Source organism: Medicago sativa, chromosome 5 (assembly GCF_051527215.1).
Source record: "Medicago sativa cultivar Bolivia chromosome 5, Bolivia_mono, whole genome shotgun sequence".
NCBI lineage: Eukaryota > Viridiplantae > Streptophyta > Magnoliopsida > Fabales > Fabaceae > Medicago > Medicago sativa.
In genome coordinates this window covers 22,420,739-22,478,386 of record NC_140753.1, presented here as the reverse complement: position 1 = coordinate 22,478,386, position 57,648 = coordinate 22,420,739, and the positions used below count along the sequence as shown (strand labels likewise).

General features: G+C 33.0%; 6 protein-coding genes across 13 annotated transcripts; 2 read left to right on the top strand and 4 right to left on the bottom strand.

Moving 5' to 3' along the window:
* Positions 1-13,245: 13,245 nt before the first annotated feature.
* Positions 13,246-16,686, bottom strand: LOC146921055 (ADP-ribosylation factor 2). Of its 2 annotated transcripts, none has more exons than XM_085714449.1 (7): positions 16,605-16,686; positions 16,076-16,248; positions 15,274-15,344; positions 15,032-15,151; positions 14,333-14,451; positions 14,166-14,247; positions 13,246-13,516 (listed from the first exon to the last, which is right to left on the bottom strand). In XM_085714449.1, exons 2-7 carry the CDS (start codon positions 16,221-16,223, stop codon positions 13,511-13,513), a joined length of 546 nt encoding a protein of 181 aa, XP_085570575.1. In that variant the 5' UTR covers positions 16,224-16,248; positions 16,605-16,686; the 3' UTR covers positions 13,246-13,510. The 2 variants fall into 2 exon arrangements, with proteins under 2 accessions (XP_085570575.1, XP_085570576.1); XM_085714450.1 differs by having other exon boundaries at positions 16,076-16,238.
* Positions 16,687-19,665: 2,979 nt separating this feature from the next.
* Positions 19,666-23,354, bottom strand: LOC146921054 (ADP-ribosylation factor 2). Of its 3 annotated transcripts, none has more exons than XM_085714452.1 (7): positions 23,291-23,354; positions 22,399-22,587; positions 21,228-21,298; positions 20,984-21,103; positions 20,502-20,620; positions 20,338-20,419; positions 19,666-20,049 (listed from the first exon to the last, which is right to left on the bottom strand). In XM_085714452.1, the coding sequence occupies exons 2-7, from the start codon at positions 22,544-22,546 to the stop codon at positions 20,044-20,046; spliced, it is 546 nt and encodes a 181-aa protein (XP_085570578.1). In that variant the 5' UTR covers positions 22,547-22,587; positions 23,291-23,354; the 3' UTR covers positions 19,666-20,043. The 3 variants fall into 3 exon arrangements, with proteins under 3 accessions (XP_085570578.1, XP_085570577.1, XP_085570579.1); XM_085714451.1 differs by having other exon boundaries at positions 22,399-22,567; XM_085714453.1 differs by lacking the exon at positions 19,666-20,049 and having other exon boundaries at positions 20,394-20,620; positions 22,399-22,567.
* A 1,670-nt stretch (positions 23,355-25,024) lies between these two features.
* VPS34 (vacuolar protein sorting 34) lies at positions 25,025-36,357 on the bottom strand. The gene is made up of 18 exons (XM_085714448.1): positions 36,123-36,357; positions 35,688-35,772; positions 33,954-34,050; positions 33,575-33,727; positions 33,251-33,460; positions 32,215-32,393; positions 31,372-31,519; positions 30,775-30,870; positions 30,047-30,182; positions 29,835-29,956; positions 29,189-29,383; positions 28,848-29,018; positions 28,515-28,652; positions 27,596-27,750; positions 26,320-26,463; positions 26,068-26,215; positions 25,803-25,990; positions 25,025-25,452 (listed from the first exon to the last, which is right to left on the bottom strand). The coding sequence occupies exons 1-17, from the start codon at positions 36,232-36,234 to the stop codon at positions 25,853-25,855; spliced, it is 2,427 nt and encodes an 808-aa protein (XP_085570574.1). The 5' UTR covers positions 36,235-36,357; the 3' UTR covers positions 25,025-25,452; positions 25,803-25,852.
* A 3,890-nt stretch (positions 36,358-40,247) lies between these two features.
* Positions 40,248-44,464, top strand: LOC146921052 (uncharacterized). 4 transcript variants are annotated; one of them, XM_085714443.1, is made up of 8 exons: positions 40,248-40,630; positions 40,737-40,795; positions 40,897-40,965; positions 41,052-41,126; positions 41,324-41,374; positions 42,094-42,154; positions 43,447-43,504; positions 44,206-44,464. In XM_085714443.1, exons 1-6 carry the CDS (start codon positions 40,297-40,299, stop codon positions 42,094-42,096), a joined length of 591 nt encoding a protein of 196 aa, XP_085570569.1. In that variant the 5' UTR covers positions 40,248-40,296; the 3' UTR covers positions 42,097-42,154; positions 43,447-43,504; positions 44,206-44,464. The 4 variants fall into 4 exon arrangements, with proteins under 4 accessions (XP_085570569.1, XP_085570573.1, XP_085570572.1 ...); XM_085714447.1 differs by lacking the exon at positions 41,052-41,126 and having other exon boundaries at positions 44,206-44,346; XM_085714446.1 differs by lacking the exon at positions 41,324-41,374 and having other exon boundaries at positions 44,206-44,346.
* A 2,693-nt stretch (positions 44,465-47,157) lies between these two features.
* On the top strand, positions 47,158-50,851 carry LOC146921051 (uncharacterized). The gene is made up of 7 exons (XM_085714442.1): positions 47,158-47,523; positions 47,615-47,685; positions 47,791-47,859; positions 47,945-48,016; positions 48,189-48,245; positions 48,857-48,917; positions 50,548-50,851. The coding sequence occupies exons 1-7, from the start codon at positions 47,196-47,198 to the stop codon at positions 50,556-50,558; spliced, it is 669 nt and encodes a 222-aa protein (XP_085570568.1). The 5' UTR covers positions 47,158-47,195; the 3' UTR covers positions 50,559-50,851.
* A 757-nt stretch (positions 50,852-51,608) lies between these two features.
* Positions 51,609-56,839, bottom strand: LOC146921050 (polygalacturonase At1g48100-like). Of its 2 annotated transcripts, none has more exons than XM_085714440.1 (7): positions 56,363-56,839; positions 54,795-54,926; positions 54,038-54,259; positions 53,877-53,921; positions 53,557-53,782; positions 52,677-52,867; positions 51,609-52,363 (listed from the first exon to the last, which is right to left on the bottom strand). In XM_085714440.1, the coding sequence occupies exons 1-7, from the start codon at positions 56,774-56,776 to the stop codon at positions 51,971-51,973; spliced, it is 1,623 nt and encodes a 540-aa protein (XP_085570566.1). In that variant the 5' UTR covers positions 56,777-56,839; the 3' UTR covers positions 51,609-51,970. The 2 variants fall into 2 exon arrangements, with proteins under 2 accessions (XP_085570566.1, XP_085570567.1); XM_085714441.1 differs by having other exon boundaries at positions 53,575-53,782.
* Positions 56,840-57,648: the final 809 nt, after the last annotated feature.

The following is a 57,648-nucleotide window of genomic DNA, read 5'->3' as shown; positions in this document are numbered from 1 at the left end:
ATCCCAATTGAAGATGACGATAATGATATAAGAGTAATTTCGATTGGATGAGTTTGATGGAATTTTAGGTGTTTAACCACAAACCCATGATTGAATAGTTAATTAAAATATCCCCTTAGTAGTATCATGAAAAATTGGATTGGATTGCTGCCGATTTTCATTATAGAGGAAAAAATAATTGAGAATTATGTTTTGATTGTTGATTGAGATTGGTGAGGAGGAGAATACATGCCTTCGTTCTTGGCAGAAAACGCGTGGGAATCAAGTGAGAAAAGACCAAGCGAGTAAATTTAACAAACAATTATGGATCTTTGGATTAAAAATATAGAGACAGTTGAAATTTAGTCAACTTAGTTTGACACCTGGTGTCAACGAATCCTGACTTAAATTTAACAAACAATTATGGATCTTTGAACCTTTCTTTGTGAAGTAACTTAAGTGAAAACTCACTTTTCTCATGATTAATTCAAAGTAACGCTCCCTAACCATCAACTTAACACGTTCATACTCCTGTCCAAGAGCTTCCACGATTCTCAAGTCCCGTCAAGTTTCTTATTTCTTCCATGCTATATTTTCCGCATCAATCTTTAGGATCAGTTCCTTCAATCTCCTTATCTCCAAACTTTCTTTTTTATGTGCCCCCATTGAAGCCCCAGTGCTTCTCATTCCAATCCGAACACTATACCGAAAATTATAAAACGAGCATTTCATCCACATCAGTGCAGATTTTTAATTCAAAAAATGAAACTTGTAACCCAGTTTTCATTGTCATAATATAATTGAATTAAGTCATTCCAAAGCCTATTTCGTGTTAAATTTTGTCTACTTTCAAATGGTTCAGGTCCCATTCCAAAACACCATACGTACAAGAAATTATGATAGCTTTTTCCGACAGCAGTTCCATACGAATTATGATAGTTTTTACGTATAGGAGAGGCTTGATCCTTCCCTTAGCTTCTTGAAACTAATCCATGGATTCTTGCATGCAAATCTTGAATTCAACCATAATACAATCTTAGAATGATGGTTTATAGGTTAAGGGATGGAATCAACGAAGGTTTGGTGGTGAATGGTGATAGAGTGAGAGCACAGGTTAGACTTAGGAGTGTAAATGAGGAGCGAAAACGTGTTCCTTTCAAACACAACTTGGCCTAAGCCTAATTATGGTAAATGGCTATTTTACCCTTGCTAATTTGCCCAAATTCACATATAATCTTTGGCTATTTTTAGCCAATTACAGCTTTACCCCTAATTTCACTAACAAATCTCATACAATCCTTTATACACAAGTAATTGATAGAATTCTAAAGTGAGGGGGGATTATGATAAATGGGTAGTGCTCATTAGGTTGAATCTTGAGATGTTACATTTTTAGCAAAATGTAAATCTAGAGTGATAAATTAATTTATTAATTTTAAGAATCAACTATGTTGGTATGTAAGTATGGTGGTGTCAACCTCAACAAGACAAAATACTAAAAATTAAGAGAAAGCATTCTTGCATGCAACAAGGTACCATTTTTACAATTCAAAGTGAATCAACTAAACAAGAAAATGTCAATCATGAAAAAAGCATCTTTTGATACTAACAAGAATCTTAAAAAAAAATACTAACAAGAAAATCAAGACGGTAATGGGTAAGAGAGTGCAAAACACTTTTACCAAGCGGTAACTAAAAGAAATTTCAAAATGTGTCAAGCAACCCTCTAATATAAGATGGAAAATAATAATGCATCATGATGATACCCAAAGTTTGGATACAAAGTTAACTTCGCTATCATGTCTATCAAATATTTAATTTATTGTGCCTTTAGAAAAGGCTTAGATTCTAAACCAATTGAGATTGAAGGATTAGAAAAGCCTTGCATTCCGTCGGGCTAGATACCCGAAGTTTGGGTATAAGGTTAATGATAGTCGGCAAATAAGTTGGTTAACACGTTGCATTTAGCCTCCATAATGTACAAGTAATTGAGTGATTGTAATGCTTAAACATTTTAATCCGTACCTATTTTAGAATTTTACAGTTTTAGTGTTAATTAATCCTTTGGAACTAGTAATGCTTGTTTATGATGTTTGATGATGTGGGTTAAGGAATGACTATAAAGATGTGGGAAGTTGTAGAGTGGACAAAGGTTGTTTTGTGGAAGATTTGGAAAGCTGCATCATCCTGAAGCTCTAGTCGGGTTATACATAGTACGAGCACGTGGGTCTGGTCTGACCATTGCTTAATGAGGAACAATATGAGTTGTCCCCAATGATTGGAATCCTAGGAATATGCCAGAGAGTAGGTAGGATATGATAAGGACAGCCCATGTGTAAAATGACCAAAGGGTACAACTTGTAGTGGTTAGCCTTGTACTATAAAAGGACAATCATGTGTTAGTGCCAAGGGTCTGAAAATTCATCTTAGAATTGTAAAGGCCAGATTGTAAAGGCCAGATCTCATTCCATCTCAACTTCTTCATAGGTGAGCATGGTGGCTAGATTCTAGAGTTCGTAGAGTTAGATTACTTGGTGATGGTTTGGCTCACCACTCTCCTTCAAGGATTGTAATCTTTTACTAACTCTATTTAATCTATCAATTTAGTTTTCTATGTTTTCATTCATGTTCATCTTCATTTCCATTTTGATGGTGATGTTATGATTTATTTATTAACTTGCAATATATAAAAATGTAGCACCAAGCTTTGCTCTAACAAACTGTTTTAACTCAAAACCTTTAGAAATAAATTCTGATCATTTTTATTACTAACGATATAGCTCTTTGGTCCTTAACAGTTATGGGAGTGGAAAATGTTTGTTAGATATGAATTTGTACTTAAGCATAACATCGGTGAAAGGATCAAGAGAGACTGCTTGAATGTTAACTTTAACTTAGAAGAGCCTGGAAGTTATGGGAAGTTATAGCTAAGCACTAAGTTCTTGGTAGGACTCTTGTCATATGGCAAAAGGACCTGATACCTTAAATACCCTCGCGTGGAACGCGCGAGCATCTAAACCTAGCAATTGTTGCGTGTTAAGTCTCATGATTGAGGCCATAAATGAGTGTCGTTACACCCTTAACGTGATGGATGAGGTAACACTCCATAAGACCAATTGGTTTGCCAGGAAGCCAGTTAGTAAGAGATATAGCTCTATGATCGCAAGGCTGCAAGAAGCTAGAAACGGTTGTAGCTCTGTGAGTCATAGGAAACTATATAGGGATATAACTTTGTGAATCTCAGTTACCTTAAGAGGTTAATAAATGACATAGCGTTGAGAGTCACATAGGTTGTACCCAACTATAGCTCTATACATCGCAGTAATGTTTTAACATAACTGAACCTAGTTTAAACCACACTTTCTATCTTGGTATTTTCAAAACCTTTTACTGCTTTCCCAAACTTAACCTTTTATATTTACTGTTGTGACAAATGATTTATTTTATTTTTATGCAAACACGTTTTCTGCTGAAAAACTACGCGAAACTATAACTCCAAAGTCCCTGTGAGATCAATATCTTTTTATATTATAAATTGGACAATGTATACTTGCACTCAATGTTTCCACCTTAAAATACTCACAGGGACAAATAAATTTATATTTCAAATAGTGTGCCTTTATAAAAGGCTTAGAATCTAAACCATTAGATATATTACCAGTTCTTATAAAATTGGAAATCTTATGCAGAAGTCTCTACCGCTACCTATCAAACCTTCAAACTACTCTAAATGTAACATGTCTTCCTTTTGAAAGGTCGTAGAGATCTCAAACAATGGACATATATCGGAAATCGTTTATCAAAACTCATTTATTATGTCAATAAGATATATCAAAATTAAATATTTTAATCCAATGGTCGATTTTATAATACAGTTATACGTAAAGAATTATCAGAGGTGTCAAATATTAAGTTTGACAATGTGGTGTCAATTGATAATGTCCCTTTTTTATACTCACATTGTTCTGTTTTACATGACATTTTTAAATTTTTTACACATACCAAAACACCCAATAAATTTTATTACTTTTGACGCCAATATCTTTATTTTCATATAATATATTCAACTATAATACTATCTCATTTTATTTATTTATCTTTGTAATAAATACTTAACAAAATTTTTGGAAAAACAATAAATATTGCATTTAACTTTGAAAACGACATGTAAAAACATCTTTTCGGACAAATGCAATAATGAATTTAAAAAATTGTTCGAAAAATTATTTCTCTACAATATTTTTTGTTGAATAATTTGTCTTATATATAACGGTATTAAAAAAATGTATCATTTTTAGGAATACTATTAGTATTCAAAATTTCCGAAAAAAAAAAACGAATAGAAGGGAAAAAAATCAATAAGTTGAAATGGAAACTAATATCTCATTGCTTGGGAATTTTTGGAAAAACAATTATGAAGAACATGTTACAGAAAACTCAAGGTAATGAACTCTTATACAATCATTTAACTTTTTGGATGAAAGGGGTTTTAGAGATCTGCAATACTTTTCATTTTCGAGATCGTTATTTGTTACTATTAGGTTTATCTACATTAATACCAATATTAGAATAAGTGTTATTAGAGTTTATGGCTCGTTCTTTTTATTTGCTGAATTTGATTCTAATGGTTTCTTTAGATGATTGTTGTTTGATCGATTCAGATCTTGGAATAACTATTGGCTATCATACATGTTTTTAATTTAGATAATGTATTAACAATCAGATCCTCCAGTTTTCACTTTCGACAAAATTTCACTACATGTTGTATTTCGATGAAAACCCAGTGTTCAAGTTTACAACACATGTATTTTTTGGTATGGTTATTTGAAAAAATGTTTTTTTTTTTTTTAATGAATTATCATTTTCAACATCATGGTCAAAATTTCATTTACAAGGATGCCACTATTTCTCTTTTTCCTATAATAGATTTAACTATAATACCAACTCATTTCATTTATCTATCTTTGTAATAAATATTAAATGGTATTATTAGTAAATGTTACATTTAACTTTATAAATGACAAGTAAACAAAATCTTTATAAATGACAAATGCAATAATGAATTTAAAAAATTGTCAAAAAATTATTTCTCTCAACAAAATTATTATTTTTGGAATAATTTGTCTTATAGATAACACTATTAAAAAAATGTATTCTTATTTATAATACTACATGTGTTCGAAATGAAAAAAAATGATTATTAAAGCATTTAATTTCATGTCGTCGTACACAAAGCTTCCGGTGGAAATCAACTTTGACAAATCAAAAATGCCTCCATAGTAACTCAAAGAATGGGAAAGAAAATCAATGATTAAGAACACGTTATAAAAAACTCAAGGTAATGAAGACATATACATTTGTTTAACTTTTTTGGGTGAAAGTGGGTTTTGGAGATCTACAATACTTTTCATTTTCGAGATCATTAATTGTTACTATTATGTTTATCTACATTATTAATAATATTGGAACAAGTGTTGATTTAAATCTTGGAATAATTGTTGGGTATGATACATCAAGCTTAAATAAATTTTTATTTCAGATAATCTATTAATAATTAGATCCCATGTTTTTCACTTTCAACATAATTTAACTACGGAAATGGATCCCCTCCTGCCTAGTTCCCTACTGCTCTCTCTCCTGCTCAATTGTCATTCATTGGATTAAATCCAACGGTTGAGGGAAAAGAAGGACAAAAGTGTTAATTGGATGAGAGAGAAACTACTCACGCACACTTCTTTTCTTCCTCTCAGCTTGGAACGGGAATTGTTTCATTCCTTCAATAACCTTCAAACTGTTTAGCAGCAAAATAAGCTATAATTGTTGATTGAAAATAACTTAAATGCTAATGATTTATATTACTCCATATTTGTTCAGATGCTGCAAAATATAACGACATCAAGTTATGGATGAGATTGGGAATTTTGCAGCATAAAAAATTTACAGAACAATTCTTTTACAATAATTGGCAAATCACAACTCATCCTTTGTTCACAAATTCAAATGGTAGAAATCAGGAATTCTCTGATATGGAAAAATAAGATTTGCGAGCAGAGAGGTAAGATGGGGTTGTGACTGTAAAGAAAGAATACCAAGCTGCAGTGTGAACGTGTGGTGAAGAAGACAGTGTGAATAGCAGGAGAGAGTCAGGATGAGCGCAGAATGGACCAGGAGAGAGTCCTGCAGGAGAGGATCCGGATCCTTTAACTACATACCACAATTGAAAAAAAAAAATCTCGGTGTTCAAGTTTACAACACATGGATATTTTGGAATGGTTAATTGAAAAAATATTTATTTTGTTTTTAAAGAGTCAACATTTTTAATAACATGTTTACAAGATAATGAATTAGTTTGGGGTGCTTGAAGTGGAAGGCAAAACAAAAATTACATTAACATATAGTAATAATAAGTTTGTTATGCTTTTTCTATGGATTTGCATAGACAGAACACACAATATAAGTCTGTTTTAAAAAAAATAATTAGATGTGTATCAAATTATGAAATCTGTATAATAGTTTCAAACAAACTGTTCTGTGTTACAGCTATAGGAGATCGTGTTTATGAAGGTTTTCGCTTGATTTCCAATAACATACACAGTAAGCATATATATATAAAAGGAAAAAAAAAACAGATTATCCAACAAACAAACCCTATACACAACACCACTCCCACCTCACTGATCAGCAATATAAAAACCTGCCACAAAACAATTCAAGGAGTTGTAAAACAGACCCCATAGCATGCATGGGTGCGCCTTTCATTTTCTTTTCTCCATGGTTTTCTATTGGGATTGGAAATTTATAAACCAACAATTTGAAGAAAAAGTTATTAAGAATGACATTATATTTTGTAATCAAGTTGAAACAAAGGGAATTAATCTTACATCTTAGTCCCAATTTCTAAGCATGAGACCCTGCCTTCCGCATTTGGTGAAAACTGCAGAGAGCCAAATTTCCACGAAAGACCACACTGAAGATTGTTGTTCCTTAATTGTGTAAACAGGTCCACACTCCCTATCTGTCCATCATCTTGTTCCACATCATCTTCCTGAGCATCACTAGTCTGGATGTTGCTGCTGCCACCAGTTCCTAGAGTTGCAATCTGCATTAAACTTTCTGACAGTGGTCCAATGTTGACTCCTATTTCAAATTGCACGTCTTTTGAATGAGTCATAACCTTGATAACCTATAGGTAAAAGGTATTAAAAAACAATGTAAGTTTTTCAATACTGAAATTTAAATCCTTTCAATTTTTTAGAATGTGTTTACGTAAACTATCCCGCGTACCTCTGGATCCGGAGGTATGAATATTTAATCCAATTATCCCCAACTAAAATTTATCAAGGTTTCTCCAAAGTTGTAGTTTGCTAGAACAGAGCATGGTATGTGAAGTTGTGAAGTTTTTAAGAAAATATTCACCACATACTCCCTAAATGTTAAAAAAAATGTATAATGTATATAATATGTAGACAAACCAAATAATCGAGTTTGTAATTTAGCTTCTGATTGCTTACATATTCCTTAAGTCATGTCGTTAGTTTGAAATTTAGATTGAATTTGAACTGATTGCAGCAGCAGTTTCCTTTGTTACCAAATTCAATTTGTGTTCAAAAATTTCCTATCTGCAAAATTTATTGACAAATCATAAATTATATCTTATTAAACTTCAGATTATAGTATACTATACTTAAAAAAAAACATACTAATTAATGTACTAACTAACTAGCCATAAAGAGTAACACTTTGCTCCCCAATTGATAATCTTCATGTTTGCATAAAAAACTAAAGCGATTGTTTAATTTTTTAAATTTAATCAGCAGCCATGTTGGTATGCAAGTGTATGGTTGTTTGACATGACATTTATAAAAAAAATTACATACCAAAATACTCAATAAATTTTATTACTTTTGATGTAATTATTTCTCTTTTTCCTATAATTAATTTAACTATAATATCATCTCATTTCCTTTGTGTGTCTTGGTAATAAATACTTAATGGTATTATTGAGAAAACAGTAAATATTGCATTTAACTTTGAAAATGACAAGTAAAAAATCTATTCAAACAAATGCAATAATGAATTTAAAATTTTATTTTAAAAATTAGTTCTATCTACAAAATAATTTTTTTTTGAATGATTTGTCTTATAAGTAACGGTATTAATTAAGAAAATGTATTGTGTGAAGAATATTATATGTATTTAAAATTGCCGAAAAAATATTAAAATTTTTAATTTTATGTCGTTGTACAAAATGCTTCCAATTGAAATCAACCTCAACAAATTAAGAATGGTTCGCTCAAAGAATTGGAGAGAAAAATAAATAAGTTGACATTGAAACTAATATCTCATTACATAGGAATTTTTGGGAAAACAATAATTAAGAATCTGTTACAAAAAATTCAAGGTAATGAACACATATACATTCATTTAACTTTAGGGGTGAAAAGGGGTGTTAGAGATGTACAATACTTTTCATTTTTGAGATCGTTAATTGTTACAATTTTGAAATTTATCTAAATTATTAATAATATTAGAACAAGTTCTATTAGGGTTTATGGCCCGTACTTTTTATTTGTTGAATCAGATTTTTATGTGTCTCTAAATAACAGTTGTTTGTCTGATTTAGATTATGGAATAAATGTTATGTATGATATATTGAGCTCAACCCGGTTTTTAATTAGATCTTCAGTATTTCACTCTTAACATAATTTAACTACATACTATAATTGGGAAAAAAATTAAAATCTAGCGTTACGTTTATATCACAAGGATGTTTTGGAATGGCTAGTTAAAAAAATTGTTTTGTTTGTAATGGATCAACATTTTCAATAACATGGTTATAATTCCATTTAAAGGATAATGTATTAGTCTGGGGGTGCTTGAAGTGGAAGGCAAAACAAAAGTTGAGTTAACATATGGTAACAATACCAACGTAAGTTTTTCAATACTAAGATTTAAATCCTTTCAATTTGAAGGAATGTGTGTATTGGATGGATCAATAACATGGTTATAATTCCATTTAAAGGATAATGTATTAGTCTGGGGGTGCTTGAAGCGGAAGGCAAAACAAAAGTTGAGTTAACATATGGTAACAATGCCAACGTAAGTTTTTCAATACTACGATTTAAATCCTTTCAATTTGAAAGAATGTGTGTATTGGATGGAACAAGTGTTATTAGGTATATCTACATTATTACTAATATTTAAACAAGTGTTATTATGGTTTTCATTGACTGGCTATAGTAAGTAGGTAGTTCTTGTTCCTTTCCGGTTTACACCGCACAAATCACTTTTACATTTCTCCTATATTTCTTCACTCCATTTCTTCATTTCACATGTCATGTCATTCTTCCATGTACATCTTTACATTGAGCAGTGGTGGGAGAAGTCCAGTGATGTTCACATTTCATTTCATTTGTCAGACTCATCATATACGTCATCATTAATCAACACTATTCAACATCATGTTTTATTCATTACTCAACATCGTCATTACTCAACATTGTCATTTCTCAACATTGTCACTAAAACCTACACTCAACATTGGCTCCCCTTATTTACTACACACTTCATTCTAATGGCAACGCTCCATACATCGTTTCTAGTTTAAGGGTTTTACCTCACCAACTACCTTTCTTCCTATCACTTTTATTCCTCTTACTAATACAACATTATATCACCTTGCTTCGTCTCATCATTAATGACTTTATAGGACACTAATCCATATCACCATTAACAGACTCTTTACTCTATGTCCCGACTAGATTATAACCTAGTACTTTGTCTTACATTCATCGTCATTTATGACCTCAATTATCTTCATCATTCATTACCTCACTCTAACTTAGGTACTTATTGCTAAGGTGATTTACTATCTTGTCGCTTCACTATTATTATCCCTGACATCACTCATTACTTAACACACAACATTCCATCCTCGTTCTAATTCATCTTTTTGATTCTCTTAACATCATCTATCATCTTAAATCAATGACACTATTCATTTTAACTTAAGGTCGTTACTTTACCATTATCATTTTTTCTAACATTACCCTTACTTTAACTTACACCTTTCTATTTCCGATTACCTTCGTCTTATTTCTTCACCTAGCATTTTCATTTCTTTAAACCACTTCATCATTCTATCTATTTATTATGGCTCTACACTCTTCTGTCTACTACTATCTTGATCTCATTACTATTCTAAGAAATCTACCTACATCGTCCTCCACTATTCTAAACCATCACTCCATATCTCTTCTTATAATCGTAGTTCACCATAGTAACCAATTCGTGTTTTAACTCACCGTGTAACCACACCATCTACACTACTAATGTCTCATCTTATTAACCTTAATTAACTTAACATCTTCCCTCACTGTTATTATCATCTCCAACCTTCCCCATTACTTTAAATTTTACTCACCACTTAATCCACTTCATCATTTATTCATCGTCCTAAACAACATTAGTATAGCTTCGTCTATTAACATCGTAGCACTTACTCAAATATGTAGTTTGTGTCTTCATTAAGTCAACACCATATTTAGATCTCACTATCGTCATTAATCTTATCTCCATTTCCTATCCTTTTATCCTAGCGACATATCTTATCCTCCTGTCTCAATTTAAGGTCTTCACTACTCTGTCATCATCTCATAATATCTACCTTCATATGCAACTAGGTTTATTAAGTCATAAGACTCTACCCTCTCATCGTTTATCACCTTAGACACTAACACCTTACACTCGTCTTGCTCGGGTTTACACCCTATGATTTCAATAGATAATATTAGACTTATTCTTCATCCTATGGTTCTTCTATTATCTCCTTTATTGTTCTAAGATCCATTCATAACGATGCCCTTTCCTCCCTTTATCCACCCTTTTACGATTCTAACTTTAGTCTCACTGGTAAATTTAGTTAATCACCTTTTATTATGCCTAAGCACACTCCCTAATCTTTGTTTATTAGTTTAGGACCATTACTTTTACTTTTTACTCTAATGGCTCTCGTAAACTCCTTATAATTTTCAAAGTGGTTTTGGAGTCCATTGAAAGGGTTGTGCTGAAATCTCATGAAAAATGCAACATGACCCAAGTACAGTAATTTAATCATAACTCAAGTTCTAAAAATCTAAATGGAGTCCAACCAAAATAAAATGAGAGCTAACATCCATATTTACAACTTTCATGATGACGCCCAAACCTAATTTAGAACAGAAAGTGGTAGAAAAGTTGATTTTCCTAAGCTTGGGGAAAGAGCACGACCTTGCTGACCCCTAGGTAGTATTTTGATCATATCTTGAGTTCTAGATGCTTAAATCAAGTCACAACTTTCATGAAGACACCTAAACCCAATTCCAAACTTAAACTTGTCGAACTGAGACAGTAAGAAACGCACGGTGAAAGCAAGTTCGCAATTCTGCTGCGATTTCGTTTTGGGGAACCCTTTTCGACTCCGTTTTCGATCCTATATTCTCCAAATTCTACCATAATCATCACCCAATGATTACCCTATGATTCAAACACTAATTCTTCGTTAACCTACCGAATTATCCTCTCTTTTTAAGGCTAAAAAACTAAATTGAAAAACCTAATCTAGTTTTCCTCAATTCTCATCTTTCAACTGCATCTTTTAATTCGTTCATCATAAATCTCTCATCATAATCTCACATCATAACAACAACAACATATTAAGAATTAAACACTCCCGTCATATATTAAGATACCCTAAAGTGCAAAGATTCTCCCCCTTACCTCGAATTCTCCGAAAACGCGACGTTTATCTCTTTTCTCCTTAGCTAGGGTTTCCTCCCCTCCTCTCCTCTCTTCTCCTCTTTTCTTTTCTCCGGTTCAACAAGAGCGTTTATTCTGATTTTTTTATCTCTTTATTTATACTAGGAAATTAGGCTATTCAACAATTATTAATTGTCCTCTCCTCAACTTACCATAATTTTACCTCTTCCTCCCCCTCTTATTTTATTACTTCTACTCTGCACCTCCCACATCTATTTTCTCATCATATTAATCATCACCACCTATCAAATCACAATAATAAATAAAACTTCATCTATTTAACCTCATTAATTTAATAAAATAGAAATTCGAGGTGTTACACCGGCCCTGGTGGTTTCCACCACTAAGCGGATCTTGCGATCATTAATTGTTTTTTTTAACTTTTTCAAACTTATTTGTGTCTATTTTTCTTTAAATGAAAATTTCCATCTTTTTTAGAAATGTAGAGAATCTTAGCCCGATTATTTTTGTCCGGTTCATACTCTTGTTTTTTCACGTTAGTTTAGTGGCTCAGCCGACTTGAGGGGTTACTTAGGGGGAACAATAATAACCATTTAAATTCATATTATAAATAAAAATATATTTAGATAATCTTTTTTATATAAATATTTAGTTAATAATTTTTTTTTGTGATGGCCGAGGTTCGAACCCGACCTTGCATATTTTATGCATTGTACATACATCTGAGCTAATATGACTACACATAACAAGATGCTTGAGACTTAAATCTTGCAAATTGCACAACAAATAGAAACTACCGCTAAAAAAATTGGTACTTTTCGGGGTCAACCGGAACCTAACCTCATAAACCATCTAAATGCTATCAACTTGGTCAAGAGCGAAAATTTAGACAACTGTAGTGATGAATGTAGCAACAAAAGGCAGGGGAAAAGAACCACAACTCTCACCCAAAAATTTAAAGATTTCGTAAATATAATTCATAATTTACTGAAGATGGCAATTTAATAAAAGTGGTTAAGCAAATGGCACCTTTTTTAAAGTTTCTTCAAGATATCATAAAAAATGATATTAGCTTATACACAAGAAATAACATAAAAAATGTACATTTAAACATGTAATTAATTTATTGACGTGTTTAAAGATTGCAAGGATAAATTGAAATAAAAAAAGTTATAAGCTCATGACAATATGTAATAAGCTCATGTAAAATTGACTTCTCAAAAATGTCATAACCTCATGAAAACATGTTATAGACTCGTGAAAAATGTAAAATTGACTGTTACCAAATAGCCCATTTTATATTATACGAACTTATAAGCCATAAACTCAAATTTATGCATTACCAACCAGTCAAATTAACCATAAAATCCAGGCATTCACATGGCGCACAAAGTTGAAAACATGAGCGCCAAAAACCATATGAATATCGTATTATCTTTGGTTTACAAAAAACAAAATCTCCATCCAGTACATAATAGGAACGGTATATATATGAGCATAACAAAGGTATAAATCAGAAGCTGAAACTGATGGCGCATAGAATTAGTATCTCCATTACAATTAGGGCAATGCATCCAAACCCAATAGAAAGCTCAAAAAGTATTAAACATCCCATGAAATAAATTCCTACTACAATTGTAGCCACCATTACGTCCTAAACCACAATACAGGAAACACAAATTTAAGTCGTTTCGGAAGAGGACCCAGAAATAAAAGCTAGATAATATTCACCCCTGCATCCAGAAATACCGACCCAAAATACTCCCAAAAAGTATTATGCCTGCAATGATAGAAAACCAGGGAAATAATAAGCGACCTCAATTCTTTCTCGTGTTTTATAGCCAAGAACTAAGAAGGCTGGCAAACAATAGTTAGAATAATGTAATTAAAAAAATGTAAATTTTGAATGAAGACGAAATAGAAGCAGGTAGAATATGTTTAGGTGCTCAGAAGGGGGAAAGTCCCCCACAAAAAGACTACTAAGTAAACCAACCCCTAATAAGTATTGCATAAGTAGGGATGAAGTGAAAATAACGATGCATCTAGATGCCTAGAGTATGGGTGTGAGCTTAACTTCTATACCATGTCTATCAAACTACAAATTTACATTTAAAAAAACATTTATTGAGCATTTCAAATAGGTTTAGATTCTTGCTTCAAAAAAAAATAAAAAAAGGGTTTATATTCTAAACCATAATATTTCTAGTTCTTGTAAAATTGGAAATATATTAATTTTGGTCCCATATACACATTTATACAATTTCATACTTGCATTTAACCAAAAAGTAAATAAATTAGTCTCACTAGTCCCAAATCAGGGCCTAAAAGCACTCAATTATTGCATCTTGGATAAAATCAACATTTTCCTGGGACAAAATCATTTAAGTGTTAAAAAATAAAAATAGAGGAGGGAGGAAACCAATAGCTACCTTATTGGCAATGTTGTTGGAAAGCCAGTCCAGACCTTCATAAAGACCCTCCCCAGAGGTGGCACAAGTGCTCTGTATGTACCTGGAAGACCCGGAAGCGTTTGTTAGAACACAGTAAGATGTCTATTAACACCAAATACTACATGTAGCATTATCAAATTATTTACCAGTGGCGCTGTCTGAGAGAGTGAAGACCCAGCTTGTCAGTAATCTCAGCTGCATTCATTGCATTGGGAAGATCTTGTTTGTTGGCAAACACAAGCAACACTGCATCTCTCAGTTCGTCCTGAAATTATAATTAAAATAATGGTTTAAAACATTGTCATTTTACAAGAACAAAAAAGAGAAGAGCATGGACTCGAGGACACTGATAATTATTTTCATGAACATTTTATACATTAAAGTAGACACAGAACTACATTCAATCAGAAGCAGTAAATTCATAGGGTATTTGACTATGAAAAACCGATCATTCAAGTACCAAAAGATAGATTAATACACAGCAGTCATCAGAAAATATGATCCAGTAAAAACATGGATTAATTAACAGCAACAATGATGAAGGGAAATGCTTCCCATGAGAAGCACGACAGAAATTCATCTTACAGAGACACGCATTGAACCAGTGAACATTATGATCTAGAATCATGTATCAGTATCTCTACCCAAATCAGAGTTGTACAAGCAACGAATCTTCATAAATCAATTTGATTCCTATATCTTTCTATCTCAACTCTCAACAAATTTGTGGCTCATTCCTTCCCGCCACTACACGGTCTATATGAGTGAAAACGTCTAAATGGAAAGAAAAAAATATGAAGAAGAAAACATAGCACAACATGCCAAACTGAATATAAGAAAAGTACCTCATTCAACATCCTATGTAGCTCATCTCTGGCCTCAACAACTCTATCCCTGTCATTGCTGTCAACGACAAATATAAGACCCTGAGTGTTCTGGAAGTAGTGCCTCCACAAGGGACGGATCTGGAGAAGAAAGCACAAGACTTTAGCCACATACTACAGTGAAAGACAGAAAGGAGGGGGGGCGTGCGTGCTAAAATATCTTGTGAAGTACACTATTTTCAAATTGAATTTGAATAAAATACCTTGTCCTGGCCTCCGACATCCCAAACAGTGAAGCTAATGTTCTTGTATTCCACAGTCTCCACATTGAACCCTAAATTAAAATATAAAATAAATAAATAAATAAATGAATACAAATAACAGCATTTCAACCTTTCTGCGAAGCACTCTTGCAAAAATAAAATTAGAATAATCTGTTGTTCATAATGAGTATTTTAAATAAAGTTTCCCATCAAGTTTAAATTAAACATGGATGAAATTACATGTTAAGGGTAACTACTCCATAAACATGAATGAACTTAACAAAAATTATGTTCTACGAACCAAATGCATATTTCAAATGAGAAGCTCTCGTAAGGTAGAACATAATCCAAACAAAGTCATTATAGTTGACTAACAATATTTGCACGTCTAACATCAAGCACACATGTTAAACAATATATGACATAAAGTTTGGGATTTCATTGTTAAATATAAAGGCAAACTTCTTCACAGATTTAACAATGTGTTGACCACTTGATCACATTCAATGTTAAACAATCATTGAGTTATATGGCACAAAACTAAAACAATCAATACACACAAATAATTTTACAAATGCCTACAAGGAAAAACCTATAGTGAACTACATAGCACCGACCATTCAGAAACGTGTGTCCAATACACAACAATGTGATTGCGTTCAATTATGTAATTTTTTTTCAAATAATTATCGGGTGACCATACATAAGCAAAACTTGCAAATCAAAATTCATTTCAAACAGGTAAATAACAATTATGATATATAAATCTAGCTAACAACAAGCATCGAACCAAGAAACTTACCGATAGTAGGGATGGTGGTGACAATTTCTCCAAGCTTGAGCTTGTAGAGAATGGTGGTCTTACCAGCTGCATCGAGACCAACCATCAAAATTCGCATTTCCTTCTTCGCAAATAACCGACTGAACAGCTTCGTGAATGTTAACCCCATTTCTCCTTCACTTCCCTGATCAAACCTAATTTTCAATCAAAATTTCAATAACAAATCCCCAAAACATAAACATTAATCATAATTTCTTCACGCAAATCAATTAAATCCTAAATCAAAACGCTAATACATCAATAAAGTGCATCGATATCATCAGATTCAACCAGATCTCACGCTAAACGGGGAAAAATATTAAAGAAAGTAACATGCAAAATCAATTTTCACTGTTGATCGGATCGCACAGAATTAAATTACAAGATCAAATGAAAAAATCGATAAAAGAAGAAAATTAACTGAACGATGAAAAAACTGAAGGATCTGAACAGATCGAAGAAATAGAAAAGGGATCGATTTGCAGAGATTGGATCTGAGATTTGAATTTACCTTGGAAGAAGAAAAGTTGATGTAGCAGAAATCGCAGAGACAGAGAGAGAAGGGTGAAGAATGCTTTGCAGCAACGCGGAATAGGAATTGAGTAGTGTGCGAGATTTGATTTTATTACGTCAAAAGGGTACCACAATTTTTTATTTTTTTGCTTAAAATAAAATAAAATAATGGATTGCATTTTGTGACATAATGTCGCATCATATTAACCAATCCAATTGTGATACTATGAAGTAATGCAACTTTTTAAACATTTTTTTCTTTCACAAAGTAATTTTTTAAACATAAAATTAGTTGAATCCGCATACGTGTCATAATTCAATTGGTCAATGTATGTCAAGTGACATTTCCACCTTAATGTTATTGAAGTGCTAAAATACATCATGTGTTTGGCCGCCCATTTCAATTTTATCTCTTCGTTTAAAATACTAACGTATTTTTTCGGTATTATTCATGTTACGTGCAAATTTGCATACGATAGAAAAACCCATATAATATTACTGTTTGAGTTATATATACTATATATAGAGCTGTCAAAACGGGCCGGGCCTTACGGGCCGGCCCGAAAGCCCGAATTAAATGCAGGGCCTGGGCCGAAAATTTGGAGCCCGAATCGATTCAGGGCTTTTTGGCCCGGCCCGAAAAAGCCCGGAGCCCGGTAGGGCTAGCCCGGTCGGGCCGCGGGCGGCCCGCAAGCCCGCCAAAAAATACAATTTTTTTTTTGTCTTTGTGTGTATATGAAATTCAGTTCTTAGTTCTCACACAGGCGCCAGACAATACCATCTTCGCAAGCTCACTCACGTCTCAGAATTAATATAAAATAATATCCAGTCAATTGAGAACCCTTTTTTTCGTATTAATGTTAGTTTTTTTTTTTTTGGTGACATTAGATGTGCAAAAGTGCAACACTTATAAACTTCAACTGTTCAACATCACACCCATGTTAATTACATCCAAGTGATTGCCTCGATATTTCATTTTCAACTTATTTTAATAAAATTATTTTTTGATTTTTGAAAGAAAAAAAAATACGGGCCAGGGCCGGCCCGTTAGCCCGGGAGCCCGTGCAGGGCCGGGCTCGGGCCCTAATTTTCCAGCCCATATTCGAACCGGGCTTTTTAGCCCGGCCCTAAAAAGCCCGCTGCCCGAACGGGCCGGGCCGTCCGTTTTGACAGCTCTAACTATATATACAGAGAATGCATGTTTGAGCTGTCTTTTTTACTTACAATTATACCCTTAAATAAAATTGGTGTAGTTTGTTGATATTTTTTTTTTTTTTTTTTTGTAATATTTTGTTGATGTTTTTTCTATATGAAAATTAACGAGAGAAGCCAAGTGCATAAAAAACAAAATAAAGTATAATTTTTTATATTTGAATTAAGGTAAATAATTAAATTCGTTGAAAACATATGTTAAAACAAATGTAATTTATTAAAATCTTGATTAAATATAACAAAATTTATGTGTATTTTATTTAGATTTTTAGGCTACCTAAAATTTTAGACAAAGTTATAACATCAAATGAAATATTTAACGGATAATATACAATAATATATGTATTTTTGTGAGATATTTATCCTAAATAGAAAATAAATTTAAAAAAATAGAAAAGAGTTAAACAAAAAAATAATTGGAGTGACACATGTACAGAAAAGATAAAATAAATATATAAATATTATTTAAAATTGAATTATGCTGAAATAATTATATTTATTAAAAAAATATGTTAAAATAAAATTTGAAAATATTAAAATTTAATAAGTAGTTTGTTGAGATATTTATGCTACATAAAATATTAATGGATAAAATCGTAGTAATATATAAAGTTTGTTGAGATATTTGTATCGAATAAAGCACCAGTTTTAAAAAATATATATTCTTTCTTCAAAAAAAAATAATACGTATATTTTATATATAAAAAAAGATAACCGTTTTGGGTTGACTGTCCCTCTTTTCAATTATACACTTAAGTAAATTTAACATACTATTTTGTTAGTGTCATGAAAAAAGATAAAATTTTGTATCATATTTGTTATGATGCATGTAAATTTGATGAGACTTGAGTTCGAATATACATTTCTCTCTCTGCTCTAATATTTAGTGTGTGCAAATTTAGTCGTTAGGCACTTTAAACAAAAGTGATGGAACAATCTCATCCACACATTACCACAAGAAAAATAAGAGGGCATATTCCAAAAAATAAATAAAATAAGAGGGCATTATCATACACAGACAATGAGTGGGACAAAAGGAGGATCCACAATTTTACTTCTACAAGAGCGGTTTGACTATAAGTGGTCTCAAACTTAGCTAACTTTACCATGTTTTTTGAAGTCATTGAAAGGTGGAGTCTTCAACAACTCTCATTGGTTTAAACTAAATACAAACAAAACTTGAACACAACAGACAACAATTACACAAAATGTAAAGCTTAAATAGGATAATACGGGATATGTCAACCTGCAAATCATCGGTTGTGGGCAACACATTCAGATTTGTGGTTGCAGTAGCCATGATGTTGGTAAGGGTGAGGGTAGAGGTTGCAGGGCCATTTTTTTTGTTCCTATTGCACTTTTTGTTTATCAACGATTCTTGATGCCAGATTACCAGTTATACAATCTTAGTAGAAGGTTGACCTTTCCCATCATTTGTGAAGGTTCAATATATACTGGACTGTTTTTTCAAATCCAATCTTGCATAACCGTATAACTAAATGCATAATTTCGACAGCAGGAAACATTACCGAGTTGGCCAGTTCCATCTAAATAAACATTGCATAAAGTGGCGGCTACAAGTAAACCACAAAATGCATTCTTTCCAAACAAATCCAGTGAAGCCCTGTGCATTATACCCCATCCCATCCACAGATCAAACATTAACGTAATCAAAGTTTAGATAACCACAAAGAAGATATTACTTTTCTAATAATTCATCTATTGAATAATTTAAAATATATTTCGTCACAAATAACATCTAAACTCATCTACTCACCAAGAGTTGATGGCATACTGCTTAAAAAAAAAACCCCTGGTAATCTTGCAAACAATATAATATAAACAAATTCCCCATCAAAAAGTCATTATATAATATATATGAAAGGTCATACGACCGAAATAAAACTATAAAGCAGAACTTGAGGCATGTTTAATTGTATCTCAACTACAACTATGGGCATTGCATCGAAAACCAATAGAAAGCACAGAAGTATTACAAAGCCCATGAAACAAATTTCTACTAAATTTTAGGCACCATCCTATACCACAATACATAAAGTCATAAACACAAATTCAAGTTGTTTCAGAAGACAACCAAGAAATAAAAGCTAGATAATATTTTCCTCTGCATCCAGAATTACCGCTCCACAAGACTCAAGAAGCAAAGCTAGATAATATTCACCCCTGCATCCAGAATCACCAATCCACAATACTCCCGATAAGCATTAAGCCTGTAAGGTAAAAAGAATTAGAAAAAAAAAAATCACCTAAGCGATTCCAAAGATCACACTCTTGCTTTTTCTGGAATGAATTAGAGGAACTAGCAAGGACAAGTACTATTTATGCTTTTTTTTTTTTTTTTTTTTAAAGAATGCAAGAATAGGGTAAGCACCACAAAGACACATTGCACAGTGCACTTTTGCATACACTTTCAATGAGCTAAAGCTTTACATTTTTCATTTGGTAAGCATTATATTCAAATCAACATTTGTACAAAAAGGGAGTAAACAGATTATTACCTTATTGGCTATGTTGTTGGAAAGCCAGTCCAAACCTTCATAGAGACCCTCCCCGGAAGTTGCACAGGTGCTCTGGATGTACCTGGAAGAACCAGAAGAGTATTTTAGATCTCAAGATTCCAATCAATACTGGACACGAAGCGCTTCATCATCAAAATACTTACCAGTGGCGCTGTCTCAGAGAGTGAAGACCCAACTTGTCAGTAATTTCGGCAGCATTCATTGCATTTGGAAGATCTTGTTTGTTGGCGAACACAAGCAATACTGCATCTCTCAGTTCATCCTGAAAAGATAATTAAAATAAAAGTTTTCAAAATGTCTCGTTTCATCTCATTCACAAACATAAAGAAAACAGAAAGCAATAGAGCAAAGAGACTGATGATTCTTTTCGTAATACTTGTACACATTAAAGTTGAGATATAGACTCATTCAATTAGAAGCACTAAACATCCTAGGAAATTTACAAGAACTGGCGATTCAACTCCTAATATGCACAACAAAATACAACAAGAAGCATCTAACATGAACAAACATTGTCTATAAGAATGAGTTCCCTAAATTTGTCATAGGAGCATCTAACATGAACAAATATGAATGTGAAGACATGGCATCAAAGGCCAAAATAAGTCAAATAAAGTTAAAGTACCTCATTCAACATCCTATGTAACTCATCTCTGGCTTCAACAACTCTATCCCTGTCATTGCTGTCCACGACAAATATAAGACCCTGAGTGTTCTGGAAGTAGTGCCTCCACAGTGGACGAATCTGTAAAAGAAAACGCAAGTATTCAGCCACTGACTTCGAAGACAATTATCAGAGATATGTTCGGTTGTTTGCACTAAAATATTGTAAATTGCATCTAAACATAAGGTATTGCAAAAATTTACACCTTGTCTTGGCCTCCAACATCCCAAACGGTGAAGCTAATGTTCTTGTACTCCACAGTTTCCACATTGAACCCTAAAACAAATCAATAAATAAATGTTCAAGCACTCTACATAACAGCATCACAATAGTTCAGCAATCTGACACGATGCACAATAGTGTTATAATAATGACCAATAATCCATCATAGAAAGCATTGTCAAAAGTAATATTGTAGTTGTTGAGGAGTATTTGGAAAGTGTAGTCAATCGTGGATAGCAGAAAATAGTGGATCGTTAAAATTCCACTACACACTAGTGCTATAGCACAACTGTAACCGCTATTTGACAACATTTTATACTAAATAGGGTATCAACCGTAGAACAATAGTGGTTTGCTCAAATTCCATTACACTATAGCAGTATAGCGCTGCTAATGCTATAGCTGCTATTTAACAACACAGTATAGACATCAGGTCTCAAAGCATCACACGTTACTTCCTCCATTCCTTTCTTATGGTTAGTTTTTTTAAAGGAAAAAATAGTTCTTATTTATCTACCATTCTTAAATTTAAAAATTACATAACTACTTTTTGTTGATCATACCATTATCTTATCAATGAAATTCCACTTACATTAATGAAAAATAGACAAAATACTAAATGAATGGGTGGGCCAATAAAAGTTAATGAATATTTAAAAGTTGCTTATTAAATTATAAATTGAAGTTATTTCTTGGTTTGTGTAAAACAAACTTAAAAACAAGCATATACGAACTAAGGGAGTACATGGCATTGGCATCTAAAATGACCAACATACTTTGGGATCTCAGAGTTAAAAACATAAAATTTAAAGATTTCTTCATATATATATATATATATATATATATATATATATATATATATATATATATATATATAGTTCCATTTCAAAGATCACTGAGGTAATTGGCCAAGAACTCAATTATATATGGCATGTTCTAGATAATTAAAACATGAAGATAACTTTAATCTATGTTTGGTATAATAGTCGGTACACCAGAATCACAGCGAGCCATATTGACTTTGACAAACCTACTATGACACCAAATATGCCTGGCATTCCCACTATGATATCAAACATGTAGATCAAACCAATACTGAACAAACACATATTTTCACATCTACATATAAAAAACATATAGTAACAGAAACTTACCAATGGTAGGGATGGTGGTGACGATCTCTCCAAGCTTGAGCTTGTAAAGGATGGTGGTCTTACCAGCCGCATCGAGACCAACCATCAGAATTCGCATTTCCTTCTTCGCGAATAACCGACTGAACAGCTTTGTGAATGTTAACCCCATCCTTCACTTCCTTGATCCGACCTAGGGTGCGTTTGTTTCAGCTTTAAAAAAAATAGATTTTGAGGTAAAAGAATCTAGAGATTTTTTTTTGTAGAGATTTTTAAAAAAATCTATTCTATTTGTGTTTGTTTACTATCCTAAAAATCATTTTTTGAAGATTTGAAACCCTTACACTTGAGCTCCTTGTATTTAGAAAAAAATAGATTTTGAAAAAGCTACTTGGAATAGATTTTCATTTTGAGCCTAAAAATGATTTTTTTAACAAAATGGATTTTTTCAAAATCTAAAACAAACACTACAAAAACAAAAAAAATGATTTTTTAGTTAAAAAAATAGATTTTTTTTCAAAAAAATCCAAAACAAACGGACCCCTAATTTCACAGTCCAATCAAAATTTCAATAACAAAAAAAGAGGATCTTATAAAATTATTCACAATTTCTTCACGCAAATCTACTAAACTAAAGGAAAACAAAAGTAGCATGCAAATCGATCGCACTGTAACAATTTGGAAACGGATCGCAATGAATGGAAGGAAATTAGAACAAAACAATAACAGTAAATTTGAACAGAATGAGAATGGATCGGAAAAAGTATAAAAACGGAAGTGAAAATCTCAGATCGAAGCATTGAGAAAAATACCGATTTGGTTTGAAATTGAAGTGCGATTGAAAAAACGAAGTGAAAATCTGAAATGAGAGCTAGATTTGAATGAAGAAGAGAATGGATCTGAGATTTAAATTTACCTTATTTGGAGATGAAAGCTTCGAGACAGAGAGATGAAGCAAGCTTTGCTCCAACGCGAAATATAGAAAAAGAAAGTTAGTGAATTGATTTTTATTAAAGGGAAAAAAGTGTAGCACCGAGATTATTTCATTCCCATGGTTGAAAATAACGAAAAGGACCCTTCATCAAGATTCTGCTTTCGAACCTTCTAAAGCCAAATAGGAGTCAGTACTTTATTATGCCAATAATTACGATTTTAGGATTTTTGTGTAAGCTTAAATTATACTACAAAATAGTATGATGTTTTTTGTTTTATTAAAAAATTGGTTACAATATTTATTTTGTTAATTAACTACATCCTTCAGTTAATATTATAAGTAAAAATATATATTTTTTATATCATTTATTAAATGAATATAAAAATGATTTTTTGCTTATAATAATGATCAAACGGATAATTTCTTTTGATTTTATTAATTATAAAAAATAGTTCATTTATCAATTGAGGTTGAGTTTGGAAAGAGGTTAGACTTCTCCAATGTGACGAACTAGATTTAAACCTAACACTTTATCCTGGTGTAACGCATCTCAAATCATATTAAAGTCAAAGTCTTCTCCATTAAACATGAACTTACAATTGTAACTATTGTCATTTAATTATATTCATAAGCTAAAAATGTGATAGATTGTCAAGTTGAACTATACTTTTTTTAAAGCCTATACTATATCTAAAGATGTGTTATTTCGAAACGAAGATCTTAAACAATTTAGGGAATGTTTGAATATGTGATTAGAGGTTCTAAATTCAAGACGGAAATTCATGTTGGAGCTACAAATAGGAGCTTCTATTTTTATGGTGAGAAGGAATGCAATCTGGCAATTGTGGTGAGAAAATGTGTATCCAAACATTCACTTAAATGTAACAAAAAAAAAAAAATCACTTAGTCTACGCAGTTCAACTTATTTTTAGGAGGGTATATATTATCCAACACAAGTGGATTTGATATTTATGTTCCTTGTATTTAAATGAATATCAGACCAATACATGCCAATACCATAAGTTTATTGATAGGAAGTCCAAATTCAAGCGACACAGACTATATTATTAGTCGAAATAAGAACTATTACAGGGAATGAATTCTATAATCGCAAAGCTAAGAGCTCCTCAAAGGAGAGATGCCATACTATCTCTGCTCAAGTTCACAAGGTTCTAAGTGAAAGGATAATTAAGGCATCTCTCCTTATCCACATTTTCCCCTCTATAAACCAGCCACATCAATAGTCGTAGACTTTTCAATACTCAGCACACTTGTTGGTTCTAGACCCAAACCTAACCCAGTATCTTACATTCATCACTCTCATTGAAGACGTTCATGTATCTGGTGTAAGACCCAGTATCTTACACACACTTCAAAAAAAAAAAATATCACGCCTCTAGATTTACCCATCCGGAAGTGGAAAAAATACTGTTTTTTTTTCTTAGTGTCCAGACGGGTAAATAAAAAGAATGGTTTTTTTTTTCTTTCTTTCTGTCTAGATGGATAAACTCAGACGGGAGCTGTTTTTAAGAACCATGAAGATGGAAAAAGAAGCTCTCTAACCTACATTGCAAGTTTCCCAGTGTTAATAAATGTGCCCCTTATCCCCGTATACTCTATAGCCCATATAAATTTATTTCAATTCAAGTGCATGAGGTATCAAATCAAATCAAATCAAAGCATACAGAATGTACACTAATTAAAAAAGAGTCGCACTTTTCAGTACTCACAATCCAAACAGATGCAATTTTGGTAATTTATCTCTGGCCTATTTGGCAAAAAGTATGGGATCATAGCTGAAGTTATTTACATAGTATATGCTGGTTAATGACTAGGTAGGTAAGTGGGATTCTATATGAATGGCAAAAGGCTAGTTTACCCTAAACGACCATTAGTTTGTACAGGATAAAAGTTTTACAAGTTATGCTGTATCTTAATAAAACTATATCCAAAAGAATGGAAAAGTATTAATTTATCTACACATTTGCAGACAACCTCACTGCCACCAGGATAATTAGTTGTGCAAACAGCTGACATCACAGCTGCGACTCGTGTCTGTCTCACTCTCCTTATGGACTTCCAAGAGAAGATAAAGATGCACACGTTATACAACTGCTTCAGAAGTCTCCAGACAGCATCAGATGCTGTAAATTGGAAAAATGTGAGAAAATGTGAGGAAGATGCCCGAGGGAAACATCCATTTTCAATTTGTTAAGCATTGAGAGATTTTCAGTAGACAAGATCATTCTGTTTTAAGGAAACAACTACAAAGAAAAGAAAATGTTGTAGATCCACTCAAATAGGAATGAAAAATGCATAGTACTATTATGTTCCAATTAGTGCCAATGATCATGTCGGTATCTTGTTTTCAAAAAGCAAGGACAAGCAGTGATTAAGTTTTAATTTGAAGTTCAAAGTCATGCCATACAATTGCCAGAAAAGCAATGAAATTCATCAAAATTATAGGTGTATACTGAATGTAACTAGAGCTTACCTGGTTAATAACAATAACGTAATGAAACCCAACAGATACAGATATCGGGGTTATCTCCAATATTGAGCCCAACGATGAATGGTCTCAACCATCTGAGGGAACAATGCACTCACGCTCTCGTTGATAAGATCCTGGAAGAAATGTATACAGGCTTCATCATCCAAGTCCAACCGAAACTTTTCCTGGAGCTGTACAACAAGAAATTCTTGGTATAAGAACAAAAGCACAGTTGTAACCTATTTTACTGAAACAGGAGGGAACTCACTTTAAGAATCCCTTTTTCAGGATCAGAAGCTATGTCCGGAATATTGGAACCCGCCATTAAGTAAAATAGATTTAAAATTAGGTTACTGGATTTCCGAAGAATGTTGTATGCTTCACAACAATAGGACTTGAACCTTGTATAATATTGGCTGCAAGAGCACAGGGGAAAAAAAACACCGTCTCATAATTTAAGCCACAAATCACACATCCAATGTGTTGAAAACTGAAGTGAATCATCCAATGGAAACTTTACCTTTCAGCTCCACCCATAGCCTCAACCATTTCCTTGCAGAGCTTCATTGGTGGCGGAAATGGCTTAGGATCTCGCCCAAGAATAAAACCAAAATCAACATGGAAAAGACTTCCATCGTCTCTTAGGAGGAGGTTGTCTAAGTGCCTAGCAATAGAAAACTATCACTTCAAATTGGGAGAAATTATAGATTTAGTGAACAATGTAACATGCCAATTTCATAAAATATAAAGTATATCATAAAATATAGAATAACATGCCAATTTCTTAACTAAAAGTTGGGGAAAAAAACTTGGATGCCTTTTACGAGTTACATACTTTATAAATTTAAGGAAAAATTACACTCACCTTCCATGAGGTATATTTTTATAAAACACAGTCTTTCTATTTTTTAAATGAACACTCACCAACTTTATTTGTTGGAGAAATTGCACACACCTCTCCTCAATTCTGTTTAGTGACACCCCCTCTACTTTTACATGGTATTTTACTTGGTAGATAGAATGTTTGTGTAATTGAGTGGAGGTCATTATCTTTTACAATATCTAGGGTGTGTCACTTCAGCATACTCTAAGGAGGTGAATGCAATTTTCCTTAAATTTAACAACTCAATTTGAGAAAAACTCAAAACAGTTGAGATAATTTTTTCTTAAAGTATTAAGTGACATTACCAACCTAAGTTTATGTATCTATTTTTAATCAACTAAATTTTATTACAAAGAGAAAAATAGAAACAACACAAACAGAGAAAGAGACATCTTACTCGGAAGCTGAAAAAAAGTGAAACAGTTGAAAGAAGCAAAGAAGCAACATATATATACAGTCAGTAAGCATGATTCATTTTCTAAAGGAAACTGAAAATTGTCATAAGTAGATTGTCGAAAAGCAATGAAGAATACCCTGTCCAAGAGCAAGGAAAAAGGATAGACATATTCGTAAAGATGTTTAAACAAAGCAGAAAACTTTATGGCGACACATCCGAAACTATTCAAATCCTGATTGTAGAAATTTCTTATCGACTATAACACAAGGTATGTTTAATTTCAACACAAAAAAGACAAACTCCCCCATTTTGTGATTGAGTATATCCCTGGTCCAAACCCAGCCATTCCTAATAACCAACTACAATCCCATTTTACAGGAGGTGGGGGCATTGGAAGATATTGGTGTAACTGTGCAAGTGACACAGCATCACATCACCAACACAAAACTAGAAGCACCAAAACAAAATGTCAAGATAACTATTTAGACAAAAAATATGAATAAAATTAACAATCACCTGTCTCCAATACCAAGTATATATGTGATAACGGAGTAGCCAGCACAGCTTTTTATAAACGTTTCAAGACAGTTGGCTGTAATTCCAAAAGGCCCATGATCATCAGGATGAAAATTCTGTAAATAGCTTATGATGCTGCGATGCTCTGATAAAATCTAGACACGAGAGGATTACATATTAGTCAAGCAACTGGAAGATTAAATATCCTACAATCAACGTGATCATTTATGGATCATCAAAATAATTGCCCTATAAAGGGAGGAAAAGAGAGTTGAAGATACAACTAAAAGAAACTACCAACTGACATGCACTCGTATTCAGTAAGGCTCTTTTCTTTTCTTGAAAAAGAAATGTAAAATCATTTGTAAACACCATCTGAATAGAGAAAGTAAAAGATAAAAATAAAATCTTTCATAAAAATACTAGTAACTAAACATTAAACAAACTTTCTCCAACAAAATTGTGCTATTACATTAATCAACTGTCCATTTGAAAAACACTGGCATACAAAATTCCGGAGGTTTTTACCATTTTCTGTAAGTGATAAGTTAAATGCTTAAAGATAATGAATAATTTTTCATTCCATCTAATAATCTCAAATTTTTTACAAAAGTAAGCAGGTATGAAATAAAGGGGCAAAAAAAGAAGATTCATTATTCATGACATGCAGACCGAGACATCAGCTTCTAAGCCTTTGAAAGTTATCAAAGTAAATAGATTTACTACTGTATATCAAATATTTCACATTCAAAGTATACCACAAGAATAACAAACAAGTCTTTGACAAGAAATATCAATATAGAAGAAACTAAAACACTTTAAACTAAAAAACAACAACATAGAAGAAAATCCAAGATACAAAAAGATGAAGCAGTGACTAAATACTAATACAGAAAAAGTGTTAAAAAAATGACCCTACCTGTGCTAATGAACGGGATGGAATGAATTCCAACATGCCTTCATCTTGCCCAGTTGCTAGAACCTTGTATGGAGTTAAATGCAGATCTAGATTTTCTAACTTTAGCAGTCGATCCATTAACGATACCATTTGAACAACCTACAAAAAGACAAATACTTATGTAACTAAACTCGTTTTTCCTGAACATCTATCTCCAAATTCATGAGATAGAGTTTGTGTGTGTGTCAAAGCACATGGCAGGTATGTGTTTTGGTGCGCCAGTGCCCACATGTACACAAATATCCAATTGCAAGCATACACAGAGAATGTAAGAAGAAGGTTTTGCAGGAATACCAACTGGTCCTGGCGAAGATCGTCCCCCTTCTTAAAAATGATTTTACAGGTTCCACCATTTGCTGTTTTAAAAGTAAGGCGCAAAGGATGCAATGCACTTTTAAATATTGATGACTCTGAGGGCACAATCCCAGTGATGAGCACATCTGGTGTCAGAGGTGATCGTATTGGCTACAGAAGAAACATAGCATCAAGTATACATCTTAGAATCTTTCTAAAAATTCATGACATGTAATTGTTGGAAATTAAATAGTTTCTTTCAGATGTATCATTCATTTAAGCTAGGAAAAAAAAGAACATAAGACAATAAATTACTTCACAGCATCATCTTAGACCAATACCTCATCAAAATAGGTAAGTTCACTAAGAAGACCAGAAAGTAGCTGTCTAAGCTTTTCAATCTTCTTCTGTGTATTACCTCGGACATTCCTGACATCTCTAGTGATTGAACACAACTGAGCAGTTAATTCTGTTTGTCGTACCAAACTCTGCCACCGTTTAAATCCATCTTCCTCTCCGTTTGCACCAGCTCCCATCTGAGATTTTGGGGTGGGGGTAGAGTTGTTAGATTCTATAATGAATTAACTATTATATGCTGCAAGATTGGTTTTAGCACTTTCACTGCCTTTAATTCATTAATAAAGCTTAATATGTTGCAAGATTGGTGTTAATTATTAAATTACTTATAAAAAATACACTCAAGACTTCTATGCTGCACAAATGAAATCAAGATGTGAAAGTACATAAGCCAGGTTACATACGCAACTCTTCTGGTTCAAGAATGAATCTCTTATGTTAAAATATGAAAATATTTCTGCTGTGGCTATACATATAAAGCAGAAATGGCTTAGCTATATTGACAGACTTGCAACATTAAAGGAGCACATAATATCACATCAAACATATTTTCCAAATACAGTTAACAGGTAAAACAGTTATCATCATAATAAGCAATAGAAGTATTAAAAAAAAATTGTAAGTTCACACCTTCATCATATACTCCTCCAGAATTTCATATGTGCAGTAAAACCTTTTTGCATATGTAGGGTCATAAAGTTCAACAGCCACATACCAGCGAAGAAAGCTTGCCAATTCAATATTGCTTAATGCTGTAAAAAGTTATAAGTTTCTTTCAGACAAAGAGCCAAATACAATCAGAAACAGAACCTGAGCTAGCACTTACTACCCCATGCACATACCACGCTGGACAAGAAAAAGAGAAAGGCGAGATTTGTCAGATCGCTCGAACCGAAGAGCCTGAACCAATTGGAGCAAGTAACATTGAAGCTCTTCATCATCAGCTCTTTCAAGAACACTCACTGCATAAGCACGGACCTGAAAACAGGTGTACAAATTTCTCCTTGTGAAAAACAAGTTGCAAGTGATACATTTATACCAACTCTAAGGCTGAGACTTGAGTGTGCATTGGCAGTTTGGCATCTTTGCCCCTACATTTTCTATGGGATATAGGATTATGTTTATGACCCTTATGGTGTTAACTCATAGCAATATCAAGGGACCTGCACCTTATAACTTACAGACAAATAGGGTTGATTTGCTATTCCTTGTTGAATCTAATTGTAACTGCAGTGCAAATATCTTATTCAATCCTCGCCTCAGTCCTTCATAATTTTCCTCTTAGTCTTGTCTATCTGATGATCTTTTTCAGTATTTATATTTAAGACTATATGTAGGAAAATTTAAAAGAAACCTGCTTCTCTATATGTCTGCTGAGAGTAAAATGTGTTGCACATGTGATTAATGTGCAGAGAAAATTATGATCATGATTGATGTGTGGAAGGTGTTGATGTCTTCTGAACTATATGATAATTTGCACTGCTAGCCTAACTTACTGAATATAAATAAATAAAAAACCTACACCCACACTGGTACAGATTCTCAAAATATTTCTCTACTCTGCAATTACCTCTTCACTTTCAAAAACTGGAGACAAAAGTTCCAGTGCATCACAAACGTCAATCATTTCCCACTTGCCCATCAATTCTAGTGCTTGTTTCGCTTCCTGTTATGAAACCAGCATTATAAAATATTGAAATTTCTACAGCTGTTATTAAGTAAAAAGAACTAAAGGATATGGAGAAAACCAGAGAGATAACAAGATAATTATTCAAGAAACAAAAAAATTCAATGAACAACAACAATAAGATAAGTCTTTTCCCGTTATAGGAGATAAAAGCATTTGATTATATGAAACCCCTAAAAAGATACCAGTCAATGCCCTAAATTCACGTTTATAAGGAAATGGTTAGAAGGGTTCCTCCCTGATTTTTCCGAACTAACTATCGGATATGCACTTGAATTTCCAATTCACTTATAAAACATTGGCCAATGCATAATTTATTTCACTAAATTACAGAATTCTTTTTTTCCCATTTATGAATAAAAGAATACCTCATTAAACTTTCTATAACACACCCAAAGCCATTTTTTTTTTTTTTTTGAAAAACCCAAAGCGGTATATCATAATATCTATTAATATTTTCCACCATAACAATAGGCTAACCTGTACATCACTCCATTCAACACAACGAAGAAATTTTGTTAGAGCCCTCTTCTCAGACATCAAAGAAAAACGGAATTTCCACAAGAGTTGCCTATCATCTCCACTCAAAGTCCTTGTTGGTGGATACTTCAATATTCTCTGAATGGACCTTGACACAAAAGAGCAAACAAAACAGTTAAATGAATTTATATTTATATGTTAAACATGATTAAAAAAGTGCAATATTAAAATACTAACATAAGTAAGAAAAGTTGCTCGACAAAAGATCAAAGCAGAAAACAATTAGGGGAAAAAGGTTTATGTCAGAAAGAGAACAGGTAACACTTCACACTTTTCTGGTTTGGCAACTAAGACAAATGAAGAATCGGTCCCAATATTTTCTTTGGCATTTTGATGGCTTATTAAATTTTCATTAATACACGGTCTAAATCACTTCGAAAATTACTGACCATGGTCCTAGAAGAAGGTACAATACGGAAATTCTTTCACGTTAATAGATTATCCTCTGCAATGCTAAACTCCAGAGATAAATCTTGACAATGTTTTATTGAAATTATACATGCAGTTTAGAAACTTCAAAAAAATACCTGTTAAATCTAAAACCATTTAGTTTGATAATTTAACCAACTGGAATCAGAATTGTGGCAATCTATGAAGCATGATCTCAACAAGCGTCCAACTTCATAAGTGGAAATGAATGCTTATTGTGTTTACTTCATAGTTTATGATATGCCACTTAACAATTTAACCATTTGAAGCACTGTAAGGTAAATTCTTCGCAACATTGATCTGATCATAGATATAATAGGGAAATCATATTTGGACATGGAAGTTGAAGCTTACTTTCTCTCATTTGAGCTTGGCTTCAGATCTCTGTCTATGACACCACGGGTTAAACTCCTGGCCAGCTTTAACTGTTTATGCTCAGAGGGATTAATTTTTCCCACTTCTGGGTCCCAGACAATAACAATATCATTGGTCGAAGCTATAGGAGATGGCAACAAAAAGTTGGCACCAGATTCCTATATTTTTTAACAGAGAAGAGTTAATGATGTGTAGGATTTATATCAGTGTTAATTATACTATCGACAAAGGAAAACAAATAAACAAAAACATCAGTACCAATAACTTCAGGGGTTGTTTGTTAAATAGGCATCTAGACACCAGTATTTAGGATAGGATACCTCAATTACTGTGATGGTCTATGCATGGAATGTTAGCATTCTTAGAAATGTACTCCCTCGGGTCACATTTATAAGCAAAAAACAACTTTTTAGGTAGATTGAATAGTTAATGTATCTAACCTATAAATGTGACTGGATACAATAATTATTCAATGTACCTAAAAAGTCATTTTTTGCTTATAAATGTGACCGGAGGGAGTAGGATGCTTGCAAATTCAAGGTCGCATTCCAGGGATCCCACACACATTTGAATTTATTTTTAATAGGTAAACTAGATATGGAGATCTTACATACTAGTGAATTTGATGTGGAAGTATGTCATATACTGCTGTGAAAAATAACAATATGAGAACAACTTCAAGATTGGCAGTAGAACATAATTTTTTCTAATATACAAACTGCGCACAATTTATTTAGTCATGTCATTGAAGAATAGCAATTAGTCTCAACTCAAAAATGATTTTCACCTAAGTGATACAGTGTTTTGTAAGCAAAGTAGAAAACTGAAAGAAAACAAAAATTGAAGTTCTTTAGAAATTAAGAATCTATATGATAGCGGTCACTGATAAAGCACTTGTAGACTAAGACACATAAGTAAATTTATTTTGGGGGGATAGGGGGATATGTCATGTGAACATAGGCATTACTGTCAAACTAGTCCTTTAGGAAGTGTCACAACTGGGAGGTAAGAATACCTGAAAAACAACTCGATGCTCAAAACTACAGAAGTCTACAACCACATACAAATGAGCACTTCCATTTTTCAAACTTTCACGTTCCTTGATTTTCTCCATAGTTTTGAATGTGAGGCGATCTAGCCAGTCCACTCGTTGAATTTGGCCTCGCTCATACTTATTCAAAAGCTTTTCCAAACGCTCCAACTCCCCCCGTTCATGCCTAGGGACCTAATGAGGACACATCAGAGTATTGTATGCTCATTTAAAAAGGTTTTATAAAAATAAACATAAAACAAAATGTGACACCTATGAATACGATCACTTAAAATGCACATTATTAACCTTTCCAGGTGTAGAAGTAGGGAATGTTCCATCTGCTTCTTTTCCTGCCCAAAGCCTAAGCTTTTGCTTCCCAGTCTTGAGCTGCTTTTTGTTGTTAAAGAGAAGAATTGTGGCTCCTCCAATCAATCCTTCACCATGAGAAAGATCCCAAACCTGTTCACACAAGATTGCAAAAATTACACTTCAAAAATTGTATATTCATTTAAAAATAAATAACTGTACACATGATTTCATGAAGTTAAAACAAAAACAAGAATACTTTTATTCTTGCTTTATTTCATTGATGGACAAAAAATGTCCAGTAGAAACTTCAAGATAAATGACCTATCACATATTGAAGGATGCACAAATAAGCTAGTAAGCTGCCATTGAAACTTACAGTGAAAGTGAGTTGTGACTGAGCAGTCAAATCCCGATATTTAGCTGTTAACGTGATGAGCTCATTCCAACAATACGAGGGTCCCGTGGACTCCAACCTTCACCAGAAGATTTAAAAATATGAAAATCCATAAATACAATAAATTGTCGTTATAATATCATCGCATTTCTGATTGGTTAATGAATATGAGCTATCTATGAAGATAAAACATCATGGTTAATAAATCTTTATTTTAATAAGCTCTTAGATATAGCTTATAGAAACAGTTGATGTTGGGCATACCCCTTCGGCCCTTCTTATCTACGAAGGTAGTTTCGTTATTTGTGAGAAGAACATAGGGCTTGGAGATATAAGGCAACATGACTCAACCACCACCCCCCCCCCCCCCCCCCCCCCCCCCCCCCACCACCACCACCACCACCACTATTAACATCACTAACAACTAAACTAATAACCAAGTACCAACATTTTTGTTAAAAAAGACTAACAAAAGAAAGACCCGTCTGATCTGTATTCAAATCTTTGTTTTCAACAGAATATGTACGAAGGCTCGAACACATGAAACTTAAAAGAATATAATAAAAATGAATGGATAGTTAAAACGATATATAAACAACAACAATCGAGCCTTATCCCACTAAGTGGGGTCTTCTACATGAATCAAATGACGCCATAGTGTTCTATCAAAAACCATATTTCTATCCAACTCGTTAATCTCTAGATCCTTCTTGATAGTTTCTCTTATAGTTTTTCTAGGTCTTCCTCTGCCTTTAGTGATTTGACTCCCCTCCATCTGATCGACTCTCCTTACAACAGAATCCACAGGTCTTCTCTCTACATGTCCAAACCATCTAAGTCTAGTTTCTACCAATTTTTCTACTATAGGTGCTACACTAACTCTCTAATGTTTTCATTTCTAATCCTATCTCATCTAAGTCTTATGGTGCTACATCATAGGCACATTGGGAACGTAGGTAATTGTAACCATATACATATAAAATAACAGCAATTGAATGCCAATCCTCGGGCTTTATTTGTAAAGTCTATTCCTTGGTAATCAAAACCCAAAGATCTATGAACTATTCCGTGTTTGACTAGCCAAGCAGACAAATTACCTTGCATTTGTTTACTTCTCCTGCTTCTTTTTATATAAGTTTGGCTTACCACACATCCAACGCAACATCCTCATCTCTGTTGCGCTTAACTTATGTTTGTATTGGTTCTTTAACGCCCAACATTTTGTCTCGTACAATATCATAGGTCTTATAACTGTCCAATAAATAAGCAAACGAAATATAATCCAGTAACAATTATTCCTTCAATATGTCGGTTGAAATTGGTCGGGCAACATTGATTTAGTAGGCTTATCTCATGATACAAGCACTTGTCTGAGTGTTTAAAAGAACTCATAATAACAATAACTTATGCTATATCCATAAGTCACTTTAGTTTATTTTATAAGCTCTTAGATATAGCTTAGTTTATGTTGAGCTTACCCCTTCGGCCCTTTGATTTTAATCCATCAAAATTTTATTTTTCACAGTCAAAACAATGTAGAGTAAACCAATTCCTAATGCATAATTTATCGAATTTAAGCACAAACGACAAAAACTCTTAAGACGAAAGATCAAACAAATTCCCTAATCATCCCTAAAACTAAAACCGTACAGCGGTCTTAAGAGTTCTGTGAAATATAAACAGCACAAAATTTCAACAATAACAAGATGATAAAACCTTGTTCTGGTGGGAAGTCCAAACGGCGCGCCATCAATGTGCAACGCACACTCCACATATAACTCTGCAGTTCCATCATCATTTTCTACAACAAGGAAAAAAAAATGAACATATGTCTAAGCAAAATAGATAGTTCAAGCCATAACAATCTCAGTAGCATCAACACCTCTGATCAATGGCATGCATTCAATTAATTTATTTTCTAAAATCATTAACCTGTCAGTATCGTGTCTAGTGTTCGTGTCGGTGCTTCATATATAATAATCATTTACACCAATCACATAATATAACATTCTAATGAATCATAACTACACAATAATCAAGTAAAACTGATGAACATTTAAAAATTGATTCATCAAATAACGAATTCAGTCAATTTAAAATCCCAAAATTAGAAATATAGATGAATTTAAACAAAATGAAAAGGAAATAGACCTGAATTAAGGGAATTGGGAAAGGGTAAATTGCCTTCAAGGCGTTCGATGCGGAAAGTGACGGGAAGATTGATATCGCATGACAAGAAGAAGCGAAACTCGTTTCCAGTCATGTGAAATTGTTAGGGTTCTTCGCGATCGTTGAAGAACTTGATATTGAGGAAACTGTTGCAAACGGAATTGGAGTTTACACGAGCTGAAGTAAGATCACACTCTTTTCTTCAACCACGCAACTCAACAATACTCTGTTTTTTTCTCTTTTGCTTTTGAAAAAAAATAAATTAAATGTGTTTGGTTTTACTTTTTTTTTTTTAGGTCTTTATTTTTTTTTTTTGAGGGCTTTTAGGTCTTTATTTATGAGGTCTTTAGTTAGAGGGTCTTTAGTTATGTTTGTTAAGGAGATCTCAACTATTTTTTTTCTTCAAATTTTATTAAATAAATTATGTATTTGAACTATAATATAATCTGCTACATTTTTTTTAAAGGCAAGTGAGTAGCAGAGAGCTAGCTCACATAAATGCACTAACAAACAAAGATTGGTAAAAAAGAGAGGGGGATATAACCAAAATCCACTTAGAAGTAACAAAAAAAAACTATAATATAATCTAGATACAACAATTATTTAATGAACTTAAAAAAAACAATAGTTACTTATGTGATCGAAGAAAATATTGATTAAGAAATTCATAATTATAGCAATTGATTTATGAATTATTTATTTAATTTTAGAGTTCTTAAACAATTCATAAATAATTTTTTTTTTTAGGAAAAACCAATTCATAAATAATTATTCACTTATTTAAAATCTCATAAATAATTCTTTACCGTGCCTATAAAATTAAGGAACAAAATTTGATTTGTGTGAGTATAATGCTTACTCGTAACAAAATTGCAATTTTGAACGTTTAGGTTAAAAAAATGGCTTAATTAATCCTTTGGTCCCTTAACTTATTTTACCAATTCATAAATAATTATTCACTTATTTAAAATCTCATAAATAATTCTTTACCGTGCCTATAAAATTAAGGAACAAAATTTGATTTGTGTGAGTATAATGCTTACTCGTAACAAAATTGCAATTTTGAACGTTTAGGTTAAAAAAATGGCTTAATTAATCCTTTGGTCCCTTAACTTATTTTTGGATTTCAATTTGGTCCCCTAACTTTAAACTGTCTCAAATTGGTCCCTTAAATCTTACACCGTTTACTATTATGGTCATCTCCGTTAGTTTTTTTGTAAAAACTGTTAACATTTGCCACATGTCAGTTTTGATCGATGATCAAAGGTTGAATTTGAAAGGCACACATGGCATATTGTGGACTCACATCATATGATCATTCTTATTATTATTATCATTATTATAATTATTATTATTATTATTATTATTATTATTATTATTATTATTATTATTATTTCCAGAACCATCATCATCATCTTCATCGTTTTTCTTCTTCTTCTCTCACACCACCACCACCTACTTCCAACCACCACCAATAACAAAAAATCCAGAAACACATAAATCCAGAAACAAACAAACAATTTCTCTTCTTCATCATCAACAACAATAACAACCTTTTCAACAACTACAAACACCCAATCTCAATTTTAACAACAACAATTTCATCAACAACAACAATATTTTCTTCAACAACAACAACAACCTCAATATCATAATCTTCATCAATCCCTTGCTTCTAACTTTCATCTTAGACAACAATGGAATGAGATTCGAACTCTGAACCTCAAGCACAACCAACAACTTATAATAATCACTCAACTCATTCTGCAATGCAACACAAAAAGCTTGCCCAACCGTCCCCACATCCTCCGCCGGAAACCTACCCAAACTCATCTCAATAAACCCAACAACCCTCTTAAACAAAACCCCTAATTCACAAAGCTTATAAACCATACTACAAGCTCTAGAAACCGTAATTGAATCCAACAGAACATAACCATCACTCTCCTAATCAAATTTCACATAGTTCCCATCCATATCTTCTTCAGTCACATCATTCTCTTCTTTCATCAATTTCACATACTCATTAAACTCGATATCATGTCGATTCTTCGGATCCCTCGCAAGAATCACAACACCATCATTAACGATCTTGAGAGATGATATTGAAGAGATGAAGTAGGGCTTCAGAGGTCAGCGAAGGAGAGGGCTTCGGAGGAACGACCATCGGTGGCGACACAGCTTCTGATGGAATCGGCGACGGCGGCGGAGTCGGGGGTGATGGAGGGGGTTAAGTGAAAGGAGAGAATGTGGTGAGCGTAAGTGTAACGAAGGGAGTTTTGGAATTGGGGGCAGTTAGAGTTTACGGGTTGGGAATTTGGGGGGAGATTTTGGGAGAGGAGTTGGTGGAAATTAAGAAAAAAGATGAATGAGAGTTTTAATTTTGTAATTTTCTGGGTTTTTTTTTTTAAAATGAAGATGAAGATGAATTAAGATGCATATGAAGAAGATTGGCAGGGAGGGGGAAGAAGATTGGCAGGGAGGGGGAAGAAGATTGGCAGGGTGAGAGGGAAGAAGAAGAAAAACGATGAAGATGATGGTTCTGGAAATAATAATAATAATAATAATAATAATAATAATAATAATAATAATAATAATAATAATAATAATAATAATAATAATAATAATAATAATAATAAGAATGATCATATGATGCGAGTCCACAGTATGTCATGTGTGCCTTTCAAATCCAACCTTTGATCACCAATCAAAACTGACATGTGGCAAATGTTAACAGTTTTTACAAAAAAACTAACGGAGAGGACCATAATAGTAAACGGTGTAAGATTTAAGGGACCAATTTTAGACAGTTTAAAGTTAGGGGACCAAATTGAAATCCAAAAATAAGTTAAGGGACCAAAGGATTAATTAAGCCTAAAAAAATCAAAATAGATTGAGGCGTAGGTAGAATGCTACAAAACTTTGAAGATCTTTTCTATGTATTTTTAAAAAGATGCCTTAAAAACACAACTCAAATTTGATTTATTGGTCGAGATTTTCGTTGTTTTATTTTTTGAGTTTTCAACGCTTTTAAAATTCATAATTAATCTGTCTTTGTCGAAAAATTATAATTTTATGTAGAAAATCATTTTTTTAACATCTTAAACATATGTGTAAAAAATATAAAAAAAAAATTAACATCTAAATCACTTTATTAGGTTTTAACTCCTGAAATACAATGATATCCAATAGAGACAGTTTTTAACATTTGAGGGGCATGCGAGCAATTGAATAAACCTACGGAGCAAAACTCTTAGGGTCCGTTTGGTTTGATTGTTTTGGAGGGGAGGGGAGATTTTTAATTTGAAGTGTTTAGTTCAATTTTTAGAAGGGGAGGGGAGGGGAGGTGAGCAAGTTTTATTGCACTTCCAAAATCATCCTTAGATTAATTTAGAATCTCAATATTATCCTTATAACAATATTGGGGAATTAGTCACTTTAGTCCCTGAATCGGAAGGGATTCGTCACTTTAGTCCCTGAATGCAGATAAATTGCAAAATAGTCCCTGAATGTAGACTTTGTTAGTCAATTTAGTCCCTGAATGCAAACTTCGTTAGTCAATTTAGTCCCTGAATGTAGACTCCGTTAGTCACTTTAGTCCCTGAAATTGACCATGCAGGGACTGTTTTGCAATTTCTCTTCATTCAGGGACTAAAGTGACGAATCATCTCCCATTCAGGGACTAAAGTGACTAATTCCCCCAACAATATTTATTATTATTAGGTTATCCGTTGTATTATCTTGTAACAACTTTTATTATTACCAGGTTATATTATCCTTGTAACAAATTTTATTTCATATTATTAACAACTTTTCCATGTAACAAATTTTTTTACTACTTGTAACAACCCTATTACTAATTCATTATTCCATCATCTACATGTTATTATCGATTACATCGTTATTGTTTCGTTGCTTTATTATCCTTATTTAATTAAGTTTAAAGGTAAAACAGTAAAATAATTTTAAAATCCCTCCCCTCCCCTTGCGAATCAAACACATTTTTAATTAAAATATCTCCCCTCCCCTCCCCTCCGTTAAAATTCATCCCCTCCCCTCCCCTCCCCTCCTAATTCTCGAAGACCCTTAAATAATGAACATTTGAATTTGAAAAACTCCCATTCCAAACAAACAGCATATACACATACATACAAACATGTCTCTCTTCTCTGGCGTTTCCGGCGACGACGGAATTCATCCGGTGGCTCGCATTCTGATCAATAACATCGTAAGCAAGAGGTTTGGCCTGACGAAAGCGGAGGTATCCGGCCTGACCATCGAGGAGAAGGCTAGCTTGATGAAATCAACCTTCTCCGAAGCAGAGATTACTCGCCTCATCGAAGAAGAGATGACTCACCTCTTTGCTCCCTTCAAAACTCTATTATATCTCTGTTTTCCTGCTCTCGCTGAATACGAAAAAGAGATTGCTCGTCAGGATTCTGCTCCTCCCACCTTTGATTACTTCTATCTCATCTTCCTCCCTCTACCTTGTACTTCCCTACCTTTCACACGCATTTACTTACTTTTTCCCATCCATTTTACTATTATCTTATTCTTCTTCTTCTTCATCATCTCGTTCTTTCCTAAATTATTTAGGTTTCTTTGCCTATCTTGCCCTCAATACCCTAGCAAAACGTTGCTCCACTTCCGCTAAGGTATATTATTAGCGGTTTACAACATTCCTTTTTAATTCATTTCTTGTTTCATTGTCTCACCAGTTTGATAGCTTTCTTTATTATATCTGTTTTGGTCCTAGTGGTTGTTGAACAAAGTATTTCCATCATCTCAACACGGTGTTGCTCGGTTAACAAACAATGCTGCTCAGGTAACAAACTAAGTATTCATGTTATCTCTTGTATTTACCTTTTTAGATAATAATGGCATGATGTTACTTAATAAATATATATTCAGCTGGAGCCACAGAACCTTTCAGAGAGGTGCTTTTGTTTCACTAAATCTAAATATTCAAGAACTCCAAAACTTAAGGTGTTTTTCTTTCTTGTACTTTGTTCTCTATTTGTTAGTTTCTCACTTTCTCTAATGTAACAAGTTTGCCTGTCATCATATGTTAATGTCGAGTTTAAGATAGCATTTATCTCTATATGCTATGGTATCCTACTTTTCTAATTAGTAATTTGAAATTTAATACATATCTTATGCTAAATGATACTGTTTTCACCTAGGGTCTTAAAGGCATCGCAGAAACCTACATTCAAGAACTGACACAGACACAGGTTAGCTTCTGATTCTATCACATCAAATGGTTTACATAAACCTGAGCCAAATCAAAGACAGTTGTTGAGGTGTGAATTGGCTTTATTTTGGTTATTCGAGTGTTTTGAATAGTGGTTTATAGCACCGAAGTGTGGCTGAGCGGCTATGTAGCCCATGCCATGTAATATACTGGTTCTGTTGCAACTTGAAATGTTCAAGTCGAAGATCCATTTCCATAGTAGTTTGTTCTTCTAAATCACTCACCATCCTTTCTATGCAAAACAGTAGACCCTTTTTACTTTCAAATCACCTATACAATTAGGAGCATAATGAAATTCATGCGGTGGGGGGGGGGGGGTGTTGGTTTCAGGAAATAGCCTAACCTTAAACTTTAAATAAAGAAATACTAGAGGGAGAGGCATATCAATCCAACATGAATATTGCAAGAGAATACCAGGATTGGCATTAAAATATAGAATAGAGATATTGTTGCTAATGTTACTACTGTCAACGCAAATCATTTTTTTCTTTTGTCTCTGCATGAAAAATTCTCTATAATTGCTTGGTCAGGGAGAGAAGGGAAGGCCATACTCGTTATAGCTAAAATCAATAACATCCTTATCTGAGGCACACGCTTTAGTAGAATTCTTGCATCATGTTTTGTACATTGGATCCGCCGCAACCAAGCCATAAATCTGCCAATTATACAAATTAACCTTCACTTATGTCATTCAAGCAGTAAGTAGAGCAGCATCAGGAAGGCACATCTGGAGCAGTTGTTGCAAGCAGTAGATCTACTGGTATGCACACATCCTATTTTTAATTGATTATCTTTGTCGATTTGTGGTGCAGATTTGGATCCCTTTAAGGAATAAATTTTGCAAAAGGGAAGTGTTTCAATTATTGTATTTTCGACTCCAGAAATGATAGAAAATGGCAATATAAACATGTACCCTTTTGCTGTTTATATATTAAAGGCTTACTGCCTGTGTGATTTTAATACTCTGTGGTACTTGTAGTATGAGTCTTTTACTTTGCCATGTTTCTAACTGGAGTTGATTATCATCAATCTTGAACGAAATAACTGAACTGATGATGATGATGTTTTTGTTTATGTTGTTGTAGTTATTGTTGATTTGTTTAGCCTTCACTATACAGTACATATACAGATGAAAATAAATACGTTTGAAGCTATGATTTTTGAGTGAATGCATAATAGTAACAAATGAAAAAAAGGTTCAAAACTTGTAAGTATTTATATTGGGAAGTGAAGAGAAAATATCATCATATGTTGACAGAAAATGGGAAACAACAAGAAGACTAAGAAGAAAGAATATGGTTGACACATTTGATTTGACTGCGTTTGATTTGACTGTGGAATTAAATGTCATTTTCAAACGGAATTTGGTTCATTCTTAGCCTTATATTATATTAACTTAAACAAGTGCTGATACTATGATGATTTAAACAAGTGTTACACTATGGTAAGATAATATCTAAACACATTTCGTTTGATGCATAATGTTGATTGTGGCATCTGGAATCAAACTCTAATGCATTGCTAATATGCGCTTTGCCAATTTTCTCAAATAGCCTAGAAGAGTTTAAGTGGCATTTACATCCTATAGAGGGAGTGTAAAGTTTCTTTCCCTATAATTTTCATATATAATCTAAGAAATGGTAAGTAACACCCACCGAACTTGTTTTTTCTCCTTTCAAAACAAAGGTAAGCATGTTGTGATGTTGAATCAGTTCAAGCAAACCATTTTCTATCCTAAGTAATTATGCTTATATCTTGTTGATCATTGTCTTTTGAATTAAGATTTGAGAACTACAATAGCCTACGATAATTGGAAGGTAATAGAAATGTGGCAACTGCTTAATATAAACCAGAGAGTGACCCTGCCACAAGGTTAAGGTTAGGGTCTTCCCAATCATTTGGAAAAGTTAGAACAATTTATCTGTGATACATAAGGAATAATCTTTGGCACACTTGCTCTAGTTCTACTTGTAGTTGCTTATCTATAATGTTGTCTCCAAATTTGTCTGCCAATATATTTTATTTATGCTAAAATTTGAAAATGTCTTGTAGTTGATGATCACAATAGTCTGTCGTGAATGGGAGTCTTTCTCCTTGTTGGCGAATAAATGTAAGTTGTATCTACAAATTCCTCATTAACAAGCTCTTGTTGCTATTTACATATTTTTTAGGGATTGTTGCTTATTTACTTATATTTCATCTTCTTTCCCATTAGCTTTATAGTTTCTACTATTGCCATTTACTTGAGGGTGATATACATTATTCCCTTGGTCTTCACATTATGTCCATGAAGCATATATGCATATAAATTATATATCATATATAGAGTGAAAAAGGGGAAATTACATTACAAAGATTACATTTGTGTTGACAACTAAATAACCAATCACTTGTTCAGTTATTTATATCATAATTGTTTCTATTCTATGTGCATGGTTTTCAGAGCTTATCTCTTTTGCCTTTTCTCTATAGTTATAGGTCCCCCTTTCTCCTCTATAACTATATGTGGATTGAATTCATATACACTATAAATTTCAAGATTTTTGACATGGTCAATGAACAAAACTCTGGTGTTACAAAAAAAGTAATTGTGGATATGATTTATGATGCTATGAGGGCGAATTTGTTCTATTGCGAGCCTCAATCTCATAGCACAAACTTTCAAATCGTTGTCAATATGATAACACAGAAGAACCTTTGAATGAATCTCATATTAGTTCTCAATCTAACTCTACCTTTTCATCAATGAGTTATAAACAAGATTAGAAACTAGAGGCTCTGTAACCTTAAAAAAAATCACTTTTTTGACAGGTTTTTTGCCGTTCCAATCATCTCTGGCCGCTTCTAAAGTACATTTCTCCTATGGTGAAGCTGCATAATTGTTTTTCTTTTTACCGAAGAAACTGCATATTGTTGTGTTCTTTGATTTGATTTTCATAATTATGAAACTGCAGTGAAGATGTCAATGTTTGTATTGCACACATATATGCTAGCAACCCAGCACTTCGATGATAAACAATATATCACACACAATGGCAATTTCAGCTATAAGGCTACATTTTATCACAAATATCTACTCTTAGCCTGCTGCATAAAGTAGGGCTAGTAATAATAATAGTATATAACATTCTCATGAAGAATAAAATTAAAAGTTCCCTATAAGACTAGGACTCTTGGAATATACATGCTACCTATAATTAAAATCATATCTAGGACCATGTGGGACTTGGCTTTTCTCAAATAATAAGAACATCAATAACCATATGAATTTACGCCTTTGTTTGGTCATGCGGCGCATTTAAGAAAACCACATTGACATGGAAGTTTAGTTTTATAGCTTGGTTGTTGGCAAGATTGCCTCTGGATGCAAGAAAGAAGTTTCCACGCAAGTCCAAACATATGCAACATATCAAAGATTCAACATATATCATGATCGGTCTGAATTTGATTGTTTGATGGCTTCCCAATCTGTAAACAACCAATTGGTGGTACCGTTGGAGTTCTTAATTCACCAAAAGTCTGCCAGCAAAATGGATCGTATAGATGATATTTTTCTTGAATTGGTTTTAACTCAACCGTGGTTAAAGAAACATCAACACATGGCAAGCTATCACTGCAGGCAAAATGTACTGGTTTAACTGCGTATGTTCTTATATAACAATAAAATTGGTCAATCACAATTGGTAGTTGAACTTCTGAAACTTGTATGTTTGAGACCCTGTACAGAACCAGATCCACCCTGCAGATATTTTATTTAACTTATGCAAGATATCTAACTTAATGCATAAAACTCTTATATCATGGAAGCATTGGTTCATCATGCTTTACATGGTAATAAGAACTATAAATAGTATGGCAATTATATTATATACTTCATCCGATCTTAAATATAAGTAAAATCTCACACGTATTTGGTGATCAAATATACCATATACATGTTTATGAACGACTTTACAAAAGAATTGCAAAATGCAACGTGTCTTACATTTTAAAAAGAAAGAAATTGTTATTTCTGTGTCCGGCGGAAATCACAGTTGATTTGTGCACTGGAATAACTCTCAAATTGCCTTCACATGTTTCATTTTTTTTACTGTTCATGATAACTATCAGTTTTCTTTTCTCTATCCCACCGTAATTAGGGTCGTTGACCCTAATAGGCATCACAATGTATCATCACTGCTTAGGTTCTTTAGATCCGCTATAATACTAATTGTGTTTCACTTTGTAAACAATAAACGAATCGTTTTCATTTTCACACATATAGATGACTCCAAGAATGAAGCTCAAGCTCTTTTACTCAAGAAGAGTCATGCTTGAAACTCTCACAACACTGTGGCTATACAACTGAGCAGTTAATTCTGTCTGTCGTACCAAACTCTACCACCGTTTAAATCCATCTTCCTCTCCATTCGCACCAGCTCCCATCTGAGATTTTGGGGTGGGGGTAGAGTTGTTAGATTCTATAATGCATTAACTATTATATGCTACATGATTGGTTTTAGCACTTTCACTACCTTGAATTCATTAATAAAGCTTAATATGTTGCAAGATGGTGTTAATTATTAAATTAGTTATGAAAAATACACTCAAGACTTCTATGCTGCACAAATGAAATCAACGTGGAAGTACATAAGCAAGGTTACATACGCAACTTTTCGGGTTCAAGAATGAATCTCTTATGTTAAAATATGAAAATATTTCTGCTGTGGCTATACAAATAAAGCAGAAATGGCTTAGTTATATTGCCGGACTTGCAGCATTAAAGGAGCGCATAATATCGCATCAAACATATTTTCTGAACCGACAAATTGTTCCGGGTTACGTTTTGTGATCCTATGTTATTGGCTCATGTAGAGGAAGATCACCTAGGCTAGTAAATATGAAGTTTTTGGGGCGAATGTCACTGAAAACTCTCGATACTTTGGGGAAATGTAGAAGGGTCAGAACCATGACATTGGATGAGATGAAAACTGTTACGAAATATGTTGATCTATATGCTAGCAATAGCATGCAGCAGATTTCCCTAAAAACATAGTTGGTCATCCAATACCGAGTGAGGTATACGAGGAGGACCTACTCATGACCTGCAGATCAAACGACTCAATAGTTAAGTTTTTTATGCGACATTATGATATTCATGTCATAATTTTGTATATTGGTATTTTAGTATCGTGACATTGAACACGTTCTATATATTTGTGTTTTTATGTCAATTAGTTCCTATTATTATTTAGTTGTCCTACCAATTTGGTTGGATGTGTCTTGGAACTTTAATTGAATATGTTGTGAAGTGTTGAATATGTTTGAGTGGTTGGACTTGGATGTGTTTGTAAAGTAGGGGTTCTACATTATGTAACAAATGGGTCCTAAATCTCAATTCAGGATCGAGACTTATCTCTTAAACCGTTTGACGCCTAATTCCTAAATCTCAATTCAGGATCGAGACTTGTAAGTAGTCATTCTTGATCTATCTCGTTTACCAATATGTTTCGGTATCCATTAATCCATGACTAATTGTTAAATTTCCTTCATCGTTTGTTTAATAAAGACCTTAACATATTAAGGAATATAAGGACTTCCATTAGATGGATAAAAAAATGGATATATGTTAATTATCCACTATACAACAAACTCTCTATTCAACAACTAACAAGTTTCACAATAAAAATTAAAATTAAAATTGGTCTTACCATAAAACTTTTTTTTAGTTTACTGTTATTCTTCATTGAGTCTTAAAATAATGGATTATTTGAATTTGAAAAAGCTACCATTCCAAACAAACAAAGCATACACACAGACATATGTCTTTCTTTGGCATTCCCGCCGCTGACGACGGACTTAATCCGGTGGTTCGCACTGTGATCAACAACATCGTAAGCAAGAGGTTTGGCCTGACGAAAGTGGAGGTATCCGGCCTGACTATCGAGGAGAAGTCTCGCCTTCTGAAATCAACCTTCTCCGAAGCAGAGATAATTCGCCTCCTTGAAGAAGAGGTTAATCGTTTCTTCGCTCCCTTCAAATCCCTCTTACATCTCTGTTTTCCTGCTCTCGCTGAATTCGAGAAAGATATTGCCCACATCGATGACACCGTTGATTTTTACTTCAATCTCATCTTCTTTCCTGCAGCTGGTTCGTAGTTCCCTATCTCTCACTTTTCCATCCAATCATTTAAGTAATATATTATTCTTTTCTTCATCTCATTCCTAAATTATTTATTTAGGTGTATTTTCCCTCTTTGGCTTCTATGTCATAGCACAAGTCCTAGCAAAACGCTGCCATGCTTCCGCGAAGGTATATTATTAGGGTTTTACAACATTCCTTCTTGATTCATTTCTTATTTCACTGTCTCACCAGTTTGATTGTTTTCTTTATTATCATTGTTTGTTTTTGTCCTAGTGGTTGTTGAACAAAGTATTTCCATCATCTCAACACGGTGCTGCTCGGCTAACTAACAATGCTGCTCAGGTAGCATAGTATTGATGTTATCTCTTGTATTTACCTTTTTAGATAATAATGGCACGATGTTACTTAATAAATGTATATTCAGCAGGAGCCACAGAAACTTTCGGAGAAGTGCTTTTGTTTCTCTAAATCTAAATATTCAAGAACTCCAAAACTTAAGGTGTTCTTCTATTTTTTAGTTTCTCTAATGATGACTATTTTTTTAGTCATCATGTGTTAATATGCAGTTTAAGATAGTATTTATCTCTGTATGCTATGGTATTGTTCTTTCGAATTAGTAATTTGAAATTTAATACATATCTTATGCTAAATTATGTTGTTTTCACCTACAGGGTCTTAAAGGAATCACAGAAACCTACATTCAAGAAACTGACACGGACTTTAGACAGGTTAGCTTCTGATTCAATCACGTCAAATGGTATGCATAAACCTGAGTCAAAGCAAAGAAAGTTGTTGAGGTTTGAATTGGCTCAATTTGGGTTATTCGAATGTTTGAATTGCACCTAAGCGTGTTGAGCAACTATGCAGCCCATGCCATGTAAATATGTAATGTACTAGTTTTGTTGCAACTTGAAATGTTCAAGTTGAAGATCAACAGTAGTCTGTTCTTCTAAATCACACACCATCGTTTCTACACAAATCAGTAGACCCTTTTTACTTTCAAATCATGGGGTGGGGTGGGGGGTAAAAGGAAATAAATACTAGAGGGAGAGGCATATCAATCCAACATGAATATTGCAAGAGAAGACAAGGATTGGCATTAATGTTACTACTGTCAATGCAAATGATTTTTTCTTTTGTCTCTGCATGAAAAAATCTCTATAATTGCTTGGTCAGGGAGAGAATGGAAAGCCATACTCGTTATAGTTGGTTTTAACTATAGCTAAAATCAATAACATCCTTATCTGAGGCACAAACTTTAGCAGAATTCCTGGATCATGTTTTGTATATTGAATCTGCCAATTATACAAATTAACCTTCACTTATGTCATTCAAGCAGGAAGTAGAGCAGCATCAGGAAGGCACATCTGGAGCAGTTGTTCCTAGCAGTAGATCTACTGGTATGCACACATCCTATTTTTAATTGATTTTCTTTGTGGAGTTGAGGAGCAGATTTGGATCCCTTTAGGCTTTGTTTGCGAGTTTGGAGGGGAAGGGAGGGGAAGACTTGGGAAAAAAGGAATGAGCAAGTGGAAGAAATAGAGGAAAATGGGAGGGGAGGGCTTTGGACGGTTAACTTTTCTTCATAATACAAAACCCTCCTCATTTGGGGGAACTAAAAAATTGTATTGGAGGAGGGTTTTGGGGGGTTTGGGAGGGTTTATATGAATTATTCAAATTTAATCTATGTTGTTATAATATTTTTAAAATAAAAAATATAGTAATCATATGCATTAATTTATCATTATCTAAAAAATTATTCTTTTAAAAAATTTAAATGATTCTCCATTTTCCCTCATATTTTCCACACCTCAAAGCCTTCCCTTCCCCTCCCCTCCAAACTCCCAAACAAAGCCTTAAGGAATAAATTTTGCAAAAGGGAAGTGTTTCAATTATTGTATTTTCGACTCCAGAAATGATAGAAAATGGCAATATAAACATGTACCCTTTTGCTGTTTATAAATTAAAGGCTTATTGCATGTGTGATTTTAATACTCTTTTGTACTTGTAGTTTCAGTCTTTTAGTTTGCAATGTTTCTAACTGGAGTTGATTATCAATCTTGAACAAAATAACTGAACTGATGATGATGATGATGTTTTTGTCTATGTGATTGTAGTTATTGTTGATTTGTTCAGCCTTTACTATACAATACATATACAGATGAAAATAAATAAGTTTGAAGCTATGAGTTTTGCATCCTGCTTCTTGTTGTTACTATGTTGTAATTAATTATCTCTGTTGTGTTGTGTGAAGGAGAGTGTGAATGCATAATAGTAACAAATGAAAAAAAGGTTCAAAACTTGTAAGAAGACTAAGAAGAAAGAATATGGTTGACACCTTTGATTTGACTTCATTTGATTTGACTGCGGAATTGAATGTCATTTTAAAATGGAATTTGGTTCATTCTTAGCCTTATTATATTAACTTAAACAAGTGTTGATACCATGATGGCATAATATCTAAAAACATTTTGTTTGCTGCATAATGTTTATTGTGGCCTCTAGAATCAACCCTAATGCATTGCTAATAATGTGCTTTGCCAATTATCTCAAATAGCCTAGAAGAGTTCGATGGCATTTACATCCTATAGATGGAGTGGAGTCTAAAGTTTCTTTCTCTATATAATTTAAGAAATGGTAACACTCACCTAATTTGTTTTTTCAACTTTCAAACAAAGGCAATTTTGTGATGGTGAATCAGTTCGAGCAAACCATTTTTTATCCTAACTAATTATGTTTGTATCTTGTTGATCATTGCCTTTGGAATTGAGATTTGAGAACTACAATAGCCAACGATAATTGAAAGGTAATAGAAATACGGTGACTGCTTATATAAACCAGAGAGTGACCCTGTCACAAGGTTAAGGGTAGGGTCTCACTCATATGACATACAGTGAAGAGCTACACAAGGAATACTCTCTGTCACACTTGCTCTATTTGTACTTGTAGTTGTTTACCTTTTATGTTGTCTCCAATAACTTTTCTACCAATATATGTTATTTATGCTGAAATTGAAAATGTCTATTGCAGGTCTGTTGTGAATGCGAGTCTTTCTCCATGCTGGCTAATAGTAGCTGTAAGTTGTGGCTACAAGTTCCTCATTAACAAACTCTCGTTGCTTATTTACTTTTGTTTAGGGATCGTTGCTTATTTACTTATATTTCATTTTCTTCCCCATTAGCTTTAGAATTTCTACTTTTACCTTTTACTTGAGGGTGAGATTCATGATTCCCTCAGTCTTCACATTCTGTACATTACAAAGGTTTCATTTGTGTTGACAACTAAATAACCAATCATTTGTTCAGTTGTTTATATCATAGTTGATTCTCTTCTATGTGCTTGGTTTGCAGAGTTTATCTCTTTCCCCTTTTCTCATCTATAATTATATGTGGATTTAATTCATATCCACTATCAATTTCAAGATTTATTACATGGTCAATGAATCATTATCAACAATTTAACTTTTATCATAATAACTATTTTATTACTCTAAAAAAATATATATAACTTTTTTTTACACTCAGATTGCATACAAATTAAACTCTCCCTATAATGCCTAACAAAAAGTTACATAATTATTTGATTGGATTATTGTATTTAACCATCTTCAACTGGAACAAAACTCTGATGTCAAAAATAAAGAAGTAATTGAGGATATGACTTATGAGCCTCAATCTCATAACACAAACTTGCAAATCGGTTTCAATACTAAAACCTCCGAATGAATATCAAATTAGATCTCAGTCTTACTCTACTTCTTTACCAATGAGTTATGAACAAGATCTAGAGTCTCCTTACCCTTAAAAAAAACATCACTTTTTTGACAGATTTTTTGGGTGTTCCAACCATCTTTGGCCGTTGTTAAAGTACATTTCTCTTAAGAGTGAAACTGCATAATTGTTTTCTTTTTCCGGAAGAGACTGCATAATTGTAAGTAATGTTCTTTGTTTTGTCCTTCGATTTGAATTCCATAATTCTGAAACTGTCGTGAAGATGTCAATGTTTTTATTGCACACATATATGCTATCATCCTAGCACTTCTGTAATAAATAATATATCACACACAATGACAATTTAGCTACAAGGCTACATTTTATCACAAATAAAATATATACTCTTAGCCTCTTGCATAAAGTAGGGCTGATATTTATAATACAGTATATAACATTCTCATTAATAAAATTAAAAATTCCCTATAAAACTAGGACTCTTGGAATATACATTCTACCTATAATTAATAGCAAATCTTCGTCGATGTGAGACCTGGCTTTTTTCGAATAATAGCAACATCAACAGCCATATGAATTTAGGCCTTTGTTTCGTCATGCATTGTGTTTAGGAAAACCATGTCGACATGAAACTTTAGTTTTATAGATTGGTTGTGGGCAAGATTGTGTTCGGACGCGAGAAAAAAAAATTCACTGCAGGTCCAAACACACGCCACATCAACGATTCAACATATATCGTGATCAGTTTGAATTCGATTATTTGACGGTTTCCCAATCTGTAAACAACCAATTGGTGGGACAGTTGGAGTTCTTAATTCACCAAAAGTCTGCCAGCAAAATGGATCATATAGATGATATTTTTCTTGAATTGGTCTTAACTCAACCGTGGTTAAAGAAACATCAACACATGGCAAGCTATCACTGCAGGCAAAGTGTACTGGTTTAACTGTGTATGTTCCTTTTATTCTTTCGTAGTTGATTCCTGCTAGAGACACTGCTGATGTGTGATTTGTGCATACTCTTTTATCACAATAGAATTGGTCTATTACAATTGGAAGTTGAACTTCTGAAACTTGAATGTTTGAGAATAATACTCCCTGTACTGAACCAGATCCACCCTGCAGATATGTTAACTTTTGTGAGATATATCTAACTTAATGCATCAAACTCTTAAAATTATGGAAGCATTGGGATTCACTCATCGTACATTACATGCTAACAACTCTAAAATGTTTTACTATCAGTTTATTTTCTATACTCCTTCTAGTCTTAAATATACCCAAAAAAGTACATGTATTTGGTGAGTTATACTAAATACATGTACTCAATCCATTTAGCTAACTAAAAAAGCCATTGCAGTATCTAATCATTTTTGTATTAATATTGTAACCTTCAACTTAGGGTTGTAACCATTGTATTGAATGCATTTACCTGCCATGTTTTGATTCTAACACCATTCATTGAGTCGTGTATGTTGACATCTCTGACAGTAATGTTTGAGACACAGGCTCTGGTGTTATCTTTTCCTAAACTTCCAATGCTGATTCCATGTCCCGGACCACAGTTGACATTGTGTACATATACATTTGAGCATCCAGTTTGTATAGAAATGCAATCATCTCCTGCATATCATGTTGAAAACTTTTAAATTTACAATAACACTTAACCAACATAAACTACTTAATTGAATTCTATTATTCTACATTATATTCCTTAGTTTTTGTTTTATATAAGTCCTATGTTCTGCTATGTAGGGTCTCAATTAATAAATGGTTGGTAAGTAAGAACAAAAATAAGAAGCTCCATTTTCTGATGAAAAGAATAGTGGAAAAAGTACTAAAAGAAGAGTGTGTGTTTGGGGATACAGAGTTGGATAACATTGGATGATGCATCATGGGTTTTGGGTTTGACACCTGTCATGTAACCTATGGTGTTTTTTTTATCAAATATAATCTATGACTATGATTTGCAAAGCATTGAGACACTATTAGCTGCAATGCTCCAAGGGATGGTCCCTAAAAAAAATGTTCCAAGGGATGGGATAAGTTAATGTCACTCTTTTAATGACTAGATTCACATGCCAGTTTTAGATATCAACTTTTACATTACTTTTGCATGCCATCTCAAATTATCATATAAATTATTTTGGAGAGTCCAACGGCAACAACAGACTAATGATCAAGACCATGAAGAGAACATGACACAATATGTCCGTCTAATGTAAGACTAACCACTCTCACACTTAAATGAGTTAAACCATGATTTGGAGGTCTCACCGATTTTTATGATCGTATGAATGTGCAATACTTACGAAGAATTGAAAAATTACCACATGCTAACTTGCTGCTGTGAATCAACACATCTTTGGAATTCTGAAGGTGAATTCCATCGGTGTTAGGGCTATCACCGGGAGATGAAATGCTCACATCATGAACAAGGACCCCATTGCAATTGTCAAACTTTAAGTGACACTGAGGACTATTCTGAATTGTTATGCCCGTGACAGTTGGACCATAGCTACCATAAAACCTTAATGCCTGTCCAATAAATTAAATTACAAAACCATTAGATTAAAAAACCTTATAATCATCAATCCAAATTAATTAATTATAGTTTCAAAGTAGTCCTCACCGTTGGCTTGTTGCTTGGCATTTTTCTTCCCATCTCATTTTGTACCTATCAACAAAATGTATAAATAATTAGTATAATATGAGTAATAATAAATTAACAAATTGTACCAAAAAAAAAAAAAAAATAACAAAATTCTAGCTAGTTATTAAAAGTGAATTTACCGGCATTGGAGGCTTCTGAGTTTGATTTAAAGGAACTATAAGCTTTTCTTCATCATCTATTGGATTATCATATGGGAAATCTTGCCACCAAACTGAGCCTCTTCCATTAATGACACCATTTCCTTGAATGGTAATTCCTTCTAGTTTTGTGAATTCCAGCCACTGTAGTGTTATACCACTCCAAGCATTTGGGTTTGTTGGAGCAATAATTGTACCATCAAGCTGACACAAAACCACTTTATCATTAGCCTAATTCAAAACCAAATGTATCAAACTCTTAAATAAATCTCAATTATTTCGAAAAATTAGTCTTCACAATTACGCGCCGTCATGCCTTGTTTACCAAAAGTGAATAATATCTTGATATTTATGCGGGATTAAAATGCAATGAAATCCTACATTTAAAATATATAAACATTTTACTAGTGAAAAAAAGTGATGGTGGTTGAAGCAAGGTAACAATGACAAAATACACATTTAACTGTTCAATTTTGTTTAATATTCTAAACTGTGGTGAAAAAGACAGGCACATGTTAATGTCATGTTTTGGTTATTGGCTTAGCGATTTGTGAATATTGGGATGATGTGAGTTATTGTTTTCACGTGTTACCTACTTACTTCCTAGTCTTGTTTTTTTTCTTCCTTTTATTTTTTTATGTAGTTAAGAATAATATATTTTTTTTTTGAGAGAAATGTAGTTAAGAATAATATTATGTTGCTGTTGATTGCTACTTTTATTTTTGGTTGTTGCATTTACCTGAAAAACAATGTTGGCCTTACAATATGGGCCGGAGAATGAAATTGGTCCCACGTAGAAGATGTAATTTGCTGGAATCACCATTGTTGATGCCTCTACCTTACATGTAGCTGCCCATGTTGCTTGGAATGCCTGCATTGCAATTTCAATTCAACTATGTAACATAACCATAGATCAAAGCAACATAACATTAAGTAATGTTCTTTTGTTCCTCTACAATTAAGATTGCAAAAGACTACATAGATATTTGATATGTGCGCGAATTCAAACTCGAAATTTCTAACTACACAACAAAAAACACTTAGTATTGAGTTTCGCCGCTAGAATCTTTAAAAGAAAAATATTCTAATGATTTTCTTTTATACTTGATGAAAGGGTAGTGTTAACTTGTGCCCTTAGGGCACATGTTAAGAAACCTAAAAGAAGAAATATTTTATAAAATTTTGTGCATTCAACTCATTAAAGAGTTAAAGATTAAATGTATTGCACACATTCCAATGAGTTATTTCTATATTTGTTTCATTAACTTGTGCCTTAAGGGCACAAGTTAACATTTCCCTTGATGAAAAAAGGGGAGAAAAAATAAGTCTAATTAAGGTTAGGTGCTAGTTTGTGCATGTGTGTATGTGTTTTACAATTATTGTAGGAATCGTGACCTAGTAACTGCTGTAACGAGAATCAATCGTAAAGAGGTCCCACTCTTTGGTTTTTTCTCGTGTCTTAACTTTCTGGTTTTTTCACTGTTCCGTTTCCAATTTTATATTATTCAATTTTTGTTCATATTCATTTTTCTATACTTAATTCCCAAGTAGTTCATCTCAATCAGAGAAGACAAAAGGAAATAACTTATTCATATACTCCTTCTACTATTAAATTGGGTAAATGAAACCTCATCATTCATGGTTAGGAAAAGAAAATGAAATTTGTTTATTTTAGATTGACTCTTGTGAAACGGAAGCCCAGTTTATAACAAATGTATAAAAATATATTCTTTTATTTTACTCAAAAAATAATAATATTAATTTTTTTAATATAATATACAATTCAATTATGTGTGCACTACTTACTAGACTACTATAGTACTAGTATGTGATTTTGTAACTTTTTTATTTTGGGTACAAGCTAATGTTATTTTTTTATTCACTTAAAACTGAATCTTTCTAAACTTTGTAGAAGAAGAAACAAGGAAATAAAAATCATGATTTTGTGATTTTCAAACACCCCTTTCAATCAATTAAAAAGTAACAAAGGCTTTATCATTTCTCTTTTTACCGGTGGGTTAAAAAAATGGTGCAATTACCAAAATTATAACACACTTTCTTAGGCAAAGCAAGAGCATAGTAGTTTCAAGTGACCTTCTTTGAATCCTAATAGTCATAAGGAATAATGTATAATGTTGCAAAAAGAAAATGCAAGCATATAGTAAGCAACATGAACAATTTCCTATGAAAAATTCATAACATTCTCATAAAATTACCATGCATGTGCTTTATTTTCACTCAGAACACTTAATTTTGTGATACATTGAAGCCATTTGTTGAATGTAATGAAATTCAAGAGTTACTTACCTTTGTGTCATCAGTGTTACCATCTCCTTTAGCTCCATAATCTAGCACATTGAAGAAAGTTGAATGCACACCACTGTTAGCTTTAGGTGGTGGAATTGAAGGAGAGTATTTTGGTTTAGAAATTGGTGAAGATGATGGAACACTTTTATGTGATGGAGGAGATTTTTGTAATGGTGGAGTACTTTTATGTGGTGGAGACTTTGGTTTTGAATTTGATCCTCCACCGTGGTGATTTTTATTATGACTATTTCCATTATAACTCTTTCCTTTCTTCTTAAACAAAGAAGATGAGAAAGTTCTACTTTGTCTCCAATGCTTACCTCTTCTTGCAATGCAGCACTCAAAATTGGAAGACCAAATCAGAAATACAATGAGAAACATGTATGTGAAGCCTCTTAGGCTAAAACCACTCATTTTTAGTGGTTAATGTGGAAATGTGAGTGAAGAGGCAGAGAGAAACAGAGGATTCTTTTTATTGCCAAAAGCTAAGTGACGGCTATGTTTATATAAGGAGAGGCATTTTGAAGGCTTATAATAATTTGCATAGTACTGTCGACACTTCTGATCAAAAGTGTGTTCGGTGTTTGTCACGTGTCAGTATCCAACACTGACATAGTGGTTACACTGATTTCCATCATTCTCTCAAAATTATTACTAGCTAGTGTCGAAGTATCGGTGTGAGTGTTGAGTCATGTGTCTTAGTCCGTGTTTTTATACATGAGTTTGTCTAATATGTGCAATATTGCACATGTTAAAGCAACTAATAGTAGCCTCTTTTTATTGAAAAACAACAATCATTTATTAAAAATTTATATATTTAATATAAAATGTACAAATTCCAATAAAAACTAATTATTTTGAACTTCTTAGCATATAGAAATTTGCATATGATAGAAAAACCCTTCATGGATATAATAATTGAGCAGGCCGATAAAAAGTGCAAAATATTCTTGATAATTCCGGCCATTTATGATTTATCCTTTATTATTCTTTCTTCCTTCTTTTTCATCTTTCATTGATTAGTTTGTTTTCTTTTTTGTGAACTTTGGTTATAAGTAGTTTGTTTGCTCTGAGTGAGCAATAGGACCACCATTTCTATTTGCCACATATCCCAAATGCCATTACATGTGACTCAATACTTTAGGTTTTATCTAACGTGCACAAGTAAAATGTTCTTGTATCCAGGGCCGATCCAACAAGTCAAAAGGCCTAAAACAAATTTTACAACGAGGTCAATTGGAATTTTAAAAAAATATATAACAATATGTTTATTAAAAGCAAAATGA

Excerpts from the sequence above, each read along its gene's own strand:
- LOC146921055 (XM_085714449.1), bottom strand. The coding sequence starts at position 16,223 with ATGGGGTTAACATTCACGAAGCTGTTCAGTCGGTTATTTGCGAAGAAG. Across the intron at positions 15,345-16,075 it reads CACCACCATCCCTACTATCG|GGTTCAATGTGGAGACTGTG; the intron begins GTAAGTTTCTTG and ends ATTTTAATTTAG. Across the intron at positions 15,152-15,273 it reads ATGTCGGAGGCCAGGACAAG|ATCCGTCCCTTGTGGAGGCA; the intron begins GTATTTTATTCA and ends TTTCTTCTCCAG.
- LOC146921054 (XM_085714452.1), bottom strand. The coding sequence starts at position 22,546 with ATGGGGTTAACATTCACAAAGCTGTTCAGTCGGTTATTCGCGAAGAAG. Across the intron at positions 21,104-21,227 it reads ATGTTGGAGGCCAAGACAAG|ATTCGTCCACTGTGGAGGCA; the intron begins GTGTAAATTTTT and ends TTTCTTTTACAG. Across the intron at positions 20,621-20,983 it reads TACATAGGATGTTGAATGAG|GATGAACTGAGAGATGCAGT; the intron begins GTACTTTAACTT and ends TTATCTTTTCAG.
- VPS34 (XM_085714448.1), bottom strand. The coding sequence starts at position 36,234 with ATGACTGGAAACGAGTTTCGCTTCTTCTTGTCATGCGATATCAATCTT. Across the intron at positions 30,871-31,371 it reads TTGAATGGAGTGATGTACAG|GAAGCGAAACAAGCACTAGA; the intron begins GTTAGCCTATTG and ends GTTTCATAACAG. Across the intron at positions 26,216-26,319 it reads GCTATGGGTGGAGCTGAAAG|CCAATATTATACAAGGTTCA; the intron begins GTAAAGTTTCCA and ends GTGCTCTTGCAG.
- LOC146921052 (XM_085714443.1), top strand. The coding sequence starts at position 40,297 with ATGTCTCTCTTCTCTGGCGTTTCCGGCGACGACGGAATTCATCCGGTG. Across the intron at positions 40,631-40,736 it reads CATCTTCCTCCCTCTACCTT|GTTTCTTTGCCTATCTTGCC; the intron begins GTACTTCCCTAC and ends TAAATTATTTAG. Across the intron at positions 40,966-41,051 it reads TAACAAACAATGCTGCTCAG|CTGGAGCCACAGAACCTTTC; the intron begins GTAACAAACTAA and ends ATATATATTCAG.
- LOC146921051 (XM_085714442.1), top strand. The coding sequence starts at position 47,196 with ATGTCTTTCTTTGGCATTCCCGCCGCTGACGACGGACTTAATCCGGTG. Across the intron at positions 48,017-48,188 it reads CAAGAACTCCAAAACTTAAG|GGTCTTAAAGGAATCACAGA; the intron begins GTGTTCTTCTAT and ends TTTCACCTACAG. Across the intron at positions 48,246-48,856 it reads CTGACACGGACTTTAGACAG|GAAGTAGAGCAGCATCAGGA; the intron begins GTTAGCTTCTGA and ends TCATTCAAGCAG.
- LOC146921050 (XM_085714440.1), bottom strand. The coding sequence starts at position 56,776 with ATGAGTGGTTTTAGCCTAAGAGGCTTCACATACATGTTTCTCATTGTA. Across the intron at positions 52,868-53,556 it reads TGGTAATTTTTCAATTCTTC|GAGATGATTGCATTTCTATA; the intron begins GTAAGTATTGCA and ends CATGATATGCAG. Across the intron at positions 52,364-52,676 it reads TTAGAATCAAAACATGGCAG|GGTGGATCTGGTTCAGTACA; the intron begins GTAAATGCATTC and ends ACATATCTGCAG.